The sequence below is a fragment of the Melospiza melodia genome, chromosome 2 (assembly GCF_035770615.1).
Source record: "Melospiza melodia melodia isolate bMelMel2 chromosome 2, bMelMel2.pri, whole genome shotgun sequence".
NCBI classification, from domain to species: domain Eukaryota; kingdom Metazoa; phylum Chordata; class Aves; order Passeriformes; family Passerellidae; genus Melospiza; species Melospiza melodia.
The window spans coordinates 90,157,511-90,222,531 of record NC_086195.1 but is presented as its reverse complement, the minus strand read 5'-3'; the positions used below and the strand labels follow the sequence as shown (position 1 = coordinate 90,222,531).

The window sequence follows — 65,021 nt, the reverse complement described above, 5'->3', positions numbered from 1 at the left end:
TGCTGTAAATGTACTTCACTGCATGGATGAATTTTATAGACTGATTAAGTGCCTACATTTTGCAGTTATCCTTAAAATTATGCCCTAAAACCACCCTACCTCTGTTTTGGGCTAAGTTTCCTAACAATACACAAGAGTCTGAAGGATTGTATCCAGCTTTCCTGGATCTGAGCCCGGTATCTTCAAACAGTCTGAATGTTTGTTGGAAAAAACAGCAGTGTTTTTTTGTGATGATCATGTTCCTGCACACACCAGCATCAACACTTGGCTTTAGAGTCTGAGCTCACACCTGGCTTCTGCTCTATAAAAAATAGTATGCTAAAATAAGAATGCAAATTCTACAACAACAGAACTATCTATAAGCAGGCTGCAAATTCACAGACTCCAATGAGTAGAGGATAATTGCAGGATATCAGCTGATGCTAGGTTAAAAAGCAGATTTCTTCATTATTTTCTTTTTAAATCCTCTATTCTGCATATAGAGCTCTCCACTTAGGAGATTTTGTATTCCTTTCAAGAATATAAAATAATTATACCTGTCAGTTTCTATTTGATTTCCTTGCAAAATTTTAGACATGTTCTTTTTATAATTTTAAATCCCAAAAATAAGAGTAATTTGTAGCGCTATGTAAGAAATAATTTTGTTGAGTTGTTACCCACTACTACACTGGTGCAGTGTTTCATTAGATTGACATAGCATATCATATTGAAAATTATATCAAAATGATAATGGCAACTCTTGATTTCTTAGAAATCTCTGAGTCTGAAGAAACCCTGGAGAACAGTACAGATCTTTTTATAATTCAATCAAGCTGAATCGAGAGCAATTTCTGGGAATAGAAACGAGTTATTTGTATTGACACCAGTTAGAACAAAATTTGGCTGGCTGTCTAACAGGGAGAAAGTCAACAGTGTTCCTGCATTTATTTTTTTATTTCCATTTATTGTTATGTTTACAGTAGCATAACTGCCAGAAAAATGGGCAAAGGCTCTAGGTCTGCAAGCAACACACTGATCATCTGTTTCAGTGAGACACCCCAGTCACATGGGATGCTGTCTGGACCAGCAAGTAGCAGGGGCACCTGAAATCCAAGTTCGTCCCTCTAATGCAAGACACCTAACTGAGGATACTACATCCCACACTTTGAGGCTGTCCATGATAAATTGTAGGCATCTCCAAGAGTAATTTGGGCTTTAGGAGGAAATCCATCACTCTGGGAACATATCTTCCATACTGTCTGTCTACAGAGAGATTAGGAGAAATGTGCCTCAGATCCTGGAGTTTGATGCAGTAGAACTGAGCCTACATTGTTTTCCCTACATTCAATGTTTTAACTAAATAACTTGTGGCATCAGTATGTTACACTGTGCTAAAAATGTATGTAGTCCATAAAAAGGAATCTCTTGAGCAGTAGTGGGAATTTTAAGTTTTCTTATATGTAATGAGAAAACCCCAGTACTTCTAATTTTAAGTTGTTGGACAGGGAAGATTAAGGCACCAAAAAAAAAAAAAAAATCAAGCAGAAAGAACAGCATGACAGTAGCAATGAGAGAAATCTGTGCAGTATTTTTCCACAACAGTCTCCAATGTTTTGGGAACAAAATAACAGCTGTCTTTGCATCTGCATGTGCACATCTTAAACAGAGCAACTGAAGATGCAAAGAAAGGGATAAGATTTCATGGGTCACAGTTGCTAGATCTTGGCTCCCAGAAGCAGGGAGACTTGAGGGAAAATTTTAAATGGGAGGATGAAACTGCCAGTGTGCCAAGAAATATGTGTGTGTGTGTGTGTGTGTGTGTGTGTGTGTGTGTGTGTGTGTGTGTGCATACATACATATTTCAGAAAATAACTTTAAAATGGAGAAATGCCAACTGTCATAAAATTTAGTATAACAGAGGCACAAAATTACATAGGAAAATGGTATATGTCTAACCTGAGTGCTAATTAAACTCCCATTTTCTTAGTTATTGCTTAGACTTTCTCATTTTTAAAGGTCATGTGACATTTAGACATCTCTTTTTGGGCGTGAGCAGAATACTTCTCAAGTCAGTGCTAAGAAGCCACACAGTTGTGTCTCTGATAAGGACACACACATACTCCTGCACATATTCCACCTTCCACCTGGAATAAAATCAGTTCGTGTCTCCAGAGGGCAGCTTTGGAGAGTGCAGCAGCTTCTTTGCTCTAGCAGAAGCCAGACTTCTCTTTCTCTCTTCCTGCTAATGTATCAGATCATCTCTTTGTCCATACACTTTCTGAGGCTGTGTTGGTCTTGGGTTCACTTCCTCTCTCCATCTGATATTATCTGAACCTGCCTCAAACATGAGGCTGTATTTGGTGGGTGCTGCTTGGCTCTCCCATGTGTGCTCAGAAGGATCATCCCTTGTGTCTGGGCTGGGGAGGAGAGGGAAAGGAAAGAAGGTCCTTTAGGGCCACCATGCAAGACAGCTGGTTTGGTGGGGATTCAGCTGGGAATTTCAGCACTTTAAATAATGATATTCAGAAACTCACTCTTCTGCTTTGTGGAGCTGTGAATTCAGCTTAAAAAAAAATGAAAGAGACACGCACCACTTTCCAGCAGGAGCATTAGCGCATCTGATCCTGAGAGGCAACAGTGACATTATTGCCATAGAACCTCTTACCAGCTTAGATGTCCTCTCTGCATGGCTCCTGTGCACCACATGGGCATCCCATCACCCTCCCCCAGGAGTGTGCCTGCCTCAAGAGTTGCCAAGGGAAATCTCAGAGCTGTAATGCTCAATGTCTTTTAGAGAGACAGCTTTTCCTGGTAACAAGCTTCTACTTCCCCTTTATGGTAAGGGATAGATTTACATTTCCCTACCAGCTATTAGATAATTGATAATAAAAATAGCATAAGATTGAATGAGGTTTAGAGACATCAGGGGAAGACCATAGGATAATATAATTATATTTTCTTTGCATAGTACTTTTCTGTACCAAAGAAGAATTCTAATAAAGGCAGAGGAACCTCACTCATGTCCAGGTAGGATTTCATCCCATGCCTTATTGGAGAGCCCAGGACAACAGCAGCAACCTTTCACATCCTACGACAGCACTGTTTTTCCTTACAACTTACAGAAGTGTTTGCATTCAATATTTGTTTTTTATTGCCATCCTTTCCACTACCTTTTAACTACTCTAAATTACAGAGCCATTACTCTTACTGTTCAATTACCTTTCTTTATTTTCCTACTTCTTTGCTGGGCAGGCAGGAGGAATAGGAACATTTAAAACCAGACACACTGGAGAGCTTCCCCACTGCTGAGTTCTTCATGTGAATTGCTGCATGGAGGAAGCCATTTGCAGAACAAGTGATTTTAATGATCCTACCAAAGATGGAACTAGCTCTTTCTTAAATGCTCAAATGCCTATTAAATGATTATTTACCTCTGTATTGATGTTGAATTCTCTAGTAACAAAAATTTTACATGGTGCTGAAGAACATTCAAACTAACTTAATTTTACAACCAGTCAGTTTTACTATTTATTTTGTGCTTTGTAGATTTCATTTAAGGTGCTCAATGCTAATAAAATTGTATCCTATTAAAAAAACAACTGAACAGCCTCACAAAAAAATCGAACCATGAACCAGTCTAGCACAATAATATAATCTGCCAAGGGTACCTTTTGTTATCACCTGAATTCTTTAAAAAACACAGTAGTTTGAGTTGGAGATGTTGCTCTGTCCCAGATTTTTCCCTTTTGTACATTGATCTTGGTTTGGAGGAAGCAGGCTGGGAGTAAAGAAAAGAAATTTGCCCTCAGCAAGGAAGACCTAGGTCTCCACATTGTTGCTTCCACCCAAAAGATTTGTCCACCCACAGTAGCTCTGCAACACCCTTAGGCTGAAGCCAAAGTGGGTGCTTCAGACAGAGACCTCCTTTTCAGCTTCTCAATAAAAGAAGTCCCCTGGGAAATCTTCACTGTCTCAAATGTTCAGCCTTTTTTTGCCCACTGACTGACAGAACCATCCTCTGACTGGGTACCAAGAGGGTTCATAAGAAATTGGTCAGATGTCTCACTCTATGGAGATGCCTTCTCTTCCACTGAGTGTAAGGGCAGGCATTCTGTCAACGGCAGGGATTTCACATCCCTATCTGCAAATTAACCCTCTAAATCTGGTACCTCCAGTCTCAGGGGCTCTGCTGCCATTGGTGCAGCCTCATCAGTGCAAATGTCATTCCCAGCTGAATGGCAGAGATCTGAGTGACAGCCAGCCCCACCTTCCTGCACCCTCGTTTCCCTGGAAAAGGAACTTGGGAACATCCTAGGCAGAAGTTGCAGTGTGGTGCTGTCCCTGCAATCCCTCTGGCTCCCATCTCCAGATGCCTGGAGCCTCCCAAGTGGCCCTTGTGTGGTATTTCCAGATCTTCATGCCAGGTGCTGGGAAACCCATTCCTAAAAGTAGCTCATGTTGGCAAATGGCAATGCAAGACATGGACAAGGGACACTCAAACATACAGCCTGAGATGATCCAGCTCCACTTTTATGTCCCTATTTTCAGAGGGAATGTTTGATCATGTATAAATATAAGAAACATTTGTTTATTTACCAAAGAGGAGAGATGATGGGTTCCAATACCTGTAGCTTGCTTGTGAAAGTCAGGTATCTAATAAAACAATCTTCCTAAAAAAACCAAGCTGTATTATCTACACAGACAATGCAGAGACATAGGGAGACAAAGTAATCCATAATGATTTCCCAGTGGAATTCTTTGGACTAGGATAGGTGTTGACTCATTTCTGGTGTTTTGGCCAAATATATTTCATTAGCCTGTGTGAATTTCTCAAATACTGTTGTAGCCTTGGAAAAAATATCAGTGATAATGTCATTTTCCTGTAGGGTTCCTGCATAGGCAATGTTTCGTGATGAACGTCGTAGAACTGCTAATGTAGAGAATATTCTGATTAAAATTAATTCTCTTTTGTTATGGGTAAAATCCACTGAAGGATGAGCAATGATATAGCTCAGAAATCATCACTGCATCAAGAGAGTACTGCATGGTATACACCACAGGGAAATGGCTAATATGTGTCAGAGCTTGTCATCATTTTAAATACAACCTAATGCTTAAGGAATAAATCAGCATAATTTCCCTGATTTGTCATCACTAGAGCTTTGCTGATCTACGACACTCAAGAAGTGGATCCACAGTACAGTAACATTAATATAATTATTGCTATTTATGTGCCTAAATAGTTTTGGACACAGTTTGCCAACCAGTTGAAATACAGCTTGAACTCTGAGGAAACATGTTGGACACAGCAGATCCACAATGGCATCAGAGTTTATAGGGCACCAGGTGATTTTGCTGCTTTTCATGTCCGAGCAAAGAGATTTAGAGTGTCTGTGCTGGACAGTGAATTAAATTTTAAAAATTAAATCAGAAGGAAAGAGAAAAGACACAAAAAAAAAAGCAGAAACTACTTTTCTGTATGCCGGCAAAGAAACATCTAATGAGAAGAGCTTGTGAAGGCAGTTTGTCCAGTTAAATAACAGGAAATGTCAGCTCTGAACCAGACTGTACTCTGACTTCAGCAACACTTCTAAGAGCATACAATAATGCTTCCCACTGCTCTACTCTGTTCTGCTGCTCTTCCTACTTTCCAGGAACTGGATGAATAAGATCCTGTCCTTTCAGCATCTTTGCTGTGTAAGCAAGCAAAAAGTAATGAATTGTTTTGAAGATAGTTGGAAGTCCTACTTCCTTCACACCCTTTAGCTGATGCCTCACAAAGCTTTGTCCCACTTCCTGCCCATTTCAGAGGGTAGGTCTGAGCTCTACCACAAGTAAGGCACATGCAGTACACTTTGGAAACAATGAGATGAACATTCCCTACGCTGCTATTTCAAACATTCTGTATAATTGCTGTTATTAACCCACTTCCTTTGTGTTGCATGACAGCTATGTTCTACCCTGTTGAAAATAATAGAGGAAAGTGTAAAGAAGAGCAGAACACTTTAGAAGAATCTCAAAAAACTTTTACTTGGTCAAAATTTTTTTTTTTAAATCTACTGTATTGCATTTTCTGCATTATGTTTAGCTGTGCAATATACTTTATCAAGGATATTATATACTGTTAATCTTAACCTCTTTTTCCTTTTTTTTGAAGGAAATATTTGTTTCATTGGTTTTGGTGATATTTGACGAATTTAGATGCACATCAATATTGAAGCCAGTTTTAAAGGTTTCCAAAGCAAAGACATCCTTATTTTTATTTCCATTTACCTTTTACAAGGAAAGTCATGTTTTTCTTGGCTGTTATTGAAGCCAATATATTCAGTAAAAGATTTTAACATCTTCAGTGTCTCCAGGTTCAGTTTCTTAGCCCTTAAAGTCCTAGCTTGCATGATGAAAGTTGTTATTCTGTCCTATATTTGCAATCAATTCTGTAAGAAATTAAGTTGGAAATTGCAATTCTAGAAGAAATATCCAAATGCTACATATTCCAGTTCTATATTTTGTCAAACAATATGCTGTTTTCAATCTCACTTAGAAGAATCCAGTAGAACACTGCATGCATTATTTGCTGTATCCTTGGAAGAATCCATGGTCCACGTCTGCATCTCCTTCTGGAAAGGATGGCCTCCATGCATCCACTCTTTTTTCTTCTGTGCTTCTCATGTCTTTAGTTGTGAATATCAAGCTCTGCTTTTTGACAGTACTTACTGTTTAACATAAACTTGCTTCCAAAATCAAGAAAAAACTATTATTTTTTTTAATAAGTGGATTTTTGACAAGTCAGCCAAAGAATCCTACCAAAATATTTTGGTTTTGCAGGAGTAGAGACTACACAGTCTCTAGTGTTAGCAAAGTAAAATAGCTGTTTATTCAAACTCATCTACAAAATGTAATAGAACATCCTCTAGTGGAAACCTTCGATTCTATTAACTCTTGCACTCCAGTAACCTCAGGCTCATGTAGATTAGCTACAAATTTGGGTTTTTTTTGAATTGCCAGTGCAACCTTTTTTTCCCCAGTATTTTTTGGTGTGTTTTCTGACGCTGCTGTCCAGGTGAAATTTCCTCTTCCTTTTGCCACTTTTAATTCTGGAACATAAACCTTTTCACAAAAAGCATTATGAAATGCACAAAAAAATCCAAACAAAAATAACACATTGGCTTCAAATCAGTAACCACTGCAACTTTTGCACTGGGAGAACAAAACTGAGAAGGCAGGGGGTTTTAAAGGTAGGTTAATCTAAGAAAGAACAACTAAATAAAGAAGAGTTATTCTTCATGACAAGTTAAAGGTTAGTCAGCTCCCAGGAGCTCTGTGTGACCTTATTCTTTCAGATCATCTAATATTTTAGCTGATAAGTTTGTAGGTATAAGGTGACCCCTACACTGAGTTTTCTTGGATAAGACTTCACTTATGCTACGCATGGTTTGCAGATAAATCTGACAATAACACTATACATGTTTCCAAGCCAATGCACACACAGTCCCAGACCCTTAAACTGAGCTCCTTGTTGGAAGTTCAGATTTCCACAGACCCTAAACCCGGTGCCTCATAGGCAGCCAGCAACCATTTGCATATTCGCATCATCACCCTCGGGTTATGTTCACATCCTTTAGGTTATGTTCATATGTTAATCTGTTCAATGGACCTAGATATTAGAACACAGCATCTTAACAGCAGTTATGTTACTGACACTACTAGAAAGCTGAAAATCTCTCATCTAGCTTCACTTCGCTGCCTGAGATTTCTTCAGCACTTGAGCTACAGAAAGATCCATGCCTTTTCTCTTTGCTGTTTAAATATATTGACGTGCTGCCCTCTTGCTCTTTAGTTTGCTTCCTCATGCACTGCTCCCAAGCTGTTGACTTCTCAGAGAAAATAAGGGAAAAGCTAACCCTGGCAGTGAGCCTCCGAAGTTCAGGCACCTGGCTTAGGAATGCAGCCTCCCTGGTTTCCCTTCAGGGTTTTTGGAGAGGTATGAAAATCTGAGGAGGACAACAGAAGTGTCTGTTTGTTAGTTCTGCTCTGGAACACTCCCTGGAAGTGTCAGAAACTTTGCATTGCCTTTTCAAGGGCTTTATTGAAGTCTCCTGAGTTACCTAACTTGCATGAAAATACCCTTCCAGATTTCCATCAGAGAATAGAATTTTGGTAGAGCCTAAAATTTATTCAAAACATGTCAGGATGGATGGACTTTAGAAGAGTCCATTTAGAGATATAAAATTTCAGCATGTACCACTCAAGTATCCAGGAGCTTTTAAGCCGCCTGTTATGAGGACAGCAATCTATCCAAGCTCTCCTTTCCAACCACCACCACCACCCTCACAACTTCAGAATGTTCAGCATGATGTTGCTTTCTTATCAAGAATTCTCAGCAGTCACATGGTCAGGAAGGCATTTTTTCTTTAGAAACCCCTGTGAGTTGGTGGCTTATCTGAATTTCCCGGTCACAAAACAAAAATTTTAACGGCCTTAGTATTATTCAGATCAAGGAAGGAAGGAAGATATGAATCTTCAATCAGTTCTGGGTGAAATGCATCATATTAGTGATGTATTGGACAAGATCAGATCTTGTTCAGCATTCACTACCAGTTAAAAAAGGCACTTTCACTTCCTAGTCTGCTGACACAGAGAAAACACTGGGAAAAATTCTGCCTAGTATTTTAGCCAAACTGTGGGAAGCCATTGGTGCAAGTTCTGTGCCAGATGGGTAAGTGAGAAGCAAAGGGCAAAAGAACAACATGGAGAGGGTAAGAAGAAGGATATATAGAGGCTAAGCAAATGTAGAAATGAGACATGTGGGAAGCAGTAAGACATTTCATAAAACTGAGCTGTGAAAAATTAAGAGGCAGAAAAATAGTAAGAGAATATAGAGGCTAGAAAACTGGGAGGACATGGAGACTGTACCTGGATGTTCATTTACCTCCTGCAAGGGCAGAACATGAACAAAATTCATTATTATTTTGGACCGAGTAAACAAAAGTGCTGCAGTAGAAGGACAGTACTTATTGTTCCTGTACTTGCAGTCAAAGTGAGCAGCTGACCAGCAAAGCACAGATGATTTTGCATGCCAGAAGACTTAAAGACGTCCAGACCATCGAGAGAGATTTACAAAAGAAGCCAGACTCGATTCTTACACGTTTTGCAATAAAGCCTGGGAGATTAGTAGTGACCTCTCCCACACCAATGCTGCACAGCTGTGCACACATCAGTTCATCCTCCAAAATGTTAACACTTGTTCACTTCAGTGGGAAAACTGGGATATTTCTCTTTTCTTGCTGATTTGGCCTGTGCTTGATGCTTATTGAATCTTTTTTTCTTACAATACTATAATTTGATAGTTTTTTCTCAGCTAGCATCTTGTCATAAGCTAAAAACATTTTAAAAAAACATTTTAAAACTACTTGTGGCTAAGTAAACAGCATAAATACTGCAAAGCTCGCCCTTGTTTAGAATATTTCAAGGGCTGTAACGATCTTGGAACTGAGATGGTTGATGTAGCTTGAAAAATGAATAAAAGTGTGTCATTAGGAGCAAGATGCAGATGTAGTGAGATTTTGTTCATCACTTTTTGAGTCATTTTCACACGTGTATGTTATGTGGGTGCTCTAGAAGCTGAGAAACAGCCCAGAACAAAACTTCCTCTTCATTATCACTAAGCTGTGAAGAGGAGTAGGAAGAATTGGGAAATGCATGCCTTAATGTTATTTCAAGTACATTTTTCATGAAATAGATTGAGTAGGAGAGATAAAAAGTTCCTACAGAGAACACTAGATGTATGAGTATAGCAGAAGAAAAAATTCTGCAGCTCTGTCTAGACTACTGTTTATGTAGTCTTCTAAATTAATTTGGTATATTGCCAACTCATTCTACTTAACACTCACCTTGGAAAATTATGTTACAGCCATTTTATAAAGCCATGTGTTTAAATCTTAAAGCTTTGGATGCATGATGGGTAGGAGATGATCTCACAGAGTCTTGCTCCAAAGCACAGGCTTGATTTAAGCTGATGACTTTGATCCCATCTCAATCAGCAGGGCCACAATCATAGATGCAATTAAATGCATTGTGGAACTGGGACCCAACTAACCTTTTCTTATTCAAGCTCCCAAAAACATTTCTTACAAAAAAAGTCTATAGTAATGGACATGCACAGGGTGTGACATTGGGAAGACTGAAGTAACCATGATTTTTCTTGTCATCTTTAGAGATCAAAGTCTTTTTGGATGGATCCTCACAGTGAATTGTCAGTGGATTACTGGGACACTTACATGGTGAAATGCAGTGCTAAAAAAACAAATAATAAAATAATTCTGCAATTTTATTTGTTGTAATGAACAAATGTAGAATTTGGTCTCATAGAATATTTTAAATGGTAAATATTACATTTACAGGAGAAGGTTCAGTTTGGGCTCAAAACATTGAGTAGGGAGAGAATTATAGTTTTGCTGGTGCTGCATGTCTCCTACTGTATCTGCACTGAAGGATTCCAGGTGAATATTATGTTACTTTGGCCAAAATACACATTTTCCTTCACTATTGAAAGGCTGTTCCCTAACTTAAAGAAAATTGATGTTTTCAAACCTTGCTCTTTGTATTAAAGACTTGAAGGAGAAGCAATTTAAAGTTTTGCTGAGAACAAAATAAATCATTTTATCTTCTGTAGTGTGAGGATTTCTGAGGACATCACCCAGATAAGCCATTAGGTACAGGCACACAGAAGGCAACACAGTTGGTATTGTTTGACATCCCTGTGACTTTTAATCTTTGTTTAAGCACTCAGTACCAGGGATGTTCTTCTTGTTATTTACACACTCACAAAGAATATCCTGACCACTGACAACCTGATGTGTCACTATTTACAATTCTGACAGGGGATTTCTTGAAAAGATCTCTTTTTGTGACCTGAAAACCCTACTTCTAAGCCTGGCGATCAAATCAACTTTTGCTCAGTTCAAGATAATTTTCAGTTTTACTCTGACGGTTGTCTTACTCCTGGTTGAAAACCACTGCCTGTCACAGGGCACAAGTGGTTCTTATCTGCAGTGACACCTCAGTCATCCTGGAAAATGCACACATGCCTCAGGGCAGAGTTGCTCATTCATCCCTGGGCACTTCCATTTTGAATGACTCTGGCTTAGTGTCCTCTAAAACAAAGAATGTAAAATCCATCAGAGCCCAGGATGTTCCTGTGTAGTGCTGACCAGGGCCACTCTGAACGCAGCACAGGATGACCAAAGAGAGCCTCATCTCCACCCCAGCTGCTCCCCAACTCTTCCCACCTGCATGCTGTCAGAGAGAAAGCAGAATCAAAATGGAGCTGGCTCTCTTTTGAGGTGAACCTTTGCTCTGAATAAAGTTGCCCCAGTGGAAAAAGGGATGTATTCCTCAGTTTTAGAAAGACTTTATTTTGTTAAGGGAAAAATTGGACTCAGTTCCACTGCAACAGACCTGTCATGACACCTGCAAAGACCAAGTCAAAGATAATTGCAGAGATTTCTATGTTTTTGAAGATATTCTGGAATCTACTATGATATTCCAATAGTATTTATGCAATTCTAAGAAGATGTGTAAGAATTTTAATTGACTTTCAAGTCACAAGTTTTACTTTGTGAATACCTGAAAAGCTCATTACCGTATACACTTCAAATTGTATTTCACCTAGAGGTCATTATAGACTCTCAAAGAAAATTTTTTATGACATGCCACACTGTAAAGGCAGCTACTCCATTTCTGCAAACCATAGAGTGTGCATGGAGGGTTCTTGTGTTTGGGTTGGATGTCCAAGATGCATTTTAAACTACATTTCATAATGCCCTCCAGGAATGTGTACACTCTGGTAATGATTTTACTGAGAATATATATGTTAACTTTGGTATAATCACTATCTTTAATGCATAAAGCATTTCCATTTTTTTCCCCCCAGGAGTCAGAGAAAGGCCACAGAAAAACTTGTGCAGGTAATATAGACTCACAGAATAATCTTGTTTGTATTCCCTTCATTGGGGTGTTATGGTAGAGAATACACAGGGAAAACCTTTGCAGTGGAGCTGATGGATTGTGATGCCAAGCCTTGACTCTGCAGGACCATACAAGATCCATCATGATTTATACTAATCCCTATATCACAGAAAGGCAAACAATGAAGTTCAGTCTATTTGTCACAGCCCATCACTTGCAGTAGCAAAACTCTCCTGTGGGAGAGAGTAGAAATCACACAGGACCTAACAACAGAAGGATGACATTAATTTCTATCCCCTCAGTCATCTGCAATTCTTCATGTTTTCTCAGGGAAGTGTGAATGAAGTCCCAGTGCCCCAAAACAGCCTGTGATGTTCCGTGTATTTTGTGGTAACATCAGGCTGGAAAAAGTGAGGGGCAAGCACAGGCAAGAGGTTGTTCTTCAGTATGGCAATCCTCCTGATCTATTTTTCCCTTGGAACAAAGCCTTGGACAACCACCTTGTGCTTATGCACATGCTGTGGCCTGCTCTCTGACTCCTCACATCCAAGCAGCAAGGATAAAGGCCTGGGCTGCTCCACACTAGAAGTCAGGCTGAGGTGACTCAGGCATGATCCTCAGTCCATAGCTAAGTTCAACCTGTGCGCCACCAGAAATGGAAATACATCTCTAATAGCCTGAGTTTCAAAATCTGCACACTCCAACAACTTTGAAAACAAACATCTGTTAAGGAGTCTGAGATGTGTCTCTTCACAGTATTAGTCACATTAATGGCCTGAGCAATCCAAGAACAACTTGTTTTCCACCAGCTCTAATATTGCCTCCTTCCTCCCTCCCCATGTGGCTCTTTATGACAGGGACCTCACTGTCCTCCTTGTGTTGCACTGAAACTCACTGAAGTCATTGCTGAGTTAACACAATTTCAATTCCTCCATTTTTAATCTTCATATTTTAACCATTGGTACACCTACAATCAAGAAATTTTTCTCAAGGTCTGTTTTTAACTAAACCCAGACCTCTTGAGTTGAAAATCTTGGTCCAAGTTTCAGATTCCCACATCTTTTATTTCCGTTGCTTGCATCACACTGGAAAAGTGCAGTACATTCAGTTCATATCTTAGAATGAAAGAAAAAATATCTAGCCAAAAAACCCCAACCAACCAAAAAAACAAACAAAACAAACAAAAAAAACCAATATGCCAAAATTCATTATCTTACCATTCTGGAAATATGTGCTCAACTGAAGCTGTTTGTGCTCAATAAAGAGCTTCTGTGGTTTGTTTGGGTTTGTTTTCAGTGCCAAATACTTAATGAGTTCTCAACTTTCTCCAAGCTATTTGTAACCAGTGCACATTACATAGAGCGCAGTCAGGTGGTGGCTAATGCCTCTAACATTTCTGTTCAACAGTCATAAGGGCTTCATCAAAGCCCTAAGTTGCTGTAAGAAAGTGGATAAACAAAATGTATTCTGATTCAAAGTCCTGTTTTCAAGTGGTAAAGGGAAAGGAAGTTTCTTACTTTTTTTTTCCCCCATTCAAATAGCTTGTTCAGGGAAACTAAGGAAGGTAAGGATATTTTTGCTTGCAAATGATTATATTGGCCACGGTTTCCAAGTTAAGCAAGATACATTGAACTCTTTCTGCAGTTTAGGTTGCTCTCACTTTTGTTTCTACCAGGACTAATTAGGTACATTGCAAACAACTTTTGAAATGAAAGAGTAATCACAGTGTTCTCCACTTCTCAGTATCTCCGGAGCAGAGCAAAGTACAGAGAGAAGTTGTTTATCTTCATTATAGCCAGAAGAACATCTTCTGTTCAGAGATAAGGGAAAATAGATTAAAACTGTGGGGTTTTTTATTTACAATTTCTTTTCAGATTGTCACACATACTCTAACACTGGCATTCCTGTATAATATCAGATGGTCTGTATCATTGATGAAAGGCACCCCAGCGCTGTTTTCTGCAAAAAAAAAAAAAAAAAAAAAAAAAAAAGTGAGTTTTTTGGGGTTTTTTTTGTCTCATATCTACAGAAATCTTTAACTGCTATAGTTCTATACCCACATTAAATTGAGATTCATTTCCTCAACTGGGCTACAGCATTAGAGACTGTAGCAGTTAGAGGCACCCCAGGTTGGTTATTATCTGGATGCTTGTTCTGAGAAGCATTTGTGGGGTTTGGTCAGACCCTGTCCAGCCCCACTGTCTGTCCCCTGGGATGCACTCCTCAAACCCTCTGGTTTTTCAAAACTCAGCTCAGCAGCTACCAGTGCTCATGTAGTTTAAATTCTGGATGGCTGGCATATGTAAAACTAGTCATATCTTTGTATCTGTTCTCCAGATCACAGGAAAATAAAGTTAATGCCATTTATTCTTTTAATATTTAAACAAAAGATGGCACAGGTTCAGAAGAAGAGCTAAGCATGGGCCAAACAGGCGTCATGTCTTTAGAAGGGGCCATAAACCATCAAAGATCCCCAAAGCACCCTCAGACTCTTTTCTGGGGTCTTCCACTAGAGGATTCCACATGATCCACAGCATTGCATCAGACAGTGCAAAACTCTCTCCTCCAGGGGAGGTACCTGCATGTTCCCACCTGAACCTGACCACACATTAACCCATTAAACTTATTCTTTTGTGACCCATATGAGTCTTGGTGTCTGACTCAAAAATATGCACTTCACAGTTCCACAGATACATTTGAACTTGCTCCAAACCCAGCAACATTTTAATGTCGCTTCAGCACTATAAATCTTTATCCCAGTCTATTTCAGGCTATTTCCAAATACCTTAGCACCAGGCTCTTTCCAAAACCTTAGCACCATGCTCCATGGTACAGGGAAAAGCTGGTGTCTTAGTAGTGCAAGGAACTATATGGTGACATTGTGTCCAAAGATACGGACAATTCATGACAGCTACATGAAATGTAGAAGGTTCACACAGATGACTCCCTAAAAGGTACCTAAATAGTTCCCATCCTCCAGAGTCCACATCCAAATTATCTGCAACGTAATTTCATTCAAGTCAATAGAGACAGTTGAAGTCAATGGAGGGTACAACAGAGATTAATTTGTCCCTTAAAGCTTTAATAACAGGAAATTACCATCTGGCTCTACATGCCTACTTTATTAAATTTTTATAAGACACAGAGTGACAGTTTTTATAGAAAGAAAGATTATTATTGCACACCATCTAAGCATCTGTCCTCAAAACTGGGCTTTATTCAGCAGGAAGAACATATGTATTGCTTGTTTCACTTACTGATGTCTTTCTTCTTTCATAAATGTAGATGGCTTGTATTTATATAGTTGATGTCAGTAAAGTCTCAGTTCCCATAATCTTCATTCCAAGCAAGTGATGCAATGCCCGAAGCAAAAATTTCTATTTAAAATATATATAAATAAATTTAAAAAGTATTCCATCAAGGATCACATGTCCAGAGCAACGGACGTAATTTATTGTCTTTCTGTACTTTTGCCTTTTCCATTTTGTGGAAATGTAATTGATTTGCTAAGTCATGACATATGAAGAAGGCATATTTCCTCGCAGGGGTTTAGCTATAGGGGTTCAGCTATAAGGGTTCATCCCCATATGAAGAGAAATTGTATAGCCATTTACAGTTAAGAGAAATTGTATATAAAAACAAACAAAAAAACAAAACAAAACTCAAAAAACAAACAAACAAAAACCTCACAAAAACAAAACAATAACCACCAAAAAAAAAACCAAAAAAAACCTAAAGAAAAAACCCAACCACACAAAACCCAGGAAATTTACCCTTTCACAGAAAATGTGAATTTTCACTAGCAACCTATAATGTGAAAGCAATAGTTTAAGGTCAAGAACAGTAGTTACATCAAATAAATTCACTAGTGATGTTCTGACCCCTCCAAGAGCAAGTAAGGTATACACAAAGAGCTTAAAGTAGGCACTTCCTTATGTTAAGCCATGTTCACAGAGTCTCAAAGGAGCCCCTTTTCAATGGATTCGTATCTGTAGGCACCAAATTGCAGGTGGCTTCATTGCTGCTGAAGAGGAGACCATAATGCCGTGTTTGGGATGCCATCTACCTCCTGACCCTCTTTAAAACTGTGTAAAGTTCGACTCTTTCCCACCCGTTGTGAAGATATCTTGGGCTTCATTCGGGATAAATTTGCATGTGTGAGGCTAAAAGCAGAAGTTTAAGACATTTTAAATTTCATTAAGTGAAATTACAAAGGCTATTTCTTACAGCGAATACAGGTGTTTTTACAAGAAAACTATGGCAGAGCTGGTTTCCTGTGTCTTTGTATACAAACCATATTTGAGAGCATGATTCAGTGGGCAGGAAACTGAGCCACTGAAACAAAAACCCCAGAAAACACAAACTTTATTAGAAAGGCTAACAATTGCTATTCTCCTTTTAATGGTCTAACTTTGTAACATGATTATGATGGGATTTACCAGAATTACTTCCATGCATACAGGAAGCAGCCCATTCCCCACTTCACCATCTGCAGTGTCATGCTGGGTTTTTAATAGAATTCTGTGGGCATGATATAATTGCAAATCTAGTAAGGAGTTTGTATTTGGAATATTTGTCATAATCCAATGTGTAAAGTTTTACTAGAGTCTATTCAGAAACCTCTGAGTTACAAGCAGCCAGAAGCCAGAAAAGTGCTAATTAAGGCATACAACAAAATATCAATCAAGAGATCCAGGGGAGGAGAAGGGAAAGAAACTACTTCAATTAGTCACACCATTATGTGGCATCCAGCATAGCCTGAAAGAAAAAGTTAGCTGTACTGATGAAACAGCCAAGGAAAATAGCTAGGAGACCTCTCTGGCAAGGAGTATGAGTGTAGGGACCACAAGTGGATTCTGTAGATCCACATGAGCTTCTAACAAAGACCATTTGCAGAAGAAAACACTCAGCACAGAGAGCATTGTGCATGAGCTGTTTCAAGAGTACCTCCCCACATTTGCTTTCCCAAGCCTCATGTTTGAATTATAATCACAACAGGGAAGTTAAACATGCCATACTACAGAAAGCAATGGTTAATTACTCTGTAAGCCTCCTTTCACTATTGGATAAATCATCATGCTTCCCTCTGTGGGTCCCTCCACCACCTCTAAAAGGCAGCAGTGGAAATGTCCCCATCTGTGCTGTGCACTTGGGCTCCATTGTCTGAGCCCTTCAGCCCATACTGCTTGTATGAGACCCAAACAGATGCATTGCTGATTCTTGTCTTCATCCCCCTTAAAGTGTGTCAATGGGAATCACACCTCCAACAGTGTGTGTTCCCAGAATTCCTCTTGTGACCCCATGTAGGCCTCCTGGCCCATGCTACTTGCAACCAACATTTGTCATTTATCACTGTCTGATGCAAGGAATTTTTCCCATAGCAGCAGCCCTCAGAGGAATGGGCTGGTTGTCAGGACAAAAGGGTTCAGATGGTATTTTGCTGAAGTGCTTTCTGTCAATCACATTAGCAATTATGGATTGGGTTGGGGTTTTATTTTTATCTTTCTTCTCCTGGAAATTCTAATTCATATGCATTTTATTAAAAATCTGCTTTGCCAAGGAATCAAATTACTCCATTCTTTCCTTGGGAATTCTAGAAAGTCACTCCTTTCTGTTCCCCTCTTTGAGAGTAGAGCCAATGCCTCCCACCAGAACATCAGCATTTGCCCATGTGACAGACTGGTCTATTAATGATTAATGACTCAGAACATTTGATCATTTGTGGGAGGGGCAGGGTGCTTTGCTGAAGCCATGTTTGCACCCCTGCAAGAGGGGAAAGAGGTGAGGTTTCGAGTGTCTGATGGCCAGCCAGAGGGGCTGAACAATCACCACTGGAGCTACAAACTGGTTTTGAGGCCGATAAGAGGCTGATCCTATAAGGTGAGATGGTGCTTTTCATCATTCCAGTTGCCCTCCCTTACATAAGCCACTCAGTTGTAAAGCTCCCCTCACATCTCCACCTGGGAAAGGTCCTGAGGGTTTTCATCCCTCCTGATGGGGCATTCCTGGCTCAACTGCACCGATGTGAGAGGCAGCTGCCATGTCTTAGGAGGTGTCACAAACCATCAAAGACCCCAAAGTGCCCCCAGACTCATTTCTGAGGCTTTCCACCAGGCTTTCTGAGGCTTGCCCCCAGGGGAGGTGCCTGGGTGCTCCCAAGGAGCCCGAGTGTATTTGACCAAGGGATATCAAAGATGCAACAATCAAGTCTCATCCCAAGATCTGGGATGGTGCTTATGTATCTTTCTACTCTCATTCTTTCTTTCTCTTTCTTTTCTTTATGCGCTTTCTTAAGTAATATTTTTATGCTTTCATATTGACATATTACTGTAGATAACAGTGAGGAAAATGGCTACATACCTGCTTTCCATTGCAACTAAATTGTTCTAAAATAAACCCTACATGTGTATATTTACAAACACTGATCATCCAGTCTCCTTCCACTCTAACCCACCCAAGGGACCTGTTAACATGAACCTGGGCTACTCTCACCTTCTGGAGTGGGTTGTAACAGCCCACACTATTTTAATTATACCATCAGCTTTCTGGGACATTGGCCTGCTAACTGGCAGCCAGTTTTAATGACAGGCACTGCAATATTTTATGCAGCAAAATCCTGCATGGCCAGTTATCAAAATACACAAAACCAATATGAGGTCTTGTGAAATTCCCTCCAAAACATTAAAGGTGGTCATTCTCTTTTATTAGAACAAAACAGAGAGAAGGCTGCAAGATGAAGCAGTTTGGATTTTTTTTTTTTGGGGGGGGAGGCGTTGCATAGTATGCATTCAATAGACAATCAGGGCCTCTGTCATCTCTACTTTTCAGAACCTCTTTCCATCACACAGCATTTTCAGTGTTTCAGGTATAGCACCAGAGAATGAGATTCCTATTCCAGCTTTATAGTCTTTTTCTTCCTGCAGCAATTTCAGACTGTGCTGAAGGAGAGAAATCTGCTTAGAAGTTTTCTTGGCTTTTTGCATTATGGAAAGATCGTGTCTGGAGAAGTGAACCCACATAGAATCACAGAATCATCATCTGCATCAGCTGAAGTGTGTGGGTTTGTAATGATTTCACAGCACACTGTGCCCACAGTTCAAACTAGAAGATACAGCATTTGCCTTGGGTAAATGTACAAGTCAACAAGGCATTAACTCTCTTGTGAGGATTGGCATGACCTCTGCATCACTGTCAAAATCCCATTTTCCTTCTAATCTATGCCTTCTGAAAGTTTTTTCATCAACATTGTGATCTTGACATTTTTTATTTGAAAGCTATAAACCACATTAAAAAATTGCAGGACTAGCATTAAGGAAAAATATGCCTAGAAATAGTTTGGAACCCTAATAAATACATGAAATATGAGGAAGGCTCAGTAATTCTATAACAATAGAATTATACAACTCAGCAGGACCATGATGACATCACTCCATCTCTAGTTAAATTTCAGATTCAGAGTCTGACAGCAGCAGAATGACATGTCTGCATTGCTGAAGGAGATGTTTCATACTTTTGTTGCTAAAAAAACAGATTTGGAGTTCTCAGATCTTTAGGACAGGAAGAAATTACTCTTTCCCTGATGTCCTGAACAAAAATAGGTCCTTAAGGATGAGTCTAATTCTGCAATGTGAGCCTTGTTCAGTAGAAGTTTCATTTTGAGGTCTTTAACAAATAAATACTTGTCGGTGTGAGTTAGTCTTACCAAGGCAGATAATCAGTGTAGAAACAAATACTGGCCTTGTCCTTTACTTGCAGGGGTGCAAGAAAAAGGATCTGAGCCTGATCTGAGCCAAAACATTTCTAAATGCAGTTTGGAGATGTCTCACATAGGAGAGAAGAAAGGCAGTGTCTGTGTAGCTCCTAGAGCTACACTACTGCTCTGCCACCACTGACAAAACTGAAGGAAACTGGAGAGAATACTGATCTTCACTAATACTGAGCTTTGTGCTTAGCATGAGATTATCTGACCCATCCATACTTCAGAAATAACTGCTTTTCCTTCCAGTTCCTCACTTTTTATGTGTTATTTTTTTAGTACGTCACAATTTTGTCTTTCCATAGAACCCATCCCTCTCTTTAATTGTCCCTCTCTTTAGTCACCCCAAATATTACATGGATATGCATCTATTGCATTTACAAGGAATTAAAGCACTTTCTCTTGCTCATAGCTTTTTAAGCCTGGTGCCTGTAATCTGCTCTTTTTCAAACTTTTAGCCAATGATCTTTATTGGTTTTTACCCTTGAACAAGCTCTCTAAAGGGGTCTTTAGAAGGGGTTTTTCCAGATTTGAGATGTAGGCTCTCATTTGGTCCATATTGTTCAGAAATATCTTTTTGATGTGTGCTCATCCCTCTGGAGTCTGTGGTATGTCAGAGTGTAGACCTGAGGCTGAGCTGGAGCTGTGACATAGCCCTCCACACAGTTGCCTGCTATGGGAACTCAGATAGTTTCCATCCCTCTGTTAAATCGTGGCACAAGGATAGTGCAAGTCAGCTCCTTTCAATTTCTTTAAAGCTTTAGTTCCAGTTCTGCATGCCTGTCCCTGTGAAAGCTTCTATTAACATCAGATGAGCTGGGAGCAAGTCTCACCCACAAACTGCATATCCTGAGCACAGACTCTCATAATAAAGGCACTGTTGGAGGCTGGCAAGTGCTCTTCACTGTCATTCAGAGCCTAACCTCACAGAACCTTTTCTCACTTTGTTACACAATAGCTTCACACTTCATGACTAAGGATGTAAACCAAGTCTTAACTGTATAGAATTTCATGTTGCCCACCTTTACTGCTGTAATGTCAATTAGTAGATGTTTTGAAGATGCAGTAACAGTCATTTACCAGTCCCCACATAAACATGAAAAATTGATCAATTTTCCTTTTAACTTCATTGTATTAGCATTAGATCTCACTGATTTATCAAACACAAAGCAGTGCATTTCTACCACTGCAGTTGTCCCAGTATAATATGAAAAAAATCCTGCTTTGTTTTATTTGAGGTTTTTTGTTTCTTGTTGATTTTGTTGCAGTAGATAAAATCGCTAAAAAAAAAAAGAAGTTCCTGTAATCATGGGAAAGGCCCCGGATGAAAAACATATGATTGTCATTAGATTTTGTCCAATATCTTGAAATAGTCATGAAGTGTGAAGCTCTATGCCATGTCATTTGGTTATTCTAGGACACTTATACAAGCTGGAATTATTAGTAACTGTTGATAAATAACTGGATCATCAGGTCAAAACCAATTTATTAAAAGATTTGGAACAATGAATGAGGGAAAAAGGGTATGGAGAAGAAAAAGGCAGGATTATCCCAACATGAAGGACTTCTGGTGCAACTCAGGATGTTTGTGAGGGCACTGGGAAATTAGAAATCCTGATCAGACCTTCAGACCATTATGGGTAACAGTGCTTAGGGAAAACCCTCATCAACAGCTGCCTGAGGCTATGCTGGTGACCAGAACTATTCCTGAAGGTCAATACCTGCTGGAAGTGCAAGGTGGAAGACATCACTCTGTTTTCCAAGATGTTCTAGTAAAAGAAGCACACAGGGAGAAGGCAAAAGCTACCATAGTTTGGCAGATTGCTACTTGACTGTGTTTACTTCTATAAAATAAATTAATCACATTTCAGTATTTTGGTTCTTTATACCAAATTAATTTCAGACTCCGTGTATGAGTGGAAAAGGGTAATGAAGCACCATTGCTTTCTGTTATGTAAATAGCAGAAATTAAGGGTTTGCACGAGAAAAGACAGAAATAGAAAATAGGTTTTTTAAAATACGGTTCAGGGCATGAAGAGCATTTATTTTAATAGCCTCAAAGGACTGATAGGTGCTAAACAAAATTTAAGACTCATGATCACTTGCATTTCCTAGGAAAAGAGTTGCAAAGTGCCATGCAACATCTCTGCAATTTCTGAGAGGTTATCAGCAGTACAATAAACCCAATATTAATTTAATCCTCATTGCTTTTTCAGCGATCTGAACTAAAACATTTTGGATTTTGGTCACTTCTACAGATAAGGACAGCTCGGAAGAAAAATTTAAAAAGACATTTTCATAAAATTAGGCCAAAGAATCACAATATATTTTTTCTTTCTGGAAACAAGTGATTGGAAGATATCTTTAAAATCTTATAAACTAAAGAGTAGTAGCAATTAGTAGGGTGGCACAGATGTAGCTGAAACTGGGTTGTGGATTTTCTTGAAGCTTTTTCAGTCTTGATACGGTTTAACATTCAGTACAGATGGAGTTTCCAGCAGGATTATCTTTCAAAGCATCTGCAGCACTTAAAAGATTTTTCTCTGTGTACACACAAATCATTTAATAAAACACCCAGGGAAAATACAGCTCCCTGGATCCTGGCAGATAGCTGACCAGAAGGAAACTTCTCTAAAGGTGATTCACCAGCAAAGAGAATTATATTTCTACAAATAAATGAACTAGAGTGATTTATTCTAATAAAGTCTGTATTTCCCCAATTTTCCTATGAATCCAGGGTTATTTATGAGGGAGTAGGGTTCACAACTGTCCTAAGATGTATACATACATTGTTCTGAAGATGTATTTTATAATCTGCCATTGAAAATACAGCCTGAGCTGCAGTGCCCCTTGGGTTGTACCTCAGGGGCATCATAACTCCACACTGCCTCACCAAAAAGACAGCATTAATTGCACATCTGTGTCACTGTGTTTTGGAACTAGAAGGTGACATATTTTTGAATCAGTTAGATTAAATGCTTTCAGATGCAAATCATCATTTAAAATGGAAACACATTCCCACAAATTATTCCAAAGGCCAAACCTTGCATGAAATTGAAAAAAGAGCTATCAGTTTAGGAGATAACAATGACTGCAATTATACAGATGAGATTTTATGTATAACCAGTATTTATGTGACCAAATAACAGAGATCTATTTTTATATGTTGCACATAAGTATGACATACACAGACTTCAAGAGGACAGTTTTCTTTAGAACATATTTCTCAGCATTTTTTTCTCTGTTTTTCTGAAACATCTGGTAGTGGATTCTGTAAAAGTCCTTGTCAGAACCAGTCACCTTTTTGGTTTCAGTTTGGATATCAGACCCCACTTTCTAGCTCCACACAAGACTGTGTAGAACTGTATTATGAAAGTCTGGAAGGAGAATTATACCTAATATGAACAGAAATCTATCCAGGGAATTTTCTTGGAAAATGGTAGAAGTAAAACATACTAGAAAATGCTGGAACAAATCTGTGCTGTTGCCATTAGAGTCAGCATTCTGCACTGCCCAACAAAAATTCCCTTTACTGTAACAGGAACTTCAGGCTACAAGGACAGGTAAATGGACCAGCAGAGCAAGACCAGCTCCTTTAAACTCTTTATCAGTGGTGCCAGTGTTTAAGTAGCACATGATTGTTGCTGGGAATAGGCATCATTGCAAACTAAGCTGGTACCCTCCAGGATCAAAATGGAAAGTTTGGTGTAAAACTGTGCCCACTGGCACTGGCACTAGCCACTGCTAATGATCCCAGCTGCAGCATAACTGGTTGGCTCACTGTTCCAGCTTCTGTGGAGGAGGCATTTGGGAGATGTTTCCTGATTTGCAGCTCTCTGAGGCTGATGTTGTGGTTTACTAGCATGGAAATACTCCCCATAAGACATGGACTCGGCTTTAAGCTGCAAGGGAATTTGGGACTTAGGAGTTTTGCATCATTGATTCTTTTTACTGTACAAAATATTTCCTACGTGTCAGTACCTCTTCAATTAATCACAACAATAGTTCTGAGCAGAGCTAAATTAAATATAGCATAAATTTAAACACATGTAATCTTTTTAGACATTAGCAAGATAATTTTCCCATAATTGCTTAGTGTGTTTATAAGGGCAACAAACATTCCAGAAAAAAAAATTAAAAGTTCCATTTGAGTGGATCATTTATTCTCTTTATTTTTTAAAACTTTTGCGTTGCAAAGCTTAATTATAAGTGAATGTCTATAATGGTGAGTTTTTCCCTGCAAAGTCTAGTGCTACAAGGCCCTTGCAACCACAGGGTGCACAGAGATCATCACAGATGATGCTACTCCAACATGTCTGGAGCCCATGACTTTGGTGAGGCATGCTGAGTTTCTTGCTGGGCTGAAGGAGACTTAACAATACTGGTTTTAACTTAAACAAAAGTAAAGAGGATCAATATCCTGCTGTGCATGGGAAATAATTCATAGTCCATACATTTGCCTGCCCTGTCCTCACTCTAACGTGGGGCATTGCCTTTGCTTCAATGATGTGCAATGCTGCTCTTGGATTGCCATCAAAAACTGCTTATTAGCTTTCAGAGCAATCTTAAACTTGGACTCAGTCACACAAATGTGTTACTGAAGATTAGCAAACTCTGCTGGATTACTTGTCTGTTCACAGACATAACAAATAGTTATTGTTCAACCCCCCTCTGCTTTGGGACTTATCCTGCAGTCTGGTCTTAGGATAGTCCCCTAGTTGCTGTGATAAGTGCTTCATCTCCTCAGCATTTACATCAAAAGCGAGTAGAAATAGTGAACATTCTGTTAAATTACTTAAAAATATGAACCAATCCATGACTGCATTTCGTCCTTATTCTTGGAATGAGCCACCACTTTGCAGGAACACAAGGGATTACTCTGTGGCAGCTGTAGGATCAGGCTCATCCCTCCCTGGTAAGCAGGGCACCTAAGCCAAGAAGCCAGGAGTTCTCAGTCCTACCTACAAGGTGGTTTGGTTTTTTTTTAATTCTTACCTGGTGATTCTTACCTCTCTCTCTGCTGTGACAATGCTGAATAAGCCTGTGGTCCCAGGCTGGGCACCTGAGTTGCATGCAGGTGGGTGCAGTGAAGCAGAGTTTCACCCTCACCAGATTCTTTAGCTGTCTAAGGAGTTGTAAATCATCAGTGGTACCCAGGAGCCCTGCAGAAATCTTGCTGCACACACACAAAAGGTCACAGCTGCTGACCTAAAGAGCAAGTAACAAACACTTGAGAATTGAGAAGGCCATTTTAAAGAGGGGATATGGCGGCACTAGTAAAGTTTTGAAGACTTTAAGTGCCTCAGAGGATGTGTAATTTATTTTATAAGCTAAGGCATAGGCTGCAGACGCCTGTGAAGGAGAGCTTTTCCAGATTCTCCACAAGGACCGACTACTGAATGTCATGATTACTGGATACAAAATGGAAGTTAGAAGGTAGATCTAGTCTGTCTGAAGACAAGTGTTAAGCATTTTCTGCTTCTGTATTTGCAAGATGATTTTATGGAGCATTTAGTATACTAACACCTTTGTACTGGTGATTAGATAAAAAAACTCTTTGCCCTTGGGCACTGCTCCTTTGGCCTTGTACCCAAGCTCAGTCTGCAGTTCTTCTCTGCAGGTAAAATAAACCTTCATATTCTCTACTAAAAATCTGATGCTTGGTCAAGATTTATCCTAAATGGGCTGGCCTGTGTTTTTAAAACTTCAAAAGTATGTGAATGTTACTACTAAAACTGTTTTCTTTCTGTTAAATTACACTGCATGTGCATTCTTAGATTCAGTATTTGCTTTTTTTGCTATTTTATTTGCCCATGGTTTTCAAAAATTAAAGCATTTAGCAACGTTCTTTTAGATTTAGGGGGTTTGAGTATTTTTGAAAATTTGGGGAACTGATTTCTTGTGCTCTTATTCCTCCCAGTTGCCAGTCCTTAATATAGTATACCTTGGTACACCAGCTGCTTTCAAAGAAGCAAGTAGCATGGAGAAATTTCAGCCCATTAAAGTTCCATTACAGACACAAAAAAAAGATAAAGCAGAAATGCATTGCTTTCATATTAGGAAGAGAGGAAAAAGAGTTGCTATTTGAGTAAAAGACTTTTGGAAAATGTTTCACAGTAACTTAGGAATCTTCACACCAAAGAGCTTTGCATACTGCACACAGAGCTTTGAGGATATGCCACAGTCTGACCAGGAAAAGGGGTCACACAGAGAGGAGTGACTTAAAAGAGCAGAGCAGACTTCACTTTGGAGGTGGTTATCCACTTGCTTGAGTCAGGGGAAGAATATCAAATACCATTGCAAATATATGCAAAGATACAAGTCTGGGGACTGGTCCTTTTCAAATCTGCACATGGAGCACCTTCTGGAAAGGGTCTGCTGACCTCTATGAACCCTGAGAGCCTTGAGCTACTGTTGATATTAAAGGTAGCAACTGATTTCCAGAAATTATATTAATAATTAAATGCACTTTTATGTTTTCCATTTTTCATGGGTGCTGTCCACTGCAGGTCGCACAACATGGATTTGATGGATTTGCACTACATAATATTTGCACAACTGGAAACTGAAGAGGTTTCTGAACTGAAAAGATCCTTCTGCATTTGCAGATTTTCCAAAAGCTCCCTCTTTCAGTGAAGTGTGAGCAAAGTGATTTTCCTTTGGGTTTTCTTGAAAACAAAGATTGTAAGTCATCTTCCTTGAAGAGGCTCTGGAAGCTGGAAGAAGATGAGTATGATACCTTTGTCAGCTCTTTCAATTTGATCTAGACCTTACTTTCCTGAAAGACCTATTACAGTTCCATGTTCACAAGTTCCTTATCCTTGCATAAACTGTGTGGGATTCCATAGTCTTAAAGAATAATGAGCTTTTTCATCTGCTTTTCACATGTTCAGTCATTCTTCACAGGCAACCCTCACTCTGAAGGTCTCAAGCCACGCACTGCTAGATGATTGCTCTTTAAATGGCTAATCCCATTTCCAGTGGCAATCCAGAAATTCTAGACACTCATGCTAGGGAGCTGATGGTCTACCAGAAGGACACTGGAAGATTTGAGCAATTTGGATCTCTCCCTAATGATTCAGTTGGTGTCAGGAGGTTCTGAGAATATCAGCAATGCAATGAGAAAGTGGAATAAGAGCTGGCAAAACTGGTGGCATAAAAATAGCTGTCTCACCAGACTTCTGGGAAGTCTGGAAGAAAAACTGCCCTGTGCTATTATTCTAAGGCGTGGATGTGTCAACTTAAAGATTTTAAGATGTTCATCTCAAGATATCAATAAGGTCCCTCTGAGTCAGATATGAAGAACAAAGAGCTGTTGAAAAACTCTGAACAAGTTAATTTTACAAGTTTTTTTGCAAAGGACAGTACTTGAACTTTTCACATTATGTTAAACTTTTATTTCTTTGGAGACACTTCTATTTCTGAAGGCAATAAACAAGATTTTTAACTTTCAATTTATGCAATGGTATAAGACCTTCCCTTTCCACTAAAACATTTTTTGCCCTGAAGCTACACACAATTGTTGTAGTAATGTAAAAGAAAGCAAACAAATAGCAAGAGCACACATACAAAAGACAAAGTATTTCAATTTTACTGAGTTGTAGTTTTGCTGAGTTTGGTCTATGCCTTTGCTTGGGGTTTGACAGAATCCTTATTATTTAGTTACATTTGATGAAGAAGAAAGGAGATTGCAAGGGGAAAAAAGGAGCTAAGGTTCATAGGGATTCAGAAATATTATTTCAACAAAATCTTAAATCTGTTTTGTTCCATTTTTTCTGAGAAGAAAAACGCACTGTTGTCTCAGAAAGAATGTCTTACACAGTTTGTATAACAAATCTGGTAGCAGATGAGGGAGAAAAATGAATCTGTATTTCTTGCAGGCTGGGCATGTCCCCTGCCTGCTGGGTTACAGAGATAGCTTAAACAATCCTTCTCTCCTACAAATATGGGAAATAGACAGAGTTTGTTCTTTGGTTTCTTTTTGTACATTACATTGCAGAACAACTAATAAGATGGCCAGGATGTACAAATTTGCTTCCTCCTGAGAAAAACTAATAAAACAGTGTTTCAGCACTCACTTGAAAAGCAGAGCACAGATTCATTTGGTACTTACACAAGCAGTCTTGGAGACGCCATAAACACCAGGCTGTTACCTGTTTAAAACTACCTGTTGTCACACTCTCTGCCTTTTCAGAAGACCTTTGAAATATGTTGAGAATTTTTCTCCCATAATGCAGGAAGGGAGCATCTTTGACATCTTAAATGTGCATGTGGAATAGGAAGTCCAGCTGTGCACATTCATTAACGCAAGACAAGAAGAGTTGTATTTTTGTTGGACTCAAAGACAGATCTTTAAAAACTATGATAGCTAATATTGTTGGTCTACATGAAAATCACTGTTCAGATGCTTGATTGCTCCTGAAAAAGCCAAAGACTTCTTGTGTGCTTTCATGCCCACTTTCTTCGATATCAAACAAAGTGTTTCGACCTGAACCAATATGTACTGAAATATGTATCTTCAATGGACATTGGGTCCTTTTCATGCCTGGTTAATATACAGCAAAAAGCCTGAATTTGTCTTATTCTCTTGCCCAATATTACCCTTCTGCTAAGCTTTCCTAACCTATATATTAAAATCTATTTTCCTATATGTTCTTACTTGTATTTTCCACAAAGCATAAGCATTTACATTTCAGATATGCAGTAGCCGAAATATTTAAGTGAACTAGCAAATAAATACTTTTCACAGAAACTGCAACTAATCATTAAGATTTCCAAACTTGGGTTGGTGAAGTTTTTGGGTTTTGTTCTGTTTTTTGTTTGTTTGGTTAGTTGGTTTGGTTTGGGTTTTGGGGGGTTTTTTTGTTTGTTTGTTTTTGGGGGTTTTTTTCCATCGTTTCCAAAATAGTTGTGTCCATTTCTCACTACTGAAGAATGCAAGCAGATATTGACAATTGGCACATACTAAAACTGTAATATTTTCCCACATGCTTAAATCTAAAAAATTTCTTTATGCAAGATAAGTTCTTGGACATCCAGAATTCTAAGTACACTAAAAATTCCTGAACACTTAGAATTTTAAATTAAGCCTTCAATTAAAATCCTGTCCTGAGTATAAGAACTATTATTTTGGAGACAAAACTGATCAGCTATACTACATCTTTTTTGTCTTCTGAGGATGAAACATTGCTCCAGTATCATGACTTTTTCAGAAACCAAGTCATGTTTGATCTCAAAGCATTGCTTCTGGGAGCCTTTGCATGAAAACAGAAGTGCACATGGCCTGTAGCTTCTGGCGGTGACAGACTAAGCTATGTGTTGAGTTGAAAGCTTACATGGTCACGTAAGGTCTTGCAAAAATCTTAAAGTAGATCTTCTATGGGCCATAACAGAGTTTGACTGGACTTCTGAAGGGTGCAGCCTCTGGATGTTACTGCAGGAGGCATGGAGAAGAGAAATATTTTCACTCTGTCAACTGTGTCACCCTAAGTGACAACCAGACAACGTAAGTCACACCAGGCAACACATCCATCATTCCTCGTGTTTCTCATTCTCATATTCGTTTGAGGAGCATAGGAGAAGGAAGCTTGGAGAAACAGAATCCCTCCCCACATAATTCCAACTACAGTTATCTTTTCAGGAAATAACAAGAAAAACTTAGATTAGGATCCTAATATAGAAGGACTGCTACAGTCTTGATAAGAACCTCTCTGTCACTAGTGCCTGTAACAGGCATAAGAGAAGCCCACTCTCCATCTTCATTCTTTGGCTAGCTGCTATGTGCTGTGAGACTCCACAAGGACGTGCATCAGGGGAATATCTGCAGGGAAAGCCCTACTCAGTTAGACCCTCTACTTCTCTGCACACACCTGTCAGGGTACAAATGGCCTTGTAGCATATCCACTGATATTCTGATTCACTCAGCTCGGGGGAGCTGCCTGAAAGAAGGTAAAGAAATAAAAAAGATATTTTTGACATAGCAATCCACTATCATTTAATATAATAAGGAACAATACGTTTAGGGCTATTCACTCTCCAAGTCCAGTTCAGTGTCTTCTACTTTTGTTTCTCTGTTGTTCTTCATTACATATTTTTCTATGCCCAACACACCTTTTCCACTGAAGAGCAGGTATTCTGTTCTTAAGACCTTATTAGAAACACTCTTTGTATTGATTCCCTCATGAGGCTTGTCACCAATTCCAGTAGTTCATAACATGAATTGATGGTGTGTTTTGTTTTATAAAGTATTGCACAGAACTTCAAGCCATGATCCTTTTCTATTGTTTTTCTCACCAATTGTATAATTATTATTGTGTCGGTTTCTCGGCTGTTTAGGTGGCCTGGAAAGGCCCAGGGTGGCCTTGGACAGCCTGCGCTTCAAAGGACGAGAAGAGGCTTCAGATCTTTTCTTGGTCTCGGTGTTTATTAATTGTTTATCTAAAAGATTTTCTCTTGGCCCGACAGAGGTCTGCACAGCAGCCAGCCATGAGCACACTGAGAGCCCCTGGGGCGGTCACCTATCTTTATACTCAAAATTACGTATACAATATTTATCATTTTTCCCCAATACCTTTTACCCTTATTAACCGGTGCACTTTTAGTAATAACCAATCCCAAAGTGCTAACATCACCACAGAAGATGGAGGCCAAGAAGAAGAAGAAGGACAGGACACGCCCCAATTCCTCCATCTTACTTCTTTAGACCCCCCTGTACAGAAATCTTAAACCCTGTGTTTCACTCTAACTAACTTATCCCTTCACCATTCACCCCAGTGAGATCCTCCCAGTCCTCATACAGGTGTCGTCTCCTGTGTAGGATCAAAGTCCAGCCACCAGACACTTCTGGCAACATTCCAGGACTCCCGAGCCCCCCAAGGGTGGTCTCGGTCATTCTGCACCTCAGTCCTGAGACGATGTGGGATCTCAGCGCCTTTAAAAATTATGTAAATGAAATCTTGCCTATATTATTGTCACTTCTTATCATAGTTCAAATGATAATATGTTTTCTAACCTAGCAGACACTGCCAAACCCCTCACAAAATGTCTCTTGTGTCACATGGGGATATGCTGCTTGATGATGCATTTATGAAAAGAATGGATTGAAGGCAAGAGCTCCACAAAAAAGGGAGTAGAGTTAATTTTCCTGTTCTTGTGAGAAAAAGGTCTCAACTTGTCTGCCAGTATAAATTCGTTTGATTCCTACAAGCTGATAATCCACTCCTGAGCTGGAAAGTGAAGCCCTTGCCCAAGACTGAGCACACTTGTTCATCAGCCTCTCTCTACAGAGCTGCCAGTTAGAATCACAGGTGGAAAACACACCTTCCCCCCAACAAACTCTAGCTGGTTTCTCTTCCTTTTCCAAACTTAAACCACACAAAACATTCCCTTTGCAGGTCAGCTCATGGCCGTCCAGAAAATAAGCCCTTGGGTTTGCAGGTTTTTTCTGTTATTTATTATTTTGTTTGGATTGGTGAAATTCAACTGTTACAAACTCCTTCAGGGCTTTTGGGATCCACATGTTCTGCCTTCCCTCCTTGTATAAGCCACTGAGATTTTCTCTTCTGGCTAGAAAATGCTTTGGCCTTTGTGACACCAACTCTGAAGTGAGCCCACACCATTTCCATGGATACGCACTCTAAGAATCCATAGTTTGGCAGTCTTCTCTACACTTCTGCACAGTGCAAGAGGGAAAGCTCCACTGCTCTGCCATGCCAGTCTATTGGCTATCTTGATTTTCTAGACAGTATGGCTTCTTTTCTTGAACTTCATGATGTGAATGGAATTCATTGAGCCTCATCTTTTCACTGATTTCTACATCCAGATTTCTGAGCTAACCAAGAACTTAAAAGGAGAAAGTTATGTTAACAAAATAGAAAATAATCTAACTAGACATATAATTCTATTGTGCTATCATGTGAGCATGACATAAGGAGTCAGATACCACAGGTAGTAAAACTGGGAATTAGTAGAAAAAGCTGAGTAACACCCACCCTACTCACACATGTACTTTTCTGTGCATTGAATTTTATGTGTTTTCTTCTGGGGGGCCATGCCTAAAAAGCTGCCTGTGTTCATTTAATTCTTCAATTCATTAATTTCATACTATTCCATTGCTTTTTTATCTCGGTTTCATGCTTGTTCTTCTTCCTCACTTCTTTCCAAACAGCAGTGTTGTTCCTTCCCTCTGTTAATGCCCTTCTCTGCGTATCCCCTTCTGTACCTTCCCATTTTCACTCAAGCCCCTCTATTTTCCCTCCCTTGGGCTCCTCTCATTACCTTTCCCTCCTCACACTGTTTTATTTGCTGTTTTCTCTTGTGTGTGTGTATTTTTTAACTCTTCCCAGAAGGTTTTATTCCCGAGACACTTTCCCCACGTCTCTCTGACCCATAGTGACCTGCACACACTGACACACCACCATTTTTTGCCCCAGCCCTAAGTTCATCTGTACCCTCAGTACCATGCTCCGTGGCACAGGCAGAGAGAAGGAATGACTAAGAAATGTTGTGCTGGCAGGGGAGGATGTTGAAAGCCAGGGAAGTCAGATAAGGAGAGAAGAGGAATATCCTCCTGTTAAACTGCAGCCACCCTGCACTCTTCTGCAACTTATTTTCCCTCTCTTGTCACTCTTAACATTTGAACAAGCCACATTTTCTGCCTTGAGTTTCATTCATGATGGTCAGTGCAATGATTTCTCTCCCCATTTGCTCTGCAATTGTCCCTTCTGAAGAAGCAATACCTTTCCACAGCAGTGCTCTAGGCTCAGGATTTATTCCAGCTAGTCTTTATGGCTGTACTCTGCTGGGTCCAGTCAACAAGTCAAGGGCATTGCTATATACTAAAACACACACTGATCCCTTTCATTCCTCATTATATTAGCCAAATGTTCAATATATCACTGGTTTTAGATTTACCTGTGGTGGTAGACCCTTAATCTTTTTAGTTTCTGGTCTTTTTTTGTGTCGACCCAGATCCAGACCTAAATTGAAGTATTTTTTGGTGCCCATTTTCTGCTCTTTTCTCAGTCTTTTATTTCACCTTGGCTGTACCCTAGGAAAATTTATTTATTGACCAGCACCCCATGCTGAGGTTTCTCAATGCACTTACTGCCTTCCAGAGTCATCACTCAAGTCAGATAGAAACCTTTGCAGAATAACCTTTGTCTCCTCTTTTTTAGTTGTCATATGGTTGTACTTCTACTGCTGCTGATTGACATCACCAGGTGGGAAACACTGACACCCAGGACTGCTGGCAGCCCCCTCACCTTTCATTCACCATACAGCAGATCAATGAGCTCCCCCTGAACTCTGCCTCTGTGTCCTTGGCCAATCTGACTGTGGACCAGCTTCCCCTGCCACTGCACAGGGGACCCCCCCCCCCCCCTCCAGAATTTTGTACCACAATTTTCTTCCTCCAATGAGCCTGTGTTTGCTGTAGTGTCAGCAAACCAGGAGCAGGGGTTTAGCAGATGCTCCCAGTGTGGGGATCCTCCTCCAGACTGGCTCCCCCCAGCTGCTGGCAGCAGAGAACGACAACCACTTAGCCCCATGACATTTTCCAGGCTCTCTAGGCTCTTCTCTCAGAAGTCTTTCCTAGCAGCAGGCACACTTTCTTTCCCTGTTTTCCTCCATTAATGAGCTCGGCTGATTAGCCCCCTTGCTGCTTCAGTTTCTGCAAGCCACAGTAACACAAGCACTGCCTCCACACACTTTCTTGACTCCTAAACAGTGATTGCTCTTTTCTTTGTCTTGACCTTTTTCCCATCCTTCTTCAGCTGCCTTTTATCAATAAATCACAACAGGACCTGGCTGCTTTTATTTCAAAGTATGGTATTAGTCTGTATGCTTCCAATTAATTCATGTTTAGTGAAACATTGTGCAGCCAAAGCCCCAATTGCTGATATCTTTTATCACCTAAAATACAGAATGATTGAGCAGAAAACTTTTTAGTGCTTTGTGCTTTGACTCTCTGGTGAGCCAGTGGGACCCTAAAATGGAATTTAAAGCTGTCTAAGGCAGATTGCAGACATCCCAGAGAAACTGAAGAGAGTGCACTGGAGAGGAAGAAAACCCCTCCAGAAAAATAATTTTTAAAAAAGTTTTGAAATCTTCAGATTTATTTTGTGTAGTTTGAACACAGCTGCACGAGCCCTGTCACCATGATTGCTGCTCATGACAGTCCCACTTCTGTTCTTGGTATTCTTTGCCAGGCTGGTGAGAGAGTTTTGCTGAAGGCCACAGAAAAGCTCTGTCCCACATGACTATCACTTCTCTGTGTGTCCCCAGGCCATATTCACAGGTCTTAAGAAACAGAAAGAACATTGAGATTCCAGGACCTGATGGGGCATAACCTTGCTTTTCTACAGATATCTTTTTTTTTTCTGACTGGATCACTGTAGTTACATTTTCCTTTGTGCAGATGTTATCTGTTCTTTCAGTACTATGTCTGGGCTTTTTTCCTTTTCTAATTGGTTTCTCATTCTTCTCTCCTGAATGTCATTGTCCACATTCCATATCCCACCCACCCAGTAAGGCACAGAATATTATGCTGCCTGTTACTGATTTTGTGACCTGTTTGGGTGTAACAGGAACAGGCTCTTAGTGGGTCATTGCTGGGAGCAGAATCTCAGAAAGGTAGAAAGCTGTGCTTTGGCCATAACACTGAAGCCTCTGCTGTTCCCACTGTCTGAAAATTACAGAAGAAAAATTTCTGAGGTTGCTGGGAGCTCTCATTTTCCTGGGCAGTGACAATAAACAAGACTGATATGACTGGTTGGAGAAAGGGGAGTGAGTTCAACAGTGACTCACATCACACATCTTGCATTGTACAGAACAAGATGAACGAAACCATACATACAGACAAGGGGAAAAAATCAAGACAGCAATGCTATGCAAGCAGAGCTAGGATATCAGAACCAGAAAATGCCTCCCTGAACACAACTGTATTGTTTTCCTTATTCTTTACATGGCAAAGGTGATTTAAAATATTTTAAAGCATGCGTGTATGTAACTTCTGGAACCTGTAGTACGATTACGTGTATTAAAAAGCACAGGTGGATGCAAAAAGACAACAATTCAGAGGCAAGTCAACTACTAGCACATTCTCTGCTTTATGGGGCTTTTCTTCCCTAGGAACATTTGATTTCTACTGGCTCTAGTTATTTATGACTTAAAATAATGCCTTGGAAATTGAGAAATGTGACCCTTGGTCATGACAGCCTTAAAAATGTGTTTCACCAAGTTTCAAACTGTTCTGTATTGACCCAAAGGTTCTCAACAAATTGTACAAAACTATACTCTGGGATGTTCTCTGGCCTGCAGCATTTATCTCATGAATCAAACAATTCTCTGGTGCTTGTACAGACAGCTGTGAGGTTTTTGCATTATAAAAATCTTTAATAATGCATAGGATAAGGAAAAAAATTATAAACAAATACTGAGAAGAGAGACTCAGGACACTGTATGAAGTCATAAATAGGGGCACCAGGCATGGTCAGGACAGTACAAAATTACAAATGCATTTATTTAGTAGAAATAGTTTGTTTCTCGGCACGCAGGACTGCCTTCCTGCCTCCGTGACAAACATCCTGAATGGGAATGCAATCCTTCTGGAGAGACTGTGAGACTTTCAATTTGCTGGAGCAGCAGAGAGACTGAAGGATGACAATTCAAACTGTACATGATGTGGCTGTTGCAAAGGCTTATTTATTCTATTTAGTCCTGGATCAGGGGATTGGGTATTGCTGGAGGAGCTGAGAAAGCCTTAACCTGTTAATTCAGGGGTGATATTCCCAAAGTTTGAATGACTGCAGCTTTGTGTCCAGGGTTTTAAATACATCTTGGAGATATAGCTTTAGATCTGGGAACAATCCCATTGCTTTTGCCAATTTGGAATGATCCCATTCTCTTTATCTTGGACTCACTGAGTCATGCAGCTGATTTTACAAAGTCCAAAATACAGACTCTGTGTTGATCCTTATCTGTTCTGTGTTTAGTGCCACATGTTTGCAGCTTGCCTGTTCACAGACCTTGCTGATGTTTCCTTCTTCACCACCCCCTTGGCCCCAGTTTGCTCCAGTTTTGAGGCTCCACAGCCTCCAACAGGGTTTCACATCCCATCAAACTTTGGCTGCTTTTATAAACCAGGCACTATTTATTTTACACATTTCATCCAGTGGTTCTTTTCCTTGGTTTTTCACTGGGTCCCACCCCAACAGCCTCTCAATAACTCTTGTTTACAAAATTTGAAGTGTCACTGCTGACTTCTACTTTTCCTATCTAGAGAGAAAAGAAATCATTTTTCTACAAGTGATGAATATCAAACGCTGGCACTTACTGCAATTCAAACACAAATTCTAATCTTATGGCTGCCCCTCATGCCTTCCAGATGTCAGAGCTGCTCATTTTCTGTAACACTTAGTAGAGCTGGACAACCTTCACCTGACAGCTGGAATAAAAGAGCTGTTTATTCTGAATAAAGTAGACATAGCTTGACAAAAGAGCCAAATTTCCTATTGTATAGAAAAAATTGATGGAAAAAAACAAAGAAATCTTGAAGTGTTTGAGCCTGACTCTTAAATTAAACCCTTCGCAGAATACAGATGCTCAGCCTCATAAGGATAAGGAAGCCAGCAATTAAAAAAAAAAATACACACCAAAAAAAACCCCAATCCACCTTTATAAGTGGCATGTGTTTTTTTAGCTGATAACAGGCCACAGAGAAGGGTTAAAATACAGCCTAAATGTACACTGCATTTCCTTAATTTCTTTTTATTTTCACACTGACTAAAGAATATGTGTTAAATCTCCACAGATTATTTTTGAGCATTATTACTGACTTCTTCACAGAGGATAACGCTGGCGTGTGCCAGGGGCTCTTGTATTTGAATGTCTTTAATCCATCAGTGACTATGGTCATTCATTCAAATCTGAGTGTTATTAAAAATTCTTAAAATCCTAAATTCATCTGGGCAAACAAATTTCAAACAGCCTAGTTGGCTGGCTGGAATGAGCTCCAGATTTAGACCTGCTACCTCTATTAGATAAGGCATTAATCTGAACTTGCCCTATACTCATTAAAAACTTAAATGTCACAGCAAGAACTTGTTTTTCTTCCTAGTTGTCAGTTCCAGATTTAGACTAGTCATGGTAATCTTTCAAACCACATCCTCCAAATGGAGGTACTCCTTTTTCTTCATTTTTTTTTGTTCAGATCCAATCAAGAACTCAATAGGAGACATCACATAGGCATCTGTCTTAATATCTTTCCCCAGATTCTCCTCATCTGACCTTTGTTACTCTCTGAATCATCTTCTATGGCATTGAAGTGTAACTTCCTTCCTTCCTTGTCATTGGATATTTTGCATTGCATTAAAATTAATAGTCCCACAAACATCTCCTCCAGCTCTATTTGCTTCAGTTCACATGCATCACCCTGTCACAGTGCAGCTAAAATCTTTGCAGCCACCATTCTGACCCTTTTGCTCAGCTCTTTGTGTGCTCCCTTATTTCACAGCTCAGCTGCCTTTTGTCACTGGGCTACTAACATATTTCTGCAGTCAGTGGGCATGCAAACTCATTACTGTGATCCTGGGTAGTTGCCAAATTATTTCAAATGTCCACTTGAATAAATGAATGCAGAAAAATTGTCTTATGAATTAGATCATTTATGTGCACTTGTATCAACTTACAAGAAAAAGGCCCATGTGAACCTCATGAAGTTCAACAAGGCCAACAACAGGGCCAGCAATAGGTTGGGGTAACTCTCAGTATTAATGGAAGGTGAGGGTGGGAAGGACTGAGAGCAGCTCTGAGGACAAGGACTTGGGGGTGCTGGTGGGTGGGAGGCTGGATGTGACCTGGCAATGTGCACTTGCAGCCCAGAAAGGCAGTTCTGTCCAGGGCTGCAGCAAAAGCAGTGTGGGCAGAATGTCAAGGGAGGGGATTCTGTCCTTCTGCTCTGCTCTGGTGAGACCTCCCTGGAGTACTGTGTCCAGTTCTGGGGTCTACAGCACAGGAAAGATATGGACCTGTTGGAGTGTGTCTAGAGGAAGGCCATAAAGATGATCAGATGGATGGAACACCTCTCCCATGAAGACAGAGAATTGAGAGAGAATTGGGCTGTTCAGCCAGAGAAGAGAAGACTCCAGGGAGCTATTATTGCAGCCTACCAGTACCTAAAGGGCCTTTATAAGAAAGATGGGGACAGATCTTTGAGTAGGGCCTGTTGCCCTATATTTCTTTTATAAGTAAGACATTTTTTATTTTGAGGACAGTAAAACACAGGCACAGATTGCCCATAGAAAGGGACCATGCCCCAGCCCTAGGGACAGGCTGGACACTGTGGCATTCACATTCTCTGAAAAAATTCTTTTGCTTAGGATTTTTCTCCTGGGAAGCTGAGAGGCTTCAGAGAAAAAGGAAAACAATTCCTATCTCATTTGTTTCTCCTGTGTTTTGCTCATTTGGAATGTGTTTAGAGATTGTTTACCCACAGGTGATTGTTTCATCGGTCTCCAGTGTGAGTTGTTTTGACTCTTTGGCCAATTGGTGCCAAGCTGTGTCAAGACTCTGGAAAGAGTCACGAGTTTTCATTACTATCTTTTTAGCATTCAGTAAGTATCCTTTCTGTATTCTATAGTATAGTATAGTATAGTATAGTATAGTATAGTATAGTATAGTATAGTATTCTTTAATATAATATAGTAGCATAAAGTAATAAATTAGTCTTCTGAAAACAGGGAGTCAGATGCATCATTCATGCCTTCATTGGGGCATTCCCTGCAAATACAGTAGGACAGGGCTCTGAGCAACCTGATCTAGTTGTAGGTGTCCTTGCTCATTGCAAAGGGGTTGACTAGATGGTCCTTGAGACTCCCTTTCAACCTGAACTCCCTATGATTCTATATCTGTGTTTATTTCCTTTATCCCATTCCCCTGAGGACATAAGCCCACCTCTGGTGAAGTGAGAACAATGCTATGGACCAAAGCCTGACCTTCAGTCCAGTTGCATTGCTACAAGTGGAGTTACAAAACCTTATCAGTCAAGAATAGCATAGATCTGAGTTAAAAATGCAGATTTGCCTATTTTAGTGTGTGGATGCTATCAGGTCCCCAAACACTCAAGTTTCAGGTCCAGAACAGCATCAACGCGGGTTTAACATTTTGCATTTTCATTAAAATATGACCTTCTGCTGCCTTTCTGAGGGATGCCTGTGCCCATGAGGGGAAGTAGCTGTCAGGCACCCCACCAAACATCTTGCTCCTGCCTGTGAAAATGCAGTTTGAAATATTTCTCACGTTCTTTAAACAGCTCTCCCAAGCAGAGTGAAGTGGGGAGGAAGAGCCCGGCCTCACCCAAGGCAGGCTGTGCCTCTGTGTGACTGTGCTCTTCTGCAGTCAGGGCAAGAGGGAGGTTGAATGCAAAACATCAATGGCCTTCAGTTCTACTGAAAATTACTGACTGCTTTAATTAAAGGGAGCCCTGCCAGGCTTCCACCTGACAGCCTCTGTGAGGCTCCCAATTGTCAGGTTTACACCAATTTTACCAAGACACTGGATGCAGCAGCTGAAGAGCAATGGCTTCTTCTGCCTTCCCCAGCTTCAGGCAGCTTAGCACCCAGTCTTGGCTGCTTGAGACCAAACACTGGTGTAGACAGATGCTCTCATGAGCACAGAAATGTGTAAGCTGCAGCATCTGGAAGGTATTTGTCAAAAATTTTTCTTCTATTTGTTCCTCTCCAAGTATTACTCACTTCCAGTGCAAGCTTCCTTTGCTATACGTTATTTAACAAATTGTTTCTTTGAAACATATGCTCATCTCACTAAGTATGTAGAGTCCCTGAATTGAGAGTCATTTCTGCTGAGGCAGCAGCAAAAAACCTTTGTTTATCCCAGTGTGGCCTGACAAATAGAAGACACAACTGCCTGCAGTTCTCACTGTCCTTTTACCTTGGACTGCATTGATACAACAACTTCTTCCTGAAATACACTTTAGCTCGTTGTTTCTACAGCACCAGGAAACTTTACCATGTTACCAGTCCTCCTAAAATGTCATTTGTTCCAGCCTGAAAAGCAAGGATGAGAATATATGAGGGAATTCTTCCTCTGGAAACGATTCAGGGTGTACCCTCAGGTTTCCCACCTGTGCTTTTGTAGTGAAGGGCATCCACAAAAAGTGGAAACAAGGGGAAAGATACTGAGAAATCTTCAAAAGATTTACAGAAGTCTGGCAGATACTGAAGTACTATGGGGTTTGTAAATTTCATAGCCCTATTGCACATTATTTATTATGTGCCAAATTTTTCTAAAACCTCTAGATACCACTGGAATCTCTTGCTACGGTACTAGGCAGCAAAACTCCCTTTGCCATTTTCTCACCAATGCCTTCAACTAGCAGGTCTTATTTGCTCTGCAGTTCTTGCTTTTCATTACTACAGCTGTGTTTGATCTTTTAGTCAACTGGCAGTAAATGAAGTCTATTGCTCCTAGGAGTTTCTACTTGTTCCATGTGATCATTTTTGATTGCAGTGTTCTCCATGTTGAAAATAAAGCTCTCAGTAAAATATTCAGGCAGCACTTCTGTATAGGCACAAGCTATGCTTGCACTGGCTACCAAGAATTTCAGAGGGCAAATCAGAGTAGCCAACAAACCTGTCAGCATGTCTCAGCAATGTAGCCAGTTTTGTAGAGTAGCAGACATCTGGGGACAAAGGGCAGCATCCATCCTGCCACCACAGCCACAAAGCAGGCAGCTGGGCTTGGTGAGGTGAAGGTTACTGCCAAATGAATTGATGAGAAAAGCCAGCCATATTTTGGAAGGTGCAGTAATGTCTACAACCATGGCAAAGGAGACTTGCTCTCATACAGGCTGTGTAATAGTACATAATGGCAACTGTAGTTCAATTCATCTGCTTCAAGATGGTACAAATACAGCTTTACACCATGTTCCTCCACTGACAGCTGCAGGGGCAGAGGGAATGGGACACATCTGGTCCTCCATGCTCCCACAGCCACCAATGAGAATGGAGTCATTGCTGCATGGGCTGATCTCTTTCCCAATCATGGAGCAGGGGAATAAACTTTGCAGCAGTCCAGACTAAAAGTTCCCCAGCATGCTGGCAGATGGAAAGCTTCCTTTTGACTTGGATTGAATCAAGTGGAGAGCAAAAATCCACAAAATTAATGTGGTGACATTTCACTCCCTATGGAAATCTGTAGGCACCGACATAGCCATTACCTACATCAGTCCAACAGTTTTAGCATTTCCTGCTGTATTGCAGTATCAGTGATGAAACTGGGTCCATCTGCAATCCAGCTAAAGTGTCAGCATCCTATTGGTTTTGGAGTTATAGACTTTCAATCCAATAACAACATAATGACTAATATCAACTCCTCCTGCTCAACCCTTGAATAATCACTTCTCTGGATGTGATTTTTTCCATGGGTTCAGTGTCATTAAAAGTTCAAATCTGGGCAGGATGTAGAAATTCATTACTCTGTTGACTCACTCAGTAGTCCCTCGTTCTGTATTTACTGAAGCATTTCTGCCTTCATGGTAGTTTGCACTTGTCCTTATTAAGAGACCACTTTTTCAATTTGTCAAGTTTATTTTGGAGTCTGAACCTGTCTCACAGTCTCCAGCAACTTGTTTCATAGGCCAACTTAATATCTCTATTTTCCCCTCTACCATTAAAATAATCAGCAAAACATGTAACAGAAACAACACTGGGGTTGCTGTTTCAGCCCCAATTGTTTGAATCTCAGACTTCATTAAGGTTTTCCAAGACACTCTTCCTTTTGACAGCAAAGCATCAACAGTTTCTTTTTTTAGAAAGCCTGTCCACCCAGTGTTAGGCCAATGTTTTCCTAGTTCATGAAGTACACTGGTGTAAAACATTTTACTCCTGAGTATTCTACATTGACAGTTTCTCAGTCTCTCCTTAGAGTTTCACCATTTCACTTTTTTCTTGTTGTATTCCAGAGTTTTTTCCAAGAATTTAATTAGGCTAACTGTTTAGGTGTCTTGATTCTTCAATCTCTTTGCCTTTTTTTTTTTCCAGACAAGCCTTACCTATGTCTTTTTCCAGTCTTCTGTTGCCTCACTCAGTCTCCAGGAGCTGTCTCTGATAATGGACTCATCCAGGCATTGCAGTCTATTTGCTAAGCTGACAGAGACAAGGTCCATCAGACTTAGCTCACATGAAAATGTTTTTCTCAGCTAGCTATACCCAGGAGTTTCTGTTCCTCAGGTGAAGGGTGCTATCAAGATTTCATGTTGCTAACTCTGCTAGCTACAAGCTCTTGACAGCTCTGGGTGGACAGCACCTTCCCTCTCCTAAATGGTGGTTAGAGAGACAAGCTTAGAGGACAAAACAATCAGTTTATATTAATAACCACAGCCTTGTGTGATGGGCTTGTGTCCACTCTGAAGAGGACAGACAACTTGGCAGGGGGAGAGGGAGTTACACTGAAAATGTAACTAGGACAAAGGGATAAAGGGGATCATAGCTTTGCATATAGATGTAAAATACAGCAAATCATTTCACCCCCAGGAGGAGAAGAGACAGGCAAAACAATAAAAATTTAATCTTAAAGCTTTTTAAACAAATTCACATCTTAAAAAGCAGAGGGAAACATTGCAAGCTTTGAATCCTGAAATGGACTTTATTCTGCAATTGTTTTGTCTGTTGTTTAAGGAGAAAAAAAAAAAAAGTTGCCATTTGATAGAGACTGCAGCTAATTTCAATCTCAATTTTTCAGGTTAGCTGAAGAGAGAAAAGACCAATTGTTTGCAAAGCTCCTGTCCTGGAGCCTTTGAAAATCACCCTCTAGAGACAAAGACTACAGGAGTTATGGTGCAGAACAACATCATGGAAGTTTAAATCAGAACTGACCCAGTTTCAGGTCATTTGGGAAGATGTCATCAGAGCTTGTTTTTAAATGGGCCTAATAGCAGTTTCTGAAGCAGCAATGAATATAGGTTGGCCTTCTCTGCACCTCTTCACCTGGCACTATTGAGTATAATTACCCCTAGTGCTCTTCATGCTGACAGCATCAAATGGCAGGTAGTTTTCCTGTTGTAGATGATATCTCTAAGATGTCTTGTTGTGGGACTGTGCTGCCAGGAAAGATAAGTAACTTTTACCTTCATTCACCATATTTCCATTCATGGATACCAGGACGTAATAGGAAATTCTTAGGCAATTAAAATCTTCCTTGGAGCTGAAACTCTCTGGTTCTTGGAACAGTTTATCTGTTGGAGAGCTCAGCAAATGGGTTGTTGCTTTCTTTAAACCTTGACTTGACTAATAAGAATAGATTACTCAGTGATGGGTGAAAAGGTCAAGTCTTTTTTTTTTCCCAGTAATCAGGGATTAACTCATCTCTGAATACCATTGCTGTTCATGTAGTTCACACAGTTTATTAGCACCACAAAGTAATAATAAGACCAGGTTGTAGGATTCACTCAGGTTCAGTCTGGTAAAGAAGTCATGCCTGGTTCCTGGAGCATCTTCTTCAGATGTTGGCCATTCAGTGCCTTCAGTGGCCTCAGCTGCAATCAGTCCACACCCTTAGCAGAAACCACACCTTGACCATCCACGGAGCTGGTCTGTACAACAGCTGCCTTAACCACTTATTTTTCATCCCAGCAGCAGAATGGAAAAAAAATCTCTGCATGTGTGTATGTGCACACATAAACTCAAACCTTCATAGAGTTTTAAGTGAAATCAAAGAGAAAATAGTTGCAAGTTGTGTGTTGTACTCTTTCTGATGAGCATTTTATTCAAAGCAGTGTAGAAGGCCAGGGATGGGACAGGAGTTATCTTCACAATACTACCAAAGAGAGGAACTCTCTACTCAGCTAATGATGAGATCCCCTCTTCACACTGTGAAGAGCCTAAGTTTGGGTCTTTTCTCACAGCACCCAATGGTTTCCAGACCCCAGAAAAGTGTCTGATCTCTGTCCTCAGCATCATCTAACATGGCTTTTCCCATCTCTGGGTTTGGGGTTGTTTGTTTTCTTTTTTTTTTTTTTTTTGTAAACAGATCTTAACCAATTACAGAAGTAACATTGAAGGCTAGAATAACTCAAAAAATTGCTTTCATTAGGGTGTCTTTATACTCAGTGGACTTCCTGTGTAGGGAATGGATATGTTGTTTTGATTTGAGTTCAGTATCAAAAGTGCGAAGTGCTGCCAAGACAATTCCCATGTGAGGTCTGTGCTTTTGAAATCAATCCCCTTTGACCTAGAAATGTGCCAGTTACACAAAGCCTGATCACTCTGACTGCTTTCCTTCAGCTTTGCTTTAGAGGTGCACTGAATATTCCTATTATTAATACTAGGAAAACCTCATTGGGATTTTGGATGCTTTAATGTTTCTTGGAATTCATATGAAAATAAAAGGAAGCAAACATTATAATGTCTCAGTAGCAGATATATTGCATACAGATGGTGAAAAAAATGCTCTGAATCTTGCTCCTTGAATATTTTTCTTCTGTTCTCAGTAATAAAGAATGTAAAGTTAGCAGCTCACTTGCGGGTGCCCAGCACCTTCCCTTTGCAGGCACACTGAGTAGTCAGGAACATTTCTTTTAAAGCTTTATCAGACGACTGCTTTTGAGGGACATATTCTTAATGCAGAAAGATCCTTCTGGGTTTTGCTTCTATTAATTTTACATGAGGCATTTTTGTTAGCCAGAATTAGATAGCACTACTTATTTATGAATAACCCGTGAAGGAGTGCATGAGTCAATATGAGACATTTTCCCAGTCCCTGGTGCAGGCTATTCACAAATCAAGAACGGCATCTATGCAGAACAGTCACCAACAGAGATATTTCTGTGGTATGCTTGGATTAACTTACAATGAATTATCTTCCCAGATATATGAGTTGCCTTCCCTGAAACATGTTTCTCCCATCCTTCCCCTATGAGGAATAAGTCATGATTATGGTGGAGTTTTTTAGCTGTGCACTTTGCACAGCCTTGGTCTTCTACTCTTTTATTAAACAGTTCTAATAGTTGCCCAGATAACATTGTCTTTCACTGGCACCAAGGAGTTGGGAAAGTCTGGGTTGCATTTTCATTCTGTCCCCCCTGGTGCCCAAAGCCGCCAGGACAAACTGCTTGTAGAAGAAACACATCAGCCCTTACAGAGAGACAGTAATTTCAGTATGCCGTAACCCTCTCAGAATCTCCAGAAGAAAATTTGTTTCTGATGGGTTTGCTGAAGCTCACTGACACTCTGTTCAGCCATCAGGCTGTTCATATTTTGTACAAGTGGTATATAGCCCACAGCAATGCAGATTCTGAAGTACAAGCATCTATATCTGACTTAGGTTAAATTTTTCACAGTATAATGCAGAAGGAGAATGCTGAATTGTAATTTGCCAGAAGCTTTCCACCACTGGTAAAACATCAGGTGAAATTAGAAAGTGAATTGTAATTTGCCAGAAGCTTTCCACAACTGGTAAAACATCAGGTGAAATTAGAAAGCAGAGTAACACATTCAGAGTACATGTATGGGCCCTGGAATGCTTCCAGAGTAAATCAGTGTATGTAGGTAGTAAAACGCAGCAGGGATTTGTTTTGAATTGACATTTAAATTACAAAGCTGTTCTTGTAATTAGTAGCAAGTCTAGTTTTTAAAGCACATTTCGTTGATTCACGGACATAACCATTAAAACAATGGGCACAAGCTTAATTGAATTTACCAGGATCACTACCAAAATTCTTGTCCACAAAAATCTCACTTTCTCTAATTACTAAGATACAGTTCATTAATATGGCTACTTTGTATGTGTAACTATGTGAGATGTACTGTACACATGTGTCCCCTAGTCAAATACTTCAACTCTCACTCAGCATTCCTGTAAGAATGTTTGCTTTAGAAATTTGCAGGTTTGGTTCAGTACTTCTGCAGTGTGTATTCTGACCACACTTAGTCTTTTGGAGTACATGGAACAGGCACTGATCCCCTGGATCAATATGAAATTCATACACAGCCAAGAGCAAGCACTGATCGTTCAAGAGATTCAATGGCTCTACTCATGGCAGCGAGTCCTCGCCTCATGAGAGATGACTGAAGATGCTAAGAATTAAGATCTTTAAGATTTCAAACAACAAAATTAAGGCCTGTTTGTCCTTTGGGGGAAGGGTTGAGGCAGTTTTCACCCTGCATATTGAAAAGGGCTTAACTCAGGCTCAGAAGTTTATACAAACAAAACTGAAAGCCCTTCTGTCAGAATAACAAGTAAAAAGCCCTGCTATTCTGTGTACAGAAGAATTACTAAGCAAAATTTTGAATGCTCTAGTTATTTTGTTTGCTTAGCAATATTATGCACTCTAGTCTCCTCCTGGAATTGAATTTCAGCTTTTCCTTTCTCATTCTGCAACAGTCCACTTGTTTTTTCAGATGTGCTCCCTTTCCAGAATGTGATGCAAGTCCAATAGACACACGAGCCAACACTAGACAATCTGATTCCAGGAAATAATTAGATTTCTTTTTAACAGACCATGTATCCTCTTAAATAATACAAGACCAAAAGTCCTAATAGTCTAGGCAAAAGAATCATAAAATCCTAAATAACTTGGATTGGGAGGGAGGTCTGGAGATATTTCTAATAGAAAATAATCTCTGTGATTGCGGCACATTGCTCAGAACCTTCTCCTATCAATTATTGAGTATTCCCAAGGATGGAGATGCTATTAATACCATTCATGTGGCTCCTGGATCACACTGTTAACATGGAGTGATGCTCACAATGGAAACAATTCTTACTTCACAAACCATATAGTTACATTTGCAATCAAAAAAACAGCTGGAAGAATATTAACATTCCAGTTGAAGTGGATTTCCTGGATTTTTGAGAACAGAAGGACAGCTGTGATCACACAGTCCAAAGTCCTGAGTAACATAAACTGGAAGGTTGCCTTCAGACAGACTGAAGCAGTGGTCAGGCACTCATAAATTCCCCTTCTGTGAAACTCTGGGATCACTCATGCAGCAAGCTTTATGGTGTCAATCACAAAGGACCCATGTTCCACCTGCACAATCTTCTCCTCATTTGTGGAGACCCCTTCATTTCTCTCTAACAGACAAGAGAGCTTCAAGGGCTCCCCAACCTGGCAATTATTTCAGGTTACATTTTAGCCCCTGTGAATTGGTTCTGAAGTTGTTATTCAAACTCAGTTTCAGCAAAAGAATTGTGTACAGGGTTAAAAGCTGTGAGATTGGCCCCTTTGTGCTGTAACTGTAATTCAGGAAGCAGAAACAGGCTGTTGTCTGCATTTTAATGAGCTAAAAGACAGGAATTTCCAAATCTCAGCAGGTGCTGCTATCAGGAAGATTTTCAGAGAAGATCTAATCCTTTCTAGTTGCTGGGTAGCTGAGGTAAGGGGCCTGTTAACATCTTATTTTATCTCCCGCTGTGTTGAAAGATGTAGCTTTCTTCTCAAACAACATTTTTGTCTGCACACAGACTGAAACACATCTGCCATGGATCATGTAGTGATGAGGCACCTTTTTTCTGTTCCAGAGTGCTGGTTTGCTGTTAGGCTACACAAGAGGCATGAGCTGCTGCTTCATGGCTGTACAGCTGTGCTGCCCTGGCACGGCCCAAGGCATCAGCTCTGTGCCTGCCTTGGGGACGTGTGCCAGGTGCACTTCTGCTCAGCTTCACCTCCTGCCAGACCTGCAGCACCTCTGTGCTGCTTTTGAAAAAGCACTTGACTGCAAACAAATGAGGACCAACCCCTGCCTCCCCTGCATGTTGGCTCGTTTGCTGTGTTCTGTCCTTGGTTTTATTTGTAGGTTCCCAGTGAGGTATTTGGAGTCATGGTTAGTAATGCCTCTGGATTTTCAGTGTAATCCAAATTTAAATTTCAATGAGTCTGGAGTATTTAGCTCCCTTGCATACCTCTATCTTCTGGTTTTTGGTTGACGGCTCTTGCTGCAAAGGCAGAAATTCTAAACTTCCTCTGGTGCATATTTCTCTTTAACAGAGAATCATAGGGTCATAGGAAAATCTGAGATGGAAGGGACCTTTAAAAGTCATTAGTACAACCTCCTACAATGAGCAGGCACATTTTCCTCTAGATCAGCTCAGAGCCCAGTCCAACCTCATCTTGGATGTTTCCAGGGACAGGACATCCTCTTTGAGTAACCCATGCCAGTGTTTCACCAATGTCATTGTAAAAAAAAATCTTCCTTCTATCTACTGTAAATATACCCTCTTTTAGTTTAAAATCATTACCCCTTGTCCATTGCAATAGGGCCTACTAAAAAGTTTGACCCTATCTTTTTTATAGGCCCCTTTAGGTACTGAACTGCCACTACAAAGTCACCCCCGAGGATTCTTTTCTCCAGACTGATCAAGTCTAACTCTCTCAGCCTGTCTTCACAGGAGAGGTGCTCCAGCACTCCAGTGGAGTCATAGAATAGTTCAGGTGGGAAGGGATTTTTAAAACAAAAGCCTTATTTCTATGCTATTCTTGGTACTGGTCTAACACCTCTCCTCACAAAGTTCCCACTTTCACACCACTCACGATTCTCAAATGTCACTTTGGGCTTCCCCTCACCTGCCAGGAACAAACTGAGTTAGGTCACCATGCTGCAGCGCCCCTTTGCTGCAGTCCTGCTTCTGGGCTGCTTGAAGAAAGCAGCTGCTTAGTACTATCCTGTGCTATCCTGTTCATATCTCCTGGTTTGGAATGATTTATCTGATGGATTGCCATTGTTTCCTAATGGCACATCTTCCTAAAATAGGTTTCTAGTTCATATCGAATGAGCACATCCTCTTCTATTCTGTGAAAGTTCTTTTTTCTTTTTTTTTCTGTGCCAGATGGAAGTTTGCAGCTACTGTGGGGTCAATCACAGGCACAATGCTACGTTTCCGGCTCATTGCACTAATTAAGGATTTGTAATATGGCACAAAATAACTTCGGAGGAGGACAAAGAGACTCCCACTTGAAGAAGATCACAAGATATTTATTTTCTTTCCATCTGTGAATGGGACATGGGTGGGGACATGTATTTTAGTGTGCTGGTTAAACTGAGGATATCCAAGGACAAAACACAATTGGCTGACATCCCATTCTTCTTGCCTTGCATCAGAAGCAGAAGAACGATCTGGAAGAAAGTGGGAGAAGGAAGTTTGGCCAGGTCCTTCTGCACGACTCTGTTCCAGTTTGCCCAGGGGCTGATGCAGGAACAATTACTGCCTGCCCTGCTGCCTGCTAGGCAGTCCCATATCCTGCTGAGGGATGCCATCTTTAAAGAACAATTCAGGTGTGTTGTACAAAGAAACTTCTTGAACAAGGTGCAAAAAGTATTTGCAGTCAGCTTTGCCTATAGAACAGGAAAACAAACCCCCATGGTACTGCAGGGTGAGACTTTTTGTGAACCCATTTTGCATGTCTCTCCAAAAACTGCGCCAAAGTGCCTTGTGGAAAGTTTCTCACACCAGGAAAGAAATATTAATAATGTTTCTTTCCTATATAAACATGTAATTAGTGGCATGCCAGCACCAGATAGATGTTAAAATTTTATGACTAAAATATTAGGAAATAAAAAAAAATTTAAGAATATATTTTTAAAAGGCTATTTTCTTAATATGTTATAGCTCATTCTGGAAGTCTATGAGTCAGCTGCCTATGCTACATTTTCCCACATACAATCAGTATTACAGACAACAACAAAACTGTGTCATTCAGTTTTCAATTTTGGTGAAGCTGCACAGGCAGAAGTTCTGCAGAACACATCTATACCCCAGGCCTGCAAAACTGGTTGAGGATCCCAGGAAAGTGAACTTGCACATAAAATTCAGGCTGTTGCCCTCCTGAGAAGCTCCAGACTCCCCCTAATACATAGAAGCTACAAGTAAAATCTCAATTATTTAAAGTATTTTATCATCTCAGAGGGAGTTCGCTTTGGGCAAGGTATTAAAAGGTTGTTATTTGCATAAGGAACTTGTCTATCAAGGGTTTATGAGCCATAAAATATTTTGGTTTGTTAATCATCACTGCCAGCTTAATGGTCAAACTTGCACTTTGACAACTACATTTGCTTTGTACTGCAAAGCTCTTCTCATAGTTAAACATAACTCTTACTGGAGACAACATTACAGGCCTCATTTCTGCAAATTTTTTCAAATGCCTGCCTAATCTTCAGCATCCTCTTCAGCCTGTGAATTTTCCCTGTATTTTTCTGAATCAGGACAAAATCAAAACTTAGCACAATGCAGCATGCATTGACAAGTCTTTTGGAATACTACAGGAGGCACAGGTAAGGCTTACCAGGCTGTGCTGCTGCCATCTTCATTTCAGACATGCAATATTCAGTCTGTCCTAGAATGCATTTAGGAATAAGGATGGTGCTGAAGAGTCCTAGGACAGGACTCACACAACCAAATTATCCCAGCTATGGGAGCTTTGAGGAGTTCTGTGTACTGTGTATCTCAGGAACAAATTTCATCATCTTCAGAGCAACAGTGTCTCATTAATTACAGATGAGTTTGGAACATTATAAAGTGTGATAAGCAAGATTTTCAAAATTGGATATTTCCTTATTTGCGTCTGAGCATAGATTTGGTGTTTATAAAAGTGGTTTACCCTTCAAAGGTACCTAAAACCCTGTGGAGCTGATGAAAATTACTCAGTTTCAGAAAAGATAGTTTGTATTTTTAATATGGTTTGCCTGAAATATTTTTTCTCCCAAGTGAGCTTCAAATTCCTGCATTTTTGTAGGGTCAATAGAAACATCAAAATTTTCATCCTGTGGGAAATTCAGATATTAAGGTAGTTGCATCTATTTTTCTCTGAATGTGCCATCTCCATATAGTTTTCTTTGTGAAAAGGCTGAAAGCAGATTATTTCAAGCCAGTATCAGCTGTGTGTCCATTTTAAACTATAGCAAACTTTATGAAGATTTTAATTCAGATATCTTAGTCTCCCATTCTTCCTAAAAGTTTAGAGTAATTTTTAAACTAGATCACCAGTGAGGTTGTGCTATGGATTGTCAAATAATTTGTATAAAATATTTGGTCTTGTTGGAAGCCAAGAAAAAAAAGTACCAAGGGACAAGGAAGTATAAGGTCTATTATTTTTGTGAGTTGCCACAGGATCTCATACAAACACACAGAAATATTCAATTCATAATGTGTAGGGATTTGGGATGGTCTTCCAAAAAAATTTGATTTTTTTTTAATTAATTCATAAAATGTAAACTTAATCAGCAACAACTACATTTTGGTACAAAATGTCTATGTTTAAAAAATCCCTTTCCATGAAATAAAATAGTTGGACAGGTCTTGAATATCACTCTTCTTCAGTGTAAGCAAAAAGATGAAATTGTACACCCTCATGAAGCAGAACAGCCAAAGGTAGAGGCTGCATAGCCAAGTAAGCTTTTGGAATTATATCAATTATCTCACTGAAAGAGAGGTGAAACCTTGGTTTAAATTTATTTTTCTTGTGGTTCAAATAAATCTAGCATGCTCCTTATCCAATCTTTAGGAAAACTTGTGTGAATTTTTGAAACTCAATATTGAAGGTGAGATGACCTAATTACTCTTTTATAATAACAAAAGGCTTTTACAAATGCTAGATGACATTAACCTGTCTTTATTATTAGACCCTGTCAACTCAAAGCTGAGTACAATGGTAGTACAAAGAACAAAGGACTCTTTGCTGGTTGTTTTTTTATGATGTGGCTTTTGGAGGAGGAAGGCTTTCGGGTGACATTTTTCTTGAACTGCACTGCAGTCAGAAACAGCTTTTAAGCTTTATACATGTCTTTTCAATAACTGGCTCAGTTTTGTGTATGACATCTGACTATTGGGCTTGTTTGCTCCTGTAATGGACAAGAGATAATCAACACAAAACTAAAATGCTTGGCAGAATGACAGCATGTGAAGAAGCACCAGAATCAGAAAGTGGTCAAGAAATACTAGAGCAAAATGCCACCCAAATTTAGCCAAAAGATATTATAAATCCTGACTTGTGCTATCATGTTTCTGTCATGTCCCCATTCACTGAATCCTTCTCTTTCTTCAGAAAAGAAATAGCATCTGCACAGTACTGAAAGGAGAAGACACCCAGATAAGATGAGATACACAGGTAACCGTGCAAGCTGTGTCAGCCCAACTCTTTTCTCCCACTCATGGAATAAACCCGTTACCAGCAAAACCAAATCATCAGAGGAAAACAAAACCTCAGACATGAGACAGAAGATGATTTGTACGTGTGTCTGGCAGGGAGCTGATGGAGGCAACAGAGCCTGGCTGAGCTGAAAGGCAGCAGCTGCCTGCTGTGGGAGCAAGAGCTGCTTACTCCTTAGGACTCTGAGTCAGAGCATTTATTTTCTAGCTTCAAGTATACATGCGTGTTTCCACAGGGGAGTTCCTGTGAACTGGCTGTATACAAGAAAAATAATGTTTATTTTGTTTTTTGCCCTGAGACTTGAATGAAGAAACAAGTTCTTAATACAAAGTTTTTTTACCTTGCTGAGCACAAGCAACATCTACCAAAAACATACATAACCTCACACAAACAGAGAATATGGCCAACAAGGAACCTTATGAGGCTACAGAGGAAAATTCTATGTTTCCTTTCTAGAAAAGAGCTTTGACTCAATTTAGCAACTATGTATGTATGAGGGTTATTTTTTCCTTCATGGAAGGAATTAAAAAGCCATGTGCAATAATATAACATGGACATCTTGGAGGAGACAAGAAGGACCTGGTCTTCTTGAATGTGACACACAGGGAAAGCCAGGGGCTACTCATGGATCATTACTTGTGAGTGTCTCCTATCAATTTATCAAAGTTAGGTAGTGTCTTTGCAGACTTCACCAATATTTACCTCAACTCACTGATCACTCTTTTTAATGTCATACATCACATATATATGGCAATATTGTTTCTGTTACCTACCTGGAAAGCTACATTTTCTAACGCAGAGGAATAATGAATTATGATTAAAAACAAATCAACAAACAAATACAACAAAAGACCAAAAAAAAAATCAAAAAAACCACCCATAGCTAATAAAGCATGGCTTTTTGTTAATACCATTAGATACAAACAAAGTTTCAAACAAGCATTGAGTAGCACTTGCAAAAATGGCATCATTTTATGCTTAAGTTAAAAGATAGTTGATGGTCTCAACATGGCAATCATTACAAATATACATTACAACTATACATTACAAATATACATTACAGATATACACAGTGAGAGCTGCAGTGGTTATTTGTTCACGCAAATTTTGGAAAGGCATGGAATTTAAAAATGCAGTTCTTTTCCCAGAATCACCTTCAGAGGTAATAAAAATGCTGAATGATTTTCAGGCAGTTTATGAATACACTTCACACACATACTGTTGTTCACACAGATAAACCCAAAATTTACACAAGAGAATTTACTCAGAATAGGGCTGAATTTCAACACACATATTTAGCTGTGTGTTGAAAGAGAAGGGAGACGACCCATCTTTGTTGATCAGCATCGACTCCAATTTATTGATCTCACTTACACACTTTTATAGTGGTGTTAATTAAGCTCATGCATATTGCAAAATCCGAGCTCATCATAAGTCACAGATTACACATTAACCCCTCCTTTTGTTTTCAATACCTGTGGTTTGTTATTGAATCCAAGATTTATTTTCTCACCCTGTTATGAAAGTTCTCAAGGCCTCCATGTTTGTCAACTTTTGCTTTCCCAAAACTTATCCAAGGATAAGATATTTACTTGTTATTAAAAACAACCTGAGAACTTCTGCTGTTTACATAAACGTGCCTGAGAACTTTTGTTGTTTACAGAAACAGGCTCTGAGAATCTGCTCCTCACAGCCGCCTTTTACTTTTCCATCAGCTGTATATGATTATGGCATGTCTGAACAAAACTCTATAAGCCATTTCTGAGCAAAATTCTCCAACAGCTGTGGATAAAAATGCTAAATACTGGAATCTATATCTTCTGGCTTGATTTTAATAAGCATTTCAGATTGGGAAAACAAGTGGAACCCTGTTCCATTTAGTTGTTCAACTGACATGGAGCAGCTTGACTGACAGAGCTGTAGACACATCCTGACACCTGTCAGTCATAAGCAGCCCATCTGGGCCCTTTCCTATTTATTCCTATTCAGTAAAGAGACACTGCACAGGAGGCAGCTGGCAGGCTGCAGAGAACCCTCCCTTCTCCCTTCATTTCCCCGCCTCTGCCTGCAAAAGCCAGGCTCTGGCTGTAAGGACCCAGTTTATCTTTTATGTGAGACCAGAATACAGCTGAGGTAGTTCTGGCTTAACTGTGCAGAATCTGGTGGGGCTGTGATTACTGTCCTCGCAGGTGGGACACACCATAGCAGGCAATGTCAAGCAGGAGATGAAGGTCTGTCTCTCATTTTGCCTTTTCCCCAGGTAACTTCACCACACAGTCCCCCTAATCAGAACAGAGAGCAAAGAGAATGTGGTCCTCACTGCTGAGAACCATCAAGCAAAAAAAAAAAAAATATAATAAAGAAAGTCTCTGGATATTATGCATGTTATATGGCAGTTTGCATGCAATTTTAAGTTTATAGCAAAACACAACTTAGAGGGGGAAGCATACACAAGCACATATCTAACTTTTCTTGGAACCAGAACCACAGGTCACATGGCCAAGCTGCCATTTTAAGAATTATGTCAGGCACAATACCAAAGTCATGGCCTGGGAAAGCCTCTGGGCTGCCAGCTTTTGTCCTGTTTACCATGAACTGAGCCCTTTGCATGTGGGCTTACAAGCTGGGATCAGAGAACCGAGGCAGCCCAAGGGAGGGACAGGGGCACATTCAAATTGCTCCAGGGCTTCAAAGCAAAACCCTGTGGGTGTCCAGGTCCTGCTGCTGTAGTGCCCAGTGCACCTGACCATGACAGAGACAGCAATACATGCAGAAATGGGAGAGCTTATGCCTTCTTAATTTTGCCTTGACTTTTCAGTTCTTCACATATATTCATACTGCTTTTGAAGTCTTTTGTAAAAGACAAAGGATAAAAAATATAATCCTTTGAGAAGGTATGAGGTGTTTGAGAAGGCATTTTCCTTTCTTTCTTTGTGAGAGAGTTATCATCCTCTTTCCAGAATTCAGTTTTGCTGCTAGAAGACTACATGGACAGTGAAAAAACTTTTTATTCACCCTTTTTTCTCATGTAAATTAAATTAATCTGAAAACTTCACTTCTTTTTCAATCCATTCAAGCCAAGAACTCCCAAAAGCAATGGGTCTATAGGTTTAACAAGCTGACCTAGAGCTGCTGCAATAACTACAGTCTCTGCAGGAGCAGCTTGGGCAGTTACAAAGCCTTACCTGAAAAGGATGTGCGTCTGACAAGGGTGAACTGCTCCCCTGGCCTGGCACCTTTTGTCACTCCAAATTGCGTGGGGACACACAGCCTGGCAACCTGAATGACCACCTCAAATGACCACCTCAAAAAAAATGTCCATCTGTGAGAAACAGATTTGTAAGGAATTCTCAAACCTGGCTGAAAGCTCTCACAGTCTTGTACATCTGTATGCAAACTCTGAGATAAGGTGTGCTGATATAGGAGGGCCATGAAATAGAGATGACATTGCTGAGACAGAGATTGAACTAGAAACAAGTTTCAACAAGTTTCAAAATATGGCCTTGCAAAAAGACCAGATATTTTAGAGAATTAGAACTGTGAAAGATGCGTTGTAGCAGGACCATGTAGGGTAAAAATATAGATGGTTGGTGCTAGAGGTATTATCAGGATTGTATGGTAAAAGCTAATAGGCTGAAAAACATTTATAAGGTATTGTAACCAGGAAATAGGTTGGCTTTGATAGAATGGTGTGGAGTTTTACATCTCTTATGTTTCACCCTTCATTGAGACTGATAACGGAATAAAAGCTTTTAAAACACCTCTCAGTTGCCCCATCTCTTTAAAAACTGGGAAAGCCAACATCCATCAATGCAACTCAAGACATGTTCCAAATATCCAGGGTACTTGCTGGTGAATATCCCAGCTCTTTCATCACATGGTGTAGAAAGGCAGAATAGAAGTTCCCCAGGTTTGTATCACTGAGAAATAAAGAATGCAATTCCTCTAGTTTATATTTCAGTGATTGGTACTCCTGCTACTTGTCCTCAACATCTGTGTTTGGACAAGGAAAATTTTGTTCTGGAGGTACCTTCTCCTTTCTAGTAGCCAGGGTGACAAGTCCAGATAGAGATGGATAAAACCCCTAGATGACACACACACAGGCTGTGCAGATACAGGGTAGTATAAGAGCTATCAAATAATGGGGTTTTTCACATGGACCAATGTGAAACTTCAGGGGATACTACTTCTGTTCTCCCATCCTCATACTCTCACCCTTCCCTTCCCCGCAATCTGATCTGAGACAAACCAAAGCTGGACATATGGGGAGGGTTGCCCCAGGGACAGGATGGGCTTCTGGAGTGGATAAGGCAGTTGCATCCCATGCACAAATCCCCACCCTTCTGATCACCATTTGATTTTAGCACAGAGATGTGAAGTCTTCAATCCTTATGTCCTGTTTCCTCTCCTGAGATAACTTCCTTTTCTATTCCTCAAGAAGGATTCTGGGCCCTTCTCAAATAATTTCTAAAGACTAACATAGCACATACAGAACATCTCTGAACCAGAACGGAGCCATAGAATATTTTTGGAGACTGTGAGATTCTACAGGCTAGAAGAAGCCTCCAGGTCAGTCTCAAATATGCAATGAAAATCACTGATCTGAGCAATAATCTGCTGTTGCCTGTCCCACGCTGCCACTTCAGGCTCTGCAAGAACATTTGTGTTCCAGCAAACACTCCAAATCATTGTTCATTCTGTTTTGTTTGGCACAGCAGTGCTCATTCTCACAGGCAAAAAAAAAAGGAAATAACTCTGAAAACACATGGCCTGGTGACAGGCATGGCACAGCAATGCAGTGACAGCAAGCCCCGCAGCACTAGGGTGAGTTGGTGCCAGTGCCAGCAGCACGACCAAGCCCTGCCACTCCCCCTCAGCACACATTGCCACAGTCAGGGGTTATTTGTCTCACAACACAAGCAAGCTCTTAACTGTAAAAGCACAAATGTGCTTGATTTTTGTTATTACTTTTGACTTTTGCAGATGTCTTGTAGACAGGAGCTGTCTCCTTAATATTCCTGTGGAACAGTTTTCAGCTAAAGCTGTAGGCAGTCCTTTACAGAACAATTTCACAACCCTGCATCATGTTTCTGTTTAATTAGGGCATAAGTCTGCAGTGTTTTAGAAATGATAGCTCATTAAAATAGCATCTTAGCTATTGACATTCTATCTGAGAATTAATAGAAGAATAAACTATAAGCGAGACAGTAAATCAAGCAATGTTGTAAGCATTAAAACAAAACAAACGAAAGACAAAACTAAAAAAGTATATGAGCAATAAATTGGCTGAAATCATCCTTTTATCAGGCTCTAAATGAGACCTTGCAAATGGTAGGCCATTCCACTCATTTTTTATTAGTGAAGAGGGCAAATCATCATATGTAGGAGAAGCACTTTGCCACAGAGCCTGGAGGACCTTAGTGTTTCTGATTTCCACTCATCACGTGTAATTTGGGTGCTTGTGGGATTTTCTGGACAGATTCACTTCCATACTCTCATCTGGTTACTATCTGTTGCACTGCAGAAACAACTGCAGCAAGGATGAGGGATACTAGCTGCTGAATATTAAACATTAGCTGGACAATCAGCCTACAGCTCCCATCTGTCACCAGGGCACAGATTCCAGTCACCAACAGACACATTGATCCAGTGGAAAGCTGGAGTGTCAAAGCTTAGCAAGTGTCTTCATGTATCCAGGTACTTCATCCACCTTTTCCCAAAAAAACCTCTTGTATGTGGTAGGATGAGGAATGTATGCAGTGTTAGGAAAGGTCAAGAAAGAACAGAAATTCATTGCTCTGGTGTAATGGTTAGTGGAACTTAAGGTGCATGTGGGTACTAGGAACCTCATCATCAGAGCCTTTCCCACCATTCAAACACCTGACAAGCCTGCAATGTGGGCTAACCTGCTTGAAAAGGCTGCTGAAGCTGGAGGCTCCATCTGTTGCTCATTTGTAGCACATATTTTCAGAATACTGGGAATGCCATTCTCCCACCTTTTCATACTCTCACTCTGCTTTGCACCGGTAAGATTTCAGATGAACATTTGTTGCTCAGCCCAGAGGGGAATATGACAACACACCTGTCGAGCTTTTCCCCTGCCAACATCCCCTCTCTGCAGACAGAAAACAGAGCTGCTGCTGTCCTACTGTCTGGAAAGGCAAAAACCCATGGGATTATTTTCCCTCTTGTTTTCAGAAGTTGGTTTTTTTTCCCCTCTGCTGCTTTTTCATCAGTACTTAAGTCCCACGCCTTCAGCCAATATTGTGCCATGACTTTTCTGACTGTGCTGTAATTTACCCTTCCTCTCTGTTTCAGCCTTAAATAATTTCCATCTCTCCCTGCTCCCCTTGGAGAGGATTGTGTCAAGTAGGACACATGAAGTACCAGGTACCATCAGCTACAAGGACTGCAGTGAAAGCAGGGAAGGCAGATCATAAAGGCAGATCCAAAGGCACATGGGACAAAAAAGTCCAGAAGTGTCCAAGGACTTTTTTAGGCATCTCTACTATGGAATGCCCAGCCTGTGGTGATCATGGCTGGCTGCCCACAGTACAAGTCCCCCACAATTTCTTCAAAAGCTTGTTTTAAAATCCTATAGTGCATAGCAAGAGACTCCACTCTGCAGAGTGAACTTGGACTGTGACGTGGTGTTGGTGTCAGCACCACTCGAGTTTGCACACTCCAAGGTGGCTGGTTGACATTTATTTAATTTGGGATGTGTGAAAAATATTGGCATCAGTTCTTGGTATGAATTTGTAGTCCAGGAGAACAGAACTCCCAAGTTCAAGTGGAGTAAACTAGACTGCTATCCTTGCTCCCCTGCTCTGCAGGATGTGGATTTCTGAATCTCACCCCCCATAAACAGGCATGAGTGAATGCCATGGTGTAAATGAGAGGAGCAGACTGAGTCCCTCCAGGGCCTCAAGACTTGGTGGGATTAGGAGGCAGTTCAAAGCACATTTAAGCCATTGTCCCATACAGCATTTGTCTTGCCAGCTCTGAGTCACACCTTTTCTCCACCCTGGTACATTTGGGACATGGAGCAAGAGGCAAATTGCGACTCTGAGACAGAAGTGACAGAAACTCTGCAAGATGGTCACAGAAGAAGTGGTAACAGGAATATTATAACCTGTTACTAGATAGAGCTGATACTAGACATTATTACAAGATATTTTTAAAGACAGAAGGTGTCAATTGCTGTAAAGTCAGTATAAATAAAATGACTAGTGAGAGAAAATCCAAATCATTCAAAAACATCATCATGCTCAATATTTGTTTAATTGACTTGAGGCAAAAAACAATTCAAAATATGAAGCAAGCCATAATCCTGAGTACCAGAAACCGAAGGAAACAAAGGAAAATGAAATTCATTTTAAAACTGTCAGAAAAGAATGCAGATTTGTTCTTGAAATTGCTGCAAATAATAGTTAAAGAAAAATAAATTTCTGCTTGGTTAATTATCTGTCTTGCATAAATACTCTGGAAGGGCCCTAGGGTATTACCGGTTTATCACAAAAAATTGCTGCTTATATACAAACATCTGAAGTTTATTTGAAAAGGCAATGTAACTTTCCAAGAGCTACATATATTTTTGCACGGGCAAATTAACAATAAGAAACACAGTCCTTGCAAGTGCATCCTTTCTTAACAGAAATCCACATTTTTAATAAATGCAGTTCACATTACCATAATGAGGTTTGTCTAGCAATACCTTGGGAATTATAGATAGATTTAGCATTAATTAATGTAGTGCAATTTTCATGTGTTATTGATATATTTTACATCCTATGATGGATCTGAATTACCCCAAGATAATGGAAAATTTTTCTGTGCATGAATTTTCAAAATGTCTTTCAAATACAACAAAGCATACAACAAAGAAAAACAATCTTATAGGAGCATCAGTATGCAAAATGGAATTCCTAGTTCATGATCTGCACCTATGTTTCCTGACTAGTAATGTGAAATCTTAAAATAAATTGAATGCGACAATAGCCAGATCCTTGTCTCATGGTTCTAGCACGTCATTAAGAACTAGCTTTTAAAGTTCATGTCCTATAAAAAGGCTGCCTGGAAATGAAAGAAATTAAGGTTGTGATCAGTTTTTAATAACTCACAGAGAAACTAGTACAGTGAACATCTTTTGAAGCTTGGTACTTTTGTGCAGCTAACACCAATACAAATATCTCAGGTTTAGCTATCAAAGAGGGAAAGGCATTGATTCAGCCACACAGGAGGTAAAAGCAGTTAGGAGAAGAAATTAGTCAATGGAAAATAAAACATAAATATCAGGGATAAAGCAGCTGACTGTGAAGACTCAAAGAATAAGCTGCCAAATTGCCACAAGCAACACATGAGCAAAGACAAAATATCACAAGCAAATATATTGCAGTGCTTGGCAGCAGGGGTGGTTTATCTCTCTTTTTTAATTTGATGTATTCCAGACCCAAGTCTGCAGCAATTCATCCTTTCATTTTTAAACCTTTTTTCCTTTACTGCTTGAAGCTGTCATAGCTTGGGACAGAAAGGGCAGCAAGTGGGACAAAGGAGCAGTTTCATGCTAGAGGCGAGGGGCTGAATGTCCATGCTGCAGAGCACACAGAGAAAATCCTGCTGGTTTGGAGTTTATTTATTGAACTATTGAAGACAAATTGCCTTTTCTTGCTTGTCCACAGAAGGGGAAAACAGATGAGCCAGTGAAGCTGAGCAAATACCTGTTTAGACTTGCCCCTGTGGAAGGTGTTTCATAAGGGTGGTTACAGTCAGTAACCAGAGGCACACCATCCCTTCATCTGGATAACAAACAGGGAGGTTTTGAAGGAAAATCACATTCTCCCTCTGTTGCCATGACAGCCTTATGAAAAATGTAACAAAAGATATAACAACCAACAAACTCAGGATGTGAAATTCCAGTGAAGTCAGGATATCATTTGATAGACTAGCTCAGTAATTCAATAAGAGCCACTGTCTTCAAAATTCATACATACATAGACCGCTGTTAGTGTGAAGGAAATGCATCAGGGAGAATTGCTGCCTGCTCCTTTTCAGTGTTCATGGAAAACAGTGAGAGAGAGGGACTAGAAACAAGGCTTTTTGAGGTAGTCTTCCTTTTCTTGACCATAGAAATTTTCAGAGTCCTTCTTGAATGCATCATTCTGTCACCCTTACTAGATTTCTGATTTTTCACATTTTAACACCTGTAGTGCTAGATAGACTTTACTCTCACTCAAAATTACCAGCTATTAAGCACCAACTTTTTAGTACTCAGAACAAGAGCCCAACAGGGGGTCAAATACTTTTCTCTCTACAGAAAATCAGTGCAGAGAAGTGGCTACTTAGAGCCAGGACACAAGAAAAGGTCTACGTTTAAAGTACTTAGACGGAGTGGGATCTTCATCCAGATTGAAGGTCCTTTGCCACCTGACTTCCAACTGTGCCTTATATTTGATAAAGTTCATAGCACCTAGAGCTTTAATTCTTGTTTAAGTGAGCCCAGGCCTGCACAGCCCAGGCACTGAGCCAGTGGCACATATTCAGGAGGAGAGGTAAGGGACACTCTTTCCCTTCCCAGGGCTCTCTTTGAACCCTGCAGGGTGATGGCAGAAATTAACCTGCTGGGACTTCAGCTGAAGCCTAGTAGCTTGATATCTCACCATGGTAGTCAAAAGAAGCAGCAACAACTTACCATCCTGAGAGAAGACCCTGAATGTCATATCATCTTCTAAAGAAGTGTGTCTTCAGTTCAATCAGACCTGTAGCTACCACTCTGGCTGAAGGGCTTTCTTGAAACTTTAGGTCAGATGTCTGAGCTCAAGAAAAATGTACAGTTTCAAGCAAGTTTTCTGACAAGATGACATTTTCCAGGCATTCTGCAATGAGGGAACATGTCCAGCTGTTCTCCTCACACACCTTAATCTGTGTCTGTAAAACTCATTATGATGGACCAGAGAAGAATGCTTGCTCCTTGCTCCATGTAACCCTCTGTGGATCGGAATGACCACAACCACCTGCCACTCAGTCTTTATGTCCCACCTCTGTGTCACTCAGACAAAATTATCCCTCTTTGTGAATGCTTTCACAGTGCAAAGTATCTGGAAAGCTGCAAAATCAGCCAAGCTGAGTGGTTTTGTTACATCATGAAGCTAAAAGTTTGTGCAGCTGGTCATGGAGAGCAGCACAAAGAAGTTCTGGAGAAGTAAAGCTGTAATACTTGGGAAGGGTTATATCTCATACATGCTGCTTGTGGAAAAGGTTGTGAATCATCCTCAGCAGCAACATCTTGCCATTGTCTTGAAGAGAACTCTGGCACTGTCTGGAGCAGAGACATGAAGCAAGGTGACATGAAATGCTGTCAGGCCCCTCGTGTGCAACACAGAACCGGTGAACACGCTTTGCTGGATTTTGCTCCTAGGATCTGGCGTGGTGAAGTTAGATGACACAGCACACCACTGCAGCCAAAGCTGTCCTTCACAGGCTCTACAGCCCTGCAGCCACTCTGCATCCTGGTGGGACAATACTCAGTAACTTTGAGAAACACAACCCTATTAGTAGAGTACTTTTATAGGCTGATTTTGCAAGCTTTTGGCAGCTAGCTGTTACCACTTTGGCCAAAGCCTGTAAATAATTGAGACAAGAGCTATTACTTTTGCAACTGTATGTGCTTCAAGCTGCTACAAACAGCTGATCTTTTCTTCAGTTCCCATTATTACAGATCTGAACTCTAGAACACATGGAGGACTCTGGGATTTCTCTTTGCAGTTTGGTGTCTCCTGGTAGCTGTCCAGGAGTGTAAATCTTGAAGGATAAATTAAAGGCAAGAGCAGGAAACATGAAAGAAGAACTATACTCAGACAAAAGTGTCTATACCATCCCAGAAAAAAAAAAATGCATGAAAAAACATCACCGTGCAGATGTTGTGCCTCAGAAGCAAAGGAGGCCCTGATTTACATATGTATTTATTTTATTGCTACAGATGAAATATGATCCTTTCCAGTGTGGAAAACAGCAGGAGATCACAATGGTCTTAGAAAGAAGGTTATAAACAAGAGCACCTACTGGGCTCTGTCCTGCATGAATAAAATTTGAGAAGCAAAGAGGTTCTACTTGTGGCTCCAATGCACAATCAGGTCCCAGGGTATGATGCAATGTATTCTAAATTTACTGACTATTTCAGATGCACCAGAAAAACCAAACCCCAGCCAATTGCACTTCCTAGAACAGTTTTCCTAATACAGTTCCTAGAAACCAAAAATTACAAATTTGATATTCCTGTCCTACTCCTCATGTATACCCTCTGCCACATCCTTTTTCTCCCATGCAAAACACATGCTGATTTTGCAGAAGGCCTTATATTTTCTAAACCCAACCCCTCATCAGAAATGCATACTTTCAACACTGAATCAGTGCTGTGCCAATGGTCCCTGTCAAAATGAAGCACCAAGCCAGCAGCATGAAACCTTCTCAACTTCAGAAGACTGGAGGAGAAGGAGAAGTCAGAGGTCTTTGTTCTGCCATGAAAGATGGTCTTTCCTGCTCTTAGGGACTTTGTTCTTTTGCATGTGGGACAAATGAACTGAAAAAACTGTCTCTTCATGTAGCCCATTCTTCAGGCATATGCCATCTGATTTCACTCAGCTATCCTTGTACTGAACACAATAACCTGTATTTGGCTACAGCATGTCTTCCAGAAAGACTTCCAATTCTAATTTGCAAACACAAATTAAAAATTAGCTGCTTCTAAGGCTAGTTCCTTCCCAATGATGAATCACCCTCCCTGCTAAAAGTGTATATCTTACATCTCTTCTGAGTTTTAATTGAAATTCTCATGTGAATGTTACTTCTGGCTCCAGTAGCATTAAGCCAATGAATTACCATAGCTCTGATCCAGGGTGACATCTCCTACACACAACAAGGAAATCCATAACCTTATGGAATGCAGAAAGCTAAATGGACAAATGCTTCTTATATATCAAATCTCGTGGCACATAAATTCCTGCATGCTGCACTGAGCTACCAGCATTCTGGGGACAGACGAGCATAAGTTAGAATATTTTTTTAATCTAGTATCATGATCAAATATTCAGAAAGGCAAATGCTGGTAGAGTTCAAACTGAAATAGAGAATTTCCTGCAAGAGCTTGAAATCAGGAGACTATAGGAAAAGAGACCAAGGCCATATCACATTTATGTCTGAGCTTCAGGCTGATGCTGTGAGGACAGAATGATCTAATCAGATGTCTTTTTATCTCAGATGGTTTGAAAACTGTATTGGAAACTACTCAACCCTTTCACAGAATGTTTGACTTGGGCACTGAGTTCATCTTTCTCATGTGACCACCATTTATCTATAATAAAATGTCTACACTGGTTTCTAGGTTAGTGGAGTAAAAAAAATTGTCAAAAACACATTTTTGACATAAAGCATTGACCCATAAGGGCTCTGCTTTCTTCCCTTTGATGTCACCTATCTAGCTCAGCTTGAAGAAAATCAGGGCTCCTGTGGTTTCCAGGAGTGTGAATTTAGAGAACTGCTGAATTCCACAAAAAATAACCACATGCAAAATTGATGCCTGTAACTTCTCTAAACATTGAGCGTGGGATTGTAATTAAAATCCTTCCTTACAAGAAAGTTTTGTATTGCTCCAGCAAAGGCACACCTTCCCTTTTCTTTGTTTCAGGTTGATTTGAATGCTCTAAAATGTTCTTGCATAATCATTTTGTTCAGTGAGGCCCCACACTTTTGGAACAGTTCGCATTTAAGTATCTGCTTAGGCCTCACTGAAACCAAATTGCAGTAAAGTAATGCTGTGAAAAACAGGACTGCATTGCACCAACTGTAAGCAGTGTTGTTAAAAGAAAATACGAATATTAGTAAAACAATAAGCTCAGGCACCTTCATTACTGAACCTCTTCAGAGCACATACTCAGAGCACAATGCAATCAGCTTATTTCAGAAGGGTTTTACGTGCAGTGCCAGCAAGCAACACCAACTCTGTTTACTACAGAACTGAGTTCTTCAGAAATGTGTGTGCTTGCTTTGTAATGACTCCCTAATTGGAAGTACCGCTGCAGACATGTCCCAGGAGAAATGTCTGATTAGATACTGTTACTGACAAGTAACTGTGAATAAATTCCAGGTAAATTTATGCTCTAATTATGC

General features: G+C 40.1%; 1 long non-coding RNA gene across 1 annotated transcript; it reads right to left on the bottom strand.

Annotated features, from left to right (window-relative positions):
- Positions 1–11,373: 11,373 nt before the first annotated feature.
- On the bottom strand, positions 11,374–62,369 carry LOC134414565 (uncharacterized). Its single transcript, XR_010026794.1, has 4 exons — positions 61,549–62,369; positions 24,712–24,910; positions 15,204–15,323; positions 11,374–13,905 (listed from the first exon to the last, which is right to left on the bottom strand). It is a non-coding gene; the product is annotated as an uncharacterized LOC134414565 (long non-coding RNA).
- Between the last annotated feature and the right edge of the window lie 2,652 nt (positions 62,370–65,021).